The 51130-nt window shown below is 46.6% G+C and overlaps 1 protein-coding gene across 1 annotated transcript; it reads left to right on the top strand.

Annotated features, from left to right (window-relative positions):
* Positions 1-9651: 9651 nt before the first annotated feature.
* Positions 9652-34268, top strand: LOC311515071 (cytochrome P450 2D14-like; the record flags this gene model as incomplete). The annotated part of the gene is made up of 9 exons (XM_084617930.1): positions 9652-9952; positions 18868-19039; positions 20523-20675; positions 21447-21607; positions 21732-21905; positions 24380-24521; positions 28857-29044; positions 30323-30464; positions 34090-34268. The coding sequence occupies exons 1-9, from the start codon at positions 9740-9742 to the stop codon at positions 34266-34268; spliced, it is 1524 nt and encodes a 507-aa protein (XP_084474056.1). The 5' UTR covers positions 9652-9739.
* Between the last annotated feature and the right edge of the window lie 16862 nt (positions 34269-51130).

The raw sequence follows: 51130 nt of genomic DNA, 5'->3' as shown, positions 1-51130 counted from the left end.
ATGCTGAATGCTCCAAGGTCAGACCCAGGAAGGTGGAAGTTGTGTGAGCTGTGTGTCCTGAAGACAGTCTGCTCATGGAAAGGAGACTTCCCCAGAGTCCTGACGGGCTTAGTAGGGAGCCGTTCCAGAGCATGGCCCGGGGACTCCGTGACAGTACTTCAATGGGGATTATCACCGTAATAGCTTAGGGTGGGACTCACAAGGGGCACTTAACTGCCACTTGTGGTGCCTAAGTCCAACACTTAGATTCTGAATAGCCCTGCTCAGCTGCCTTCCAGCCCTGTAGGTGCCGATGTTCCCTTTGCACCTACGTTTCTACCGGTAAAATCCCCTACACACCAACACATCAGAGCAGCTAGGCATGTAACTCACATGTAAGCCCCAGCAGGATTCACAAACTGGGCATTCTCCTACCTATCTTGCCTGTGGGCCCTGGTAGCAGCGTTGTCTGTTCAGTCAGCAAGCCTAGTGGTCAGGGCCTGCTGCTCCAGTTTCTTAGTTCAATGTGTCCTGAATCCCTAGGTTGGCTTCCTTGTTAGTAATCCCCTAGCCCTGCCTGTCTCAGGGCTAGGTGCAGGGAGACCCAGTCCCTCACGTTCCACTGAGTCCTGGACCAGGGCCCTGAAGGTGTGGGATGCCCTACATTTGGCCCCCCTACTGCTCACCTTTCCCTGAATCCTTCCTAACACATACGATGGCTTAGTTTGGGGATTCGCTGCTGTTTCATTATAGTTCTTCGCTTCAGACCCTACAGTCTTAGACTGATGCAGCCAATCCTCCGGTGCCCCTGCCCATGGTTCTCCCTCCCCTGAGGTGATGTCTAAAAAGATCAGGGTGGAGGGGAAGGGAGCGGGGAAGAAAGACTCACAGCCAGACTTTCTTCATAAGGGCTTCTTCCGCAGTGCTCCTCCAGGAAATGGCTTCTCTCCTCCAGGGGTGGCAGGTTAGTATAATTTTTGGTGATGCCCAGAATGGGTCCAAGTCCCGCTGCCCCCTCCCACACCTGCCTAAGGCTCTGGGAGAGAGTTTGGGTGCGGGGGGTGGGGTGGGGTGCAGGCTCTGGGGGGGAGTTTGGGTGTGGAAGGAGTGTGGGCCCTCAGAGGGAGGTGTGCCCACTTCATAACACCTGTATACAACCAATTATATACTTTAAAGGGTGTAAAATAATCAAGTATTGTGCTAAACACGATCATACCCCAAACTGATCGCCAAATTTAAATTGAGTGTTTTCCCCCTCAGGTCAGGGCTCTGGGGTGGGGTTGGGGATGAGGGGTTCACACTGAGGAGGGGGCTCAGGGCTGGGACTCAGGGTTGGGGTGCTGGCGGCGCAGGCTCTGGGGTGGGGCAGGGCCGGGGACGAGGCGAGGGGGGGTGGGGAGCTGCCGCAGGGCTGGGGGAGGGGGCGGGCACAAGGTGGAAGTTTCGCCTAGGGCGCGAAACATCCTTGCACCGGCCCTGGGTGTGCAGTTGTTGTAGAGCTCAAGAGGGCCAGTGTGGTGCTGTCTACAGAGAGAATGGCTGACACTCTGTCTCCTGGCAACTGATGGCCTGGGCCCCTCCCCTGCAAGGTGCCAACTGAAAGTGTTGGAGAACAAAAAGATCAGGTGGCCTCCTTCTCCAGAAAAGACACAAAAGTCAGAGGAGGGGCTGAGGCAATGTCAGTTTGGAGCTGGCTGGGGAAACGGGGAGAGGCCCAGAACTTGGGTCTGGGCTCCCCACCCCCCAAGTTGGAACTGACTGAGGGGTCCTGTTTTCTGTACCTACAACAAGCTCTGTTTTATACTGTGTTCCTTCTGTTTTACCAGCTGGCTGAGAGTCATGTCTGACAGTGGAGTTGGGGTGCAGGGCCGCCTGGCTTCCCCAGGAGCCCCGCCCGGGTGGACTCGCTGCAGGAGGTGCATAGTGTGGCAGACAGCATCACACTGGCTCTCTAGGGCTCTACAACAATCACACACCCTTATCCCACCACCTAGATCCTTAAGAAATGCATAGGGGAAACTGAGGCACCCACACAGTATTCAGAGAAAACATTAAGAACATTCCCACTTTGTCACAACAGGGACAACAAAATATAATATATGGGAGCAGGCGAGCGCTGCTTCTGACTTTCCACTTTTAATTGACCCTTGAAATCTTGTGGTGCCGGCGCATTGTAGCTTCATGTTATCCCAGCAATAAATTCTTGATTTGTAGGACCACTAACAATCAACAACCCTAACCCTGACCCTATATTTGTTTTAATTTTAGAAAGTATTTGCTTTTGAGGGTTGGTGATTAAAGAGTGCTTGGTTGTTTCCGTATTCAAAAGAGTATTAATAACATTGATATTCTTAGTTAAATACTTTTTTCTTACGATAGTGATATTGTGCAATAAAGGGAAACTGTTAAACGCTTACAGTTTCCAGTCCATTTTTACATTATTTAATAAAATATATATTGGCTTACAGGGTGGGAGGGTCGGTGGGGGGACGGGGGGACTAGACCCATTCTGGGCACCACCAAAAATTATACAAACCTGCTGCCCCGGTTAAGGACAGCTACTTTATTCAGTTGTGTCTGTCCCATGGATGACTGGGGTTAATTTTTAAGTCTTCTGAAGCTGGAGAATGAGTTCAGGATTATACGGGCACAGTGAGAGGAATTCTTATAAATTTGCAGTACTGTGGAAACATAGTGCTTCCAGAGTACTGCAAATGACTCCAAGATCTCTTTCTTGATGGGTAACAGCTAATTTAGGCACCATCATTTGGTATGTATAATTTGGATTATATTTGCCATGTGCATTACTTTGCATTTAATATTGAATTTCATCTGCCATTTTGTTGCCAAGTCACCCAGTTTTGTGGGATCCCTTTGTAACTCTTTGCAGTCTGTTTTGGACTTAACTATCTTGAGTAATTTTGTATCATCTGCAAACTTTGCCACCTCACTGTTTACCCCTTTTTGCAGATCATTTATTAATATGTTGAGCAGCACTGGTCCCCGTACAGACCCCAGGGGGACAATACCATTTACTTCTCTCCATTCTGAAAATGGACCATTTATTCCAACCCTTTGTTTCCTATCATGTAACTTATGTGCCTGGGAATGCTTTCAGGCTCATCTCACCATCCTTAATTTAATTTGATGACAAGCCTTTTTTATCTGAAGTAACCTTCCTCTGTTGCAGCACAGAACTCATCACATCCCACACTCAAGCTCTGGCTCCTCGGTGCTCATCACCCACTATTTTTTTTCTATGGGTGCTTGAGCCCCGGAGCACCCATGGAGTCGACGCCTATGTTCTGAACAGTGCTGAGCACGGAGATGGTGCCCAGTGAATAATACAAATCCTGATAGTAATCGTTGACTTTATGGACTCTGTGGATGCAATTTCTGTTCTTTGTTCTGGAATTGGCCTGGATACAGAAAACCAGTGGTGAGCTGGAGCCTGTTTGCGCGAACCGGTTGTTAAATTTTGAAGCAGTTTTAGAAACAGTTGTTAACCTGCTTCCCTGCAGGGGACGCTGAGGCTTTGATGGGCTCTGGCCGGGAAGTGATGTAATTCCTCCTCCGGCCGCCGGGGGTGCTGCGCTGCGGGAGCCATGTGGGCTGCTGTCTGGCCCTGGGCACGAGCCCTGTTGCTGCTGCTGCTCCCCTGGCCCTGGGGCTCCCGATGCTGCCTGGTGGGTCCCCGGCTGCTCTGCTGGGCCTAAGCTGCGTCCTGCTGCTCTTCCCATGAGTACCCACCACCCTGCCTGCAGCCAGCCCCTGCCTCCAGCCACCCCCTGCCGCACCCCCTGACCTGCCTCCAGCCACCACTGCACCCCCTGCCCGCAGCCAGCCCCCGTCTCCAGCCACCCCCTGCCCTGGCTCCAGCCACCCCCTACCATGCCTCCAGCCACCCCCTGCTGCACCCTCTGCCCTGACTCCAGGCCCTGCCGCACCACCTGCCCTGCCCGCAGCCAGCCCATGTCTCCAGCCACCCCCACACCCCCTGCCTGCAGCCACCGCCTACCCTGCCTCCAGCCACCCCCGCCGCACTCCCTGCCCTGCCTCCAGCCACGCCCGCACCTCCTGCCTGCAGCCAGCCCCCGTCTCCAGTCACCCCCTGCCCTGTCTCCAGCCACCCGTGCACCCCGTGCCCACAGCCAGCCCCTGCCGCACCCCCTGCCCTGAGGTGGATAGGAAAAAACAAGAGGAAACAGGCTACCTTGCATAATGACTTAGCCACTCCCAGTCTCTATTTAAGCCTAAATTAATAGTATCCAATTTGCAAATGAATTCCAATTCAGCAGTTTCTCGCTGGAGTCTGGATTTGAAGTTTTTTTGTTTTAAGATAGCGACCTTCATGTCTGTGAAATCCTGGGCGCCCCATCATCTCAGGCATTGGTACCCTGACAGCAGGATTGTCTGGCTATGTAGACTCCCTCCTCAGGCCCTACGTTACCAGCACTCCCAGCTACCTTTGAGACACCACTGACTTCCTGAGGAAACTTCAATCCATCGGTGATCTTCCTGATAACACCATCCTGGCCACTATGGATGTAGAAGCCCTCTACACCAACATTCCACACAAAGATGGACTACAAGCCGTCAAGAACACTATCCCCGATAATGTCACGGCTAACCTGGTGGCTGAACTTTGTGACTTTGTCCTTACCCATAACTACTTCACATTTGGGGACAATGTATACCTTCAGATCAGCGGCACTGCTATGGGTACCCGCATGGCCCCACAGTATGCCAACATTTTTATGGCTGATTTAGAACAACGCTTCCTCAGCTCTCGTCCCCTAAAGCCCCTACTCTACTTGCGCTATATTGATGACATCTTCATCATCTGGACCCATGGAAAAGAAGCCCTTGAGGAATTCCACCATGATTTCAACAATTTCCATCCCACCACCAACCTCAGCCTGGTCCAGTCCACACAAGAGATCCACTTCCTGGACACTACAGTGCTAATAAACAATGGTCACATAAACACCACCCTATACCAGAAACCTACTGACCGCTATTCCTACCTGCATGCCTCCAGCTTTCACCCTGACCACACCACACGATCCATCGTCTACAGCCAAGCTCTGTGATACAACCGCATTTGCTCCAACCCCTCAGACAGAGACAAACACCTACAAGATCTCTGTCAAGCTTTCTTACAACTACAATACCCACCTGCAGAAGTAAAGAAACAGATTGATAGAGCCAGAAGAGTTCCCAGAAGTTACCTACTACAGGACAGGCCTAACAAAGAAAATAACAGAACGCCACTAGCCGTCACCTTCAGCCCCCAACTAAAACCCCTCCAACACATTATTAAGGATCTACAACCTATCCTAAAGGATGACCCAACACTCTCACAAATCTTGGGAGACAGGCCAGTCCTTGCCTACAGACAGCCCCGCAACCTGAAGCAAATACTCACCAACAATCACATACCACACAACAGAACCACTAACCCAGGAACTTATCCTTGCAACAAAGCCCGTTGCCAATTGTGCCCACATATCTATTCAGGGGACACCATCACAGGGCCTAATAACATCAGCCACACTATCAGAGGCTCGTTCACCTGCACATCCACCAATGTGATATATGCCATCATGTGCCAGCAATGCCCCTCTGCCATGTACATTGGTCAAACTGGACAGTCTCTACGTAAAAGAATAAATGGACACAAATCAGACGTCAAGAATTATACCATTCATAAACCAGTCAGAGAACACTTCAATCTCTCTGGTCACGCAATCACAGACATGAAGGTCGCTATCTTAAAACAAAAAAACTTCAAATCCAGACTCCAGTGAGAAACTGCTGAATTGGAATTCATTTGCAAATTGGATACTATTAATTTAGGCTTAAATAGAGACTGGGAGTGGCTAAGTCATTATGCAAGGTAGCCTGTTTCCTCTTGTTTTTTCCTACCCCCCCCCCCAGATGTTCTGGTTTAACTTGGATTTAAACTTGAAGAGTGGTCAGTTTGGATGAGCTATTACCAGCAGGAGAGTGAGTTTGTGTGTGTATGGGGGTGGGGGGGATGTGAGAAAACCTGGATTTGTGCAGGAAATAGCCCAACTTGATTGTCATGCACATTGTGTAAAGAGTTGTCACTTTGGATGGGCTATCACCAGCAGGAGAGTGAATTTGTGTGGGGGGGTGGAGGGAGAGAAAACCTGGATTTGTGCTGGAAATGGCCCACCTGATGATCACTTTAGATAAGCTATTACCAGCAGGACAGTGGGGTGGGAGGAGGTATTGTTTCATATTCTCTGTGTATATATAAAGTCTGCTGCAGTTTCCACGGTATGCATCCGATGAAGTGAGCTGTAGCTCACGAAAGCTTATGCTCAAATAAATTGGTTAGTCGCTAAGGTGCCACAAGTACTCCTTTTCTTTTTGCGACTACAGACTAACACGGCTGTTACTCTGAAACCCCTCTCATCTGACTCTCATTCTCTCTCTTTCTTTCTTCATCCTTCCTGACCTCTGTGCTGCTTTTCATGCTGTCAACCATGACATCCTTCCCAAGTGCCTGGGACCGTTTCCTGGAGTCTCAGAGAACTGGCTGCCTTGGTTTTGCTCCCATCTATCAGAGTTCTCTTTTTTTGCAGCATGCAGCAGAGTGAAAGAGGCTGGTCTGCTGGATAGGGAGCTACCCCTGAAAGACCTGGGCTCTGCTCCCCCCATGGATTTCTTGTGTGACCTCAGGCCAGTGCGTTAGGGACAGAGTTTCAAAACCTTTTAGGCATCCAAGGATGCAGCTGGGCATCTAGTGGGGCTTACAAAGCACCTAACCTTCCCACTAGGTGCCTAAATAGCTTTGAAAATCTAGCCTTTAGTCTGTGTGTGCCTCAGTACCCCATCTGTACAATGGGGATAAGAGCACTGCTCTACCTCACTGAGTGGCTGTGAGGAGAACTAGGTTAGATATTCTGAGGGGCCACATAAGTACCACATGTACAGTGGGAACCTCTCTGTACACTGCTATACCTTCCCTGGGTTTTGGCCCCTTCACCTGTGCCCCCAAATCTCCCCCTTTTCTGAATGAAACCTTGGCTCAGACGACTTGGTTGTATTTCTTGAGTCCCCTGTGTTCTCTCCAAAAAAACTCTCCCTCCCTCCCCCCACCCCCAACAGAGGGACTCCTGTTTTACAAGCTTGACTGCCAGCTCCTTAATTTAATCACCAGCCCTTTTTTATCTTGATCACTCTGCCTCTGTTTGTAAACAAAATATTCACTCCCTGCCTCAGGGGCACCTCTCCTCTGCACTAATGCTGTGCTGTAGTTAAGAGCTCCACCTGGGAGCACACCTCCTGTACGAAACTCAGGGAGAGAGGGAGTCCCCTGCGCCCTCCTGAATGGCACCCCTGCCCTTTCTTTCTGATACAGACCTCACACTTAATACTTAAATAGAGAGAGAGGTTGACTGTATAGTGCAGTGATTCAGGCACTTACCTCAGATATGGGAGTCCCAAGTTCAAGGCCCTGGTCTAATGAATATTTAAGTATTTATACAAAATGGAATATCTTCAATGGGAGAGATTAAGAAAAACCCACTCCATGGTACCCCCTCTCCCAGTGATTATGGTACTCGCCTAGGAGACCTAGGTTCAAGTCTCTGGCCCTCTGAGGCAGTGTAGAAATTTGAACCTGGGTCTTCTACATCCTAAGTGAGTGCTGTAACCACTGGGTTATTGGACATAAGAGCTTCTCCTCCTCCAGCTGTGTTTTATGTGGGGCCTGACCCAGTAAACATGCTCTAAGGCAGCCTCTGAGTACACCTCCGGGACAGGCCCCACAGGCAAGATAGCCGGGGGAATGCCTAGTTTGTGAATCCTGCTAGGGCTTAAGCATGAGTTGCTTCTCACTTGCAATGCTGGAATGCCTGACTTCATGGGGTCTTTGGGTGGCTGTGAAGATCCCCTACAAGACAGACATATATACAGCAACACACTCTAAAAATCTGATTGGACATTTATTTCTAATACATATCACCAATGGGCCAGAACTGGTGGGGGAAAAAGATGCTACTGAATTGAATGTGTAACATATGTAGTACACAAGTGCCCTAGATATGTGGCTGCAGCCTGCCTGCTTGACACCAGTGGATTGCATGCTCATGGATCTAGCTGGAAGGAAAATCTTGTCTTGTGAGTGTCTGTCCTAAATGGACACAAATCAGATGTCAAGAATTATAACATTCATAAACCAGTCGGAGAACACTTCAATCTCTCTGGTCACGCGATTACAGACATGAAAGTTGCGATATTACAACAAAAAACCTTCAAATCCAGACTCCAGCGAGAGACTGTTGAATTGGAATTCATTTGCAAATTGGATACAATTAACTTAGGCTTGAATAGAGACTGGGAATGGCTAAGTCATTATGCAAGGTAACCTATTTCCCCTTGTTTTTTCCTACCCCGCCCCCCCCCCCCTCAGACGTTCTTGTTAAACCCTGGATTTGTGCTGGAAATGGCCCACCTTGATTATCATACACATTGTAAGGAGAGTGGTCACTTTAGATAAGCTGTTACCAGCCGGAGAGTGGGTTTGTGTGTGTGTGGGGGGGGAGAAAACCTGGATTTGTGCTGGAAATGGCCCAACTTGATTATCATACACATTGTAAGGAGAGTGATCACTTTAGATAAGCTATTACCAGCAGGAGAGTGGGGTGGGGGGAGGTATTTTTTCATGCTTTGTGTGTATAAAAAGATCTTCTACACTTTCCACAGTATGCATCCGATGAAGTGAGCTGTAGCTCACAAAAGCTTATGCTCAAATAAATTGGTTAGTCTCTAAGGTGCCACAAGTACTCCTTTTCTTTTTGCGAATACAGACTAACATGGCTGTTACTCTGAAACCTGTCCTAATTACCACTTCCTTGCTGGATAAACCACTTCATTATGGGTTAATGTCTACACAAGGAATGTAGATCAAGTGGGGATAGCTTCCCAAGCAGCATGATTTCACACCTTATTCTATCACTTTGGGAAGCTATCTCCCATGCGACCTACATCTCTCCATAGGCATTACTTACCATCACTGCTACATTTATGGTTTACTCCCTTGCTTGAAAATGTGGAGAAAAATATGCTCACTACATGTATTCTCGGTGTCACATATATAATGCCTCCAAATTGCTGTGCGCAGAGAGCAGGAAGATGGCAGTGATAGAACCAAGCCAGGGGGCAGAAGAGACATGTGTAGAATTCTTGGTAAGCAGACATGAGATTTTAATCCAAACCACATTGAACAACGTCAGTTCAAAGGTAGGATACCAAAGAGTCAGATGCCACAATGAACGTTACACCAAACCTCACATGCCACCAGTTAGTGAATTATTATACATCATTATTATTATACATTATACAGGGGGATTCCTGTCAAACTCTGTGCACCTCTGCCAGTTGGCATCAGGAGGTGCCTCTCTCCCTCATGTTACATACTACAATGCTGGAAATAGAGCTATGCCCTTTTCCTTTTACAGAGGTTGGGCCACCTTTCACGACTACTCCTCTGCAGTTTGTATTGTCTGGGCAGAGGAGGGACTACAGAGCAATTCTGGCCAAGGAGCTCCAAGCTGTGACAGTAGCAAGAGAGGGGCGGGTGTCTGAGAAATAAACCGGGAGGGAGAGAAGAGGAATGGGTGGAGGAAACTGGGGAGGCAGAAACAGCAAAGAGTGAGAGAACAGGAGCAGGAAAAAGAGGCCCGGGGGAGAGGTGAAGGCACAGGGAGGAGAGCAAAGAGAGATCATGGAGCTGCTCCTGTGGCTCTGGTCCCAGCTTCGATCCTGCGGGAACAACCTCCCAGCCCTGGGCATAGCCCTCACAGTCTTAGCTCTGCTGTTTGATTTCCTGAAGCGCAGGAAGCGCTGGAGTCGCTACCCACCAGGGCCGAGCTCTCTGCCCTTCCTTGGGACCATGCTGCAGATCGACTTCCACAACCCGCACGTCTCCTTTACCCAGGTCAGTGCCAGAGGGGCTGGAGAGCCCAGCGTGCTGGGGAGCGGGGCTGGTGTGGGCTGGTGGTTCGTTAATGTAGCTGGTGCGGGCTGGATGAGTTATTTTACCGGCCTGGGGCTTTTCCAACACAGTAGCCATCAGTCCCCCTAGGGGAGGAGGGGCTCTAATGCTCTCTGATTACAGTTGAACCTCAAAGATAGGAACACCAGAGTTGTGGACTTACCGGTCAACCGGATACCCTCTGGAACTGGAAGTCCTCAATGAATCAGGCAGGCAGCAGTGCAGACACCCCCCCCCTCCAAAAAAGCAAATACCTTACTGCCTGGGGCTCAGGGCTTCAGCCAAGGGGGTTGGGGCTGTAGCTGCAGGGTGGGGGAATCAGGGCTGGGGGGACTCGGGGCTTCTGACCCTTGGGAGCACCGGGGCTCAGGGCTTTAGACATGGGAGGGATGGGGCTGCTAGCTCTGTTCCCAGCTTCAGCCCTGGGGGAGGGTGGGGGGGGCGCCAGGGCTCAGGGCTTTAGCTAGCAGCGGAGCACCGGTTTCAGCCCCAGCGCTCTCACTGTAGCTAAAGTCCCAAGCCCTGGTGCCCCCTGCTGAAGCTGGGAACGGAGCCATGGGGAGACCAAGCGCCCCCTGCGGGCTGGGGCAGAAGCCAGGAGCAGAGACATGGGGCTGAAGCCCCTCCCCCCAGGTCTAAAGCCCTGAGCCCTGGTGCTCCTGCTGGGCAGAAGCCCTGAGCGCTCTGCCCGCCCTGGACCTCGACTCGAGGGTCAGAAGCTCCAACTCTCCCTGCCCCCGCCCTGACTCCACCGCCCACCCTGCAGCTGCAACCCCAACCCCAACGCCCCCTGTGGTTGATGTCGCTAACCTCTTCTTCAGAGTTACAGATGGACAATCTCCATTCCCAAGGTGTCCCTAACTGCAAGGTTCTCCTGTATCTGCTTTGGCTTTGCTCTGGCTCTAGAATCCAGAGGGCAACATTCCACTCCCGAGTCCAGGCGAATTCTCTGCAAATGTGATAGCACTGGAGGAGAGTGATACTTACACACACAGACTCTCTCTCTCTCTCTTTAGCTTCTCCCTGTCATTTCAGTTGGAGAAGTAGTGTACTGGGCTGTTGCACAATAGCACTGTTAAACAGCTGCTGCATTCCGCCTCCGAGATGGCTGCACTTCAGTGGTCCCTTTATGTACCATCTGTATCCTCTGGGATGAAAAGGGCTAGTGAAAGATTTATTGTATATGAAAATGCATTTGTCTCTGCTCAGATCCATTCATTCAAAAGTTTCTCTGGTTTTGGGATGTGGCTGCATGGACGACAGTCTTCCTTGTAGAAATTATTAAGAATCTCAGCAAAAGTGAACAAAACCGTAATCTCCAGGATATGCTTTTATGTAATCTCCAGGAAACTTTAGCATGTGCTTGTTGGCTGTGTCTGCGCTAACAAGAGCACACACAACCTCTGCAGGGTTAGTTGTTGCAAGTGAATGCTTTGTCCTGTCTGGGAAACTACTGATACAGCTTGTGACAACTAAATCATATTATATGTTGTGACTGTAGTTGCCAAATGCCAGAGGCCCCTTTTCTAGGCTGGTACCTTTCAACATTCCAGTCAAGAGAAACTGGGTCTGGTTCTTGTTTTTACCATGCAGTAGAAAGAGCTTTTGAGTTTCCAGATCAAATCAGATTATGACAATGCTAGCAACAACTCTTTTGACCTGTAGCTGTTTTAACTCCACATTTTTGGTAACAACATATTATTCCCTTTTCTGTCCCTATTTCCATTTCACACAATTTCGTTTTGCTTTTTTGCATTTCTCACAGAATGGAAACGAAAACAGCTCCTTTTACTTACAGAATCATGGAAATCTAGAAATGGCCTATTCTTATCCACCCCTCTCCCTTCTAGTGGTATGCCCCTGAGGGCTTTATCCAGTTTTAATGACCAGCAATGAGGCTTTCATCACTTCTCCTAGGAAACTTCCCCAGTCTGATATGCCTCTCGCTGAGGATTTGTTTCTTGATGTCCAGAGTAAATTTTCCTTTATTTATTTTCCACTGAATGCATCCGATGAAGTGAGCTGTAGCTCACGAAAGCTTATGCTCAAATAAATTTGTTAGTCTCTAAGGTGCCACAAGTACTCCTTTTCTTTTTGCGAATACAGACTAACACGGCTGCCACTCTGAAACCTTTATTTAGGATTTCCCTACACACACACACCCCTCCCCCCAGTTTTGTGAACTAGTTACATGCAGTGTTGCCAATTTAGTGATTGTTTGGAAATGTGAATTGAAATTGAAACATTAATACACACTTTAAAAGCATATACAGTGTATAATAAAATACGTGTATCTGAAAAAGTATAATAGATTTGAAAAGTATGAACATAGACTAGCTTCCTTATACAGCTGTTGTTTTTATGACCATGTCGGTGCATTCATTTTGGTGATGTTGGCCAACCTAATAATTTCAAATTATGATTTGTAAGCAAAGTCTAAATAGGCTCTTCTTGACAGCCAGTGATGAGCTGGGGGCTGTGGGGAAAGGCTTCAGGACCAGATTGTTTTTACATTCACACGTAATCTACCGAGGTGTCCAGCAAACAGAGCTGTGTTGCCCAAGTGATAGATTTTGGCTGGGGTTGGGTTACAAATCACTTGAATGTGGGGGTGGAGGTGGGGGGGTTATGAAATGTAGTTATTCTTATTGTGGGAGTAAAGGGCAGTAGAACTGTACTTAGCCTTTGCTGATTGAGGGCATCAAGAGAGAGGGTGGGGACAGGTGTTTTGCTTGATGGTCTGCCTGAGTCACAAGTACTATTTGACCTGCCCCTCTCCACTGTTTAAAGACAGAGCTGATTAGGCTCCATAGATAGTCTTTTGTTCTGTAAAATGACCACTACAGCTGAAATCACTGATAATCAGGTCTAAGTGCTCAGACCTGCTGTGGGACAGTGTTTCTGTGGAAGAGACGGCCCAGTCTGCACTAGCAGCGAGGTGCCCCCACCAAGAGCTCAGCTGAAATCATTGAGAGTCGAGATCAAGAGATCAACTCGCAGAGGTCACAGTGGCAGGTGGCAGCAGAAGGTAACAGTGCAGGGCCATTGGCAACAGAGCGATGGAGTGAACAGTGGCACAATGAACAATAGTGGCCAGAGCGAACAGTGAGCAGCTGGAGGAATGAGCAAGGTGCCTTCTTGGTTCCCACCTGGGAGGTGAACTTATGTGAAAACACCTCTGAACTCTGAGTCTCCACTGACCAAGGACAACACTGGTGAGTGTTAATGAGGCTGTTACACAACACAGTTCATGCGAACAAACGTGGCTGTGGCATCATACTTTCTATGTAGGCAAGAGATACCACACACTACAAAACTGGAGGCCAATGTTAAGCGCATTGTCACTTTTAATCCTGAAGTTGAACACTGGTTCTGAACAAGACCAGCAAATGCTCACTGTCTTTCTGCAAGAAACTCAACTGACTGGCTAGAAGCATATGGTGCAACACTGAAAGACTCAACAGTTGAAAAAGTGAAGAACTCTCACTGCGTTCAGAAAAGTTCCATACATGGCTGATGAATGCACCAATGCAAATGGTCATCAAGTATTAAGTCATTGTGTACGTTATCTTGATGTCAAGGGTAGGCCAGTAGATGCATTTCTAGATGTTCAAGTTATAGAAGACACATCGGCTGCATCTGTGACAACCCACATCTTAGAAGAGTTAAATGCTTGTCAATTGGACCCCAAACAGATGGCTGCTTGTGCATTTGATGGAGCTGCAAACTTCTCTGGAAGACGTGGTGGAGTACAAGCTTTGCTCAGAGAAAAGTGTAACCCTAATCTCTCCTATACACACTGCAGAGGCCATCTACTCCAACTAGCACTAGTATGAGCAGCAGAATCTTCAAAAGACATTAAAAAAGCTATAAATTCAATGTCTTCATTATATTCTTTTTTCAGCAAGAGTCTAAAAAGACTGAATATCTTGGAAAATATAGAAGATACACTGGGACTGAAGTTCAAATTAGTCCAACCTGGGAAAACCCTCTGGCTTTCTCATGAGCGATCCTTGGCTGTTGTCTTAAAATTACTTCAGCTGTTATTACTGGCTTTGGAAAGTATCTACCAAGATGGGATGGATCTAAGTAGTGAGGCTAGTGGATTACTTTTGCTACTATGTTCAGAGAAGACTATTGCCATTCTCTCTCTTGTAAGTCTACTGTTGAAACCACTTGGGTCATTAAACAATGCCATCCAGGCATCTGCTACAACAGTAGTAGATCTTTGTCCAGCAATAGAAGCTACATTTGGATCAATCAGAGAGCCATCCATTGAAAAAGTACTGGAAGAAGCAAAGACTTCAGTCCAGAAGTTGACTAATGAAGGCATTTATATTGAATCCTTAAGTGAAGAGGACAAGAAGTGTTTATTAAGACAACTGAAAAAGTACACAGACTTGATTCTTAAAAATCTACAACAGCGACTTCTAGATTCTACTCAACCTCTACGTAGCTTTTACAGATCCCTGTCTTATAAAACACTGACAGTTGAGTGGAATGAGGCACTACCAGCAATGAGGCTGCCATGGGATCAGGACAGAATAGAGAATTTGAACACAGAGTGGAATATCATACGACAAATGAATGAAGATTTGACTTCAACTTCTTTTTTTTATCATCACTAGTGGCTCGACCCGATCTTTGTGTTCCGTTTCCTGGGATGAAAGAAGTAGGAATTCATCTCTTGCTACGCACAGTCACAACAGCTACAGTTGAGCATTCTTTTTCATCATTGAATGGAAGAACCGGACACACAAGAAGCCACCAAAGATGAAAGCATTGCATTCAAGAAGTTCATTAACAGAATTGTGCAAAATTATAACAAGAAACCGTGAAGGATGTAGACATAGTGCTTCATAGAAGGCTTGAGTAGCCAACTTTAATTTGTGTGATGATTTTAAAACATGAGTTAAATCTAATAAAATGATCATGAAACATTTTTCAGTTTTTACTATGGTGCCATACAGCCCACGTTCACTCTCACAGTCTCACCCCAGCCTCGGCCGCCTTACCCCTATCTATGTCCCCCCCTCCCAGAACCACAGCCCTGCTCCTGGCCCCAGCTCTAGGTGGCGGTGAGGGGCACGGACACGGTAAGGGGGGGCAGAGCTCAGCATCCCCACTCTAAAACTGTTCCAGCGCCACTGGCCAGGTCCTGGTCCTTTATCTCCAGGATGCTGCTCCCGGAAATGGCTGGCTGCTGCTGGCATGTCTCTCTGCACGCTGACCCTGCCCCCAGCACCGTCCTCACAGCTCCCATTGGCTGGTAACCAGCCAATGGGAGCTGCGGGGGCGGTGCTTGCGAGTACGGGTAGCATACGGAGACCTGCTGCCCCCTCCCCGCAAGGGGCGCACAGAGACGTGCCAGCAGCAGTTGGCCACAGCTGCTTCCGGGAGTGGCATGGGGCCATGGCATGCAGGCGGCCTGCCTGAGCCCTTCTGCGCTGCCTGCCGGGAGCCACCTGTTGTAAGCTCCTCTCAGCCAGAGCCTGCACCTCGTACCCACTCCCACACCCCAACCCCCTGCCCCAGGTCAGAACCCCCTCCTGCACCAAAACTCCCTCCCACGGCCCACACCCCTCACCCTCTCTTGCACCCCAACACTCTGTACCAGCCTGGAGCTCCCTCCTGCACCCAAACTCCCTCCCAGATCTCACACCCCTCCTGCACCCCAATTCCCTGCCCCACCCTGGAGCCCCCTCTTGCACCAAACTCCCTCCCAGACCCCGCACCACGGCCATTAATATAGTAGAAATGGGCGGCCCGTGACGACTTACCAAAATTCCTGGAGTGGCCCCCTTGTGAAAAGTATTGCCCAACCGTGGCTTAGAGGAAAGCTACTGTAGAAAAGCAGGAACACAATAGATTGGGTTTTTTTGTTTTTCATATACACATAAAACAACTACTTGTGGTTTTTCTGTACCTAAATTCTTGGCCCAGAAGTGCATTTTCTCCCTGTGGAGAATGTGTGGACAATCCTCAAGAAATCCCACAAATCATAGGTGAAAAAAGGTTAAATTTGGGGTATTTGGTAATTGCTTTAAACTGTTCTGCTTTGCACTCTGCAATGCCTGTCTGTCACCAGGGTACAGTGGCCCTGGTCCTCCCTTACATGAGGCACATTTTGTGCTCGTGGAGTCAGAGGCAATGTGTAGGAGGGGCATGGGGGGTTAAGTGCCCCCGCAGCTTGGCCTGCCGGAGGCAAGGAGGGAGAGGGGCTCTGTCCTCTCCTGTGTCTCTCCCCCGGCACGTTCGGCTGCTTTCCCAGGCAGCTGGGCGGGGAGCAGGATGGAGCCACTTCTGCCTCAGAGAGCCTCCCAGCCTGCTCCATGTCCCTACCCTTCCTCTTCCCTCTACCCTGCCCTCCCCGTAGCTCCTCCCCTCCTCCCCTCCTCCTCCTCTTCCCTTGAGGTTCTGGAAGCCAGAGCCTGGTGGTGGTAAGAGCCACCCAGGGAACCCGGTCAGGGGGCTGGGGTGCCCAAGAGCAGCCCCCAGCCTGTCCCCTCGCCCCCACCAGGCCATGCCACCCAGGGCAGGTGGAGGGTGCAGGACTGCCTACAGTGGCCCAGGCTCCCTCGGTGGTTGTCCGGCTCTGACTTCCACCTTGTCCAGGGGATGGGGCATCGGGGAGAAGAGGAGGAGCAGGGGTGGGGCCACTGAGAGGGGCTAGCAACGGGAAGAGGCTGGTGCTGCAGGCAGAGGCTACGCTTAGTGGCGGGGGAGCGGATGATTTCTGCCTGTGCCATTCCATGCCTGCCCGAGGCTTGCAGCTGGGGAAGAGGGGGATTGCAGCCCTCTGCCCCCCAAATTACACCCATGTTAAAAAGTGGGCAGGCCTGGCCCTCCCAATTTTAAAACTGGGGGGCCATGACTCCCTCCCCCCTCCCCCGCGCCACCGTTCCAGCACCCCTGCTCCTGGATCACTATAACAGGCTTACCATGAAGTCACAGACAGTCCCCTTAGACTCTCCAGTCTATCTTGCCACCCAGACAAACTGGACTTAGTGATAAATGGTCACCAAAAATCACCCCACATTCAGGTTGCTCCCAGTCCCAAGAGGCCAGTCAGTTACCCCAGATCAGTTGGTACCCTAGATCTTACACCAAAGCCAACACCTGTAGCCAATCCTGTAATAAATGATCTAAAGGTTTGTTAACTAGGAAAAAGAAATTACAAAGTTAATTGCAGGTTCAAGCAAGCAAACATATACTCACAGATGAGTTACCATCTAAATCCTAAGAGTGACCAAGTTGCAGTGATGTGTCTATTCAAAGTGTCTTTCGGGGCAGACCCAGCAGGCAGCCCTGGGGATCTCTAGCCCTGTCAGAGTTCAGACAGGCAAAGAGATGGAAAATTTTCCTGTGACTTTGTTTTATTTCCTTCATTCAGCTTCAAAGTCCACAGAACAAGCTTCCTTGCACATCGCATTTCCAAGGTGGGATAGGGTCCTTAACCAGTCCTTTGTATTGCAATGTTCCTTGACGCAGCTGAATTTGATAGTCCTTCTGGATGGGGTGGGGGAGGAGTCCTGTGCCTGGTTCACAAGCTCAGAGCGGACATTTCAAAGTTATAAAGCAAAACGTACAGATTTTCTTGTGGCGTGGAACACCGACATTGCAAGTGAGATTAACGCCTGCAGCAACTCACAAGCATTTCATAGCCTAAACCAGGGGTGGCCAGCCTGACCCTGAGAAGGAGCCAGAATTTACTAATGTACATTGCCGAAGAGCCACAGTAATACCTCAGCAGCCCCCCATCAGCTCCCCCCCACTCCCAGCGCCTCCCACCCACCGGCAGCCCCGCCGATCAGCACCTCCCCCTCCCTCCCCACACCTCCCAATCAGCTGTTTTCTGGTGTGCAGGAGGCTCTGAGTGAGGGGGGAGGCGCGAGGGCAGGACAGGCTCAGGGGAGGGGGCGGGAAGGGGTGGAGCGGGGGCAGGGCCTGTGGCAGTTGAGCAGTGAGCCCCCCCCGCACACTGGAACGATGGCGCCTGTAGCTCCAGCCCCAGAGTTGGTGCCTATAGGAGGAGCCGCACGTTAAGTGCTGAAGAGCCGCAGGTCGGCCACCCCCGGTCTAAACACGAAATACATTCTTGTAAGACTAATACCTACTTTGAGCAAACTAACATACAGGTGACCTGGTCTGGTCTCCAGCTATGAGTTTGTTAGTTCTTAGCTAGTGCCTGCAGCCTGGGCAAGTGCTGGCACCTCGTTTGCCAGCATCCCAGGAAACGCCCTCCCCCACCCCCAATCCCTTATGTCAGTCATTTTTATTTTGTGTGTATCTGTAGGCAGCACTGCTGTACCCTCTGTGGTGATATCAGATTTCATAACCGAAGCAAGGTTGGGCCTGGTGAGTACTTGAATGGGATATCGCCTAGGCAAAGCCATGTGCTGCAGGAAGCGTTGTAGGAGGCTGTCTGTGTCAGTGGTTAAACCAGTGCCACACCAGGAACAATGTACGCTTGGGTCTGTTATCCTTGAAGACACCAAAAGAGGTCCTGACCTCTGGTAGTCGTTAAAGACCCCATGACACTTTCACAAGATCCCTGGCCAAATTTCAACTTGGTTAGTTACGTTCTGCTGACAAACTCTTCCTGCACCTTCATCTGACAATGGTGGTGTTCTTCACTCCCTGTGTAAGTGGCTGTGTAGTGATGCTGTGAGTTGTTCCACTCCAGAGGCGGCTGCACATCAGTGATTAGCTAACAAGCCCAACAGAGTGCTCTGAGATCCTTCTAAGTTAGAGAGCGTACAGAAATGCAAGATGATATTTTTCAGGCTTGCCTTCCAGCAAATTTAAGTGTCATCTGGCTTCCAACAGTATATTTTTCCTTTTTCTTTTCTTGACAGCTGAGTAAAAAACATGGAGATGTCTTTAGTCTTCAGAACTGCTGGAGTAATCTGATAGTAGTGAATGGATTCAAAGCAGTAAAGGAAGCATTGATCCAGAAATCAGAGGACTTTGCTGACCGACCATACTTTCCTATACATGAGCACTTGGGTTATGGAGAGAACTCCGCAGGCAAGTATCTTGGAAACTAACACAGTTCTCTGGTAGTGTTGCCAGAGGACTGGCTTTATCATTTGAGTTCCTGGAGAGGTTGGAGGGGTCTTAAGGAGTGAGCTGCCTCCCTCTCTTGTCCCTCTGTTGACGTTGCTTTTGGTGGAGTCTGCCCCTGACACTCCCTCTCGCGAGGAGGAAGTCAGGCGAGATGGAACTGGGGACTCTCCTTCCCAACTTCAGCGCTGCAACAACTACTAAGACAGGGCTGTTCTGAAATGCTCAGTGGGATGTACATGCCAATCAATACCGATTGGCTGCCACTGTCAGAAGTGGCGGAGTCCTACCCCTCACCATATGTATGCACCTTCCTCGGCTTGTAAAAAAAAATAACCTCCTTCCAAGGAACCTCCAGGACCCAAGAGTGAAAGTGGGGGAGGGTAGAAAGAAATACAACCTAAAAAGGAGGCTTGTTGGGCTGGAATCCTCTCGGGTTATCCCAAAGCACTTTCATAACAAAGATTAGAGCTGGAAAAATATCTGTAGAGTCACATCTTCTCAACCTCGCCCTGGCCCATACTCTGGCCTTGCGGTGGCCAACCTGTGGCTTCGGAGCCACATGCGGCTCTTCAGAAGTTAATATGCGGCTCCTTGGATAGGCACTGACTCTGGAGCTACAGGTGCCAACTTTCCAATGTGCTGGGGGATGCTCACTGCTCAACCCCTGGCTCCGCCCCCACTCCACCCCTTCCCGCCCCCTCCCCTGAGCCTGCCATGCCGTCACTTTTCCCCCTTCCCCTCCAGAGCCTCCTGCACGTCACAAAACAGTTGATTGGGAGGTGCGGGGAGGGAGGGGGAGGTACTGATCAGCGGGGCTGCCGGTGGGCGGGAGGCGCGGGGTGGGGTGGGTGGGAGCTGATGTGGGGCTGCTAATGTGTTACTGTGGCTCTTTGGCAATGTACACTGGTAAATTCTGGCTCCTTCTCAAGCTCAGGTTGGCCACCCTTGCTCTGGCCAATGCAGGGATGCTCCCTATAGTATGCCCTCCAGTGCTTTGTCCAATCCAATTTTAAATGACTTGTGGTGGGGCATCCATTAATTCCTTTGAGAGACTATTGAGTAGTTTAGTAGCTCTAATCATTGGGAAATGTTTTTTGACATCCAACCTGAGGCTCACACCCTCAGAGTATAGCATGGCTTAGCTCCATTAATTGTATCCGATTATACGAGCTGCGGATCTGGCCCTGAATTTCATCCCATTACTCCTAGCTATACCTTGGCCCTCCATGAATAATCCCTCTCCTTCTGCACTAACCACCTACACCTATGAAGGCTGAAATAATAGCTCCCATTAGTTGCCATTTGGCCAAGCTATACTTGGTTCCTTTTATCCTTCCTCAGAAGCCAGTCCCTCCAGGTCAGCTCTATTTTGTTGCTGTCCAGCGAATTTTGCATGGTGTGCTCCCAGAGCTTATTACATCTCTTGTTTATTAATACTTTCCAGGGGTGGTGCTTGCAAGATATGGTCATGCGTGGAAGGAGCAAAGGAGATTTGCACTCTCCACCTTAAGGAACTTTGGGATGGGAAAGAAATCCCTGGAGCAGCGTGTGACCGAGGAAGCTGGATTTCTATGCTCTGCAATCAGTTCTGAAAAAGGTTTGCAGCATCAAGGGAGATGGGGCAGGGAATCAATATGACTTCCACAGATAAGGAAATGAAAGGATAATATGACTGATTATGAAGGAAGGAATAATAACACAGTATCTCACATTTCTACATAATCCCTGATAGCCAGAAGGATACTAAAGTGCTTTGGAGACCAGACACATAGTGATCATTCATCCAGCACTATCATGAAGCCACCTGTGGGGTCGAACCTGACAGCTGTTTTAACATGACAGTTTGTGATGGGAAGTAAAACAAAACCAAAACCCCGACACCTCCAATTGAATGTGCAAGGGGAATTTTAGGTTGGTAGAATGTAATTACCTCAACTGGAATCTGGTGAAGGCATCAACACGAAGACACTTCCAAAACATGCCATGACGTCTTTAAGGACGTCACTTTTATGCCTCAACTTAAAAATGTCTGTAGCAGCACAGTAACATCTGTCTGTACACAGGCGGCCCGGGTTCAGTCCCGAGGCAAAGAGATGAGTATTAATGACTGAGTCCGCAGCACAAACCTGCAATTCTTAAGTTTTCCATGGTGGTCTCTCTTCCAAGTATTGAGCAGGCCCAACCCTGTTAGTATGTGAGACATCTTTAACTTCCCCAGCTTACATGAGCATGGACTTTCAAGTGGTTTGTTCTGTAAGCAGTCTTGAAATGTTAGCGGTTCTTGCTCAGTATGCTCCATGCAGTGAGGGGCAGGCTGCAATGATGCTGTGCCTCCTAATGTCTTTGGTTGGTCTTGTATGTTTTTCAGGCCGTCCTTTTGATCCACATTTTCTTATAAACAAAGCAGTTAGCAACGTGATCTGCTCCCTTATCTATGGTCAGCGCTTTGACTATGACAATAAGAAATTTCAGAGGATGCTGCAATTGTTTGAACAGGCCTTGGACGAAGAAGCTGGATTCCTGCCCCAGGTAACTCAGCACATAAGATTTGGTCGGTAAGAAACTGCCATTTTATTGATCAGTTAGATGTATTTTAGTGATTCTTTTCTGAGAGCCATAGGGTGTGGTTTTCTCTCTCACTCTGTTATCTTAGCTCCTTATTGTAGTACCGTGGCTGCTGCGCATCCCTGGAGTGCAACAGAGCATCTTCCGAGCCCAAAAGGATGTCCTGGAGTTCACAGATGACCTTGTGAAGGAGCACAGGGCGACCTGGAATCCTACCCAAAAGAGAGACTTCACTGATGCTTTTCTGCAAGAGATAGAGAAGGTAGGAGGAGAAGGGCAGGTGTAGATCTCTTTGGCTCTGTGAATACATTAGTGATGGGAAAACTCCATGTTAGCTTCCCTTGTCCCTTGTTGTAAAGTTTACAAGTAAAATCCTATTGCGAATAGAACTGCTATGAACAGATCGCTGTTCTGTTTCTTCTGGTTTTCACTTATCTGGTGAGCCTAATGACTTCATGCTCAGAAATCAGCTGAATAGGCTGATATTTGGAACTTTGTACTTATACAGCCAGGCACTTACAGCCTAAGGCAGTGCCCCAAGAAGTCAAAGGTGAGACTCACATTGACTCTAGTGGGTGTGGTACCTGAGTCCTTAGCTCACTTGGCTGTGGAAAAGCCCTGAGATAAGCCAACCATGTACAGTTTAGAGACACTTTTTAATCATTTTGGCAAAGGTCACAGTAAAGACTTTCTTCATCCTTCATCCTTCCAAGTCACAGCTTCGTTCAAAGGCAGGCTGCTGGGAATTCCTGAATGGAAAAATGTTCCAGAACAAAAACCAAATCTGTTTTTATATTTTTCTAGAACAGCTGGTTGCAAAATTGAAACATGAAACAATGAAACATGGAAATATTTCACTTTTGACAAAATTTCATTTAGAAAAAATCATAATGAAATATTTTTATAGGGCTGAAAGATTCTGTTTTGAGGTTGTCAGAACAGCACATTTCAATTTTTCATTTAGAAATTACTTAATTGCTTTTTTTATTTTATAGTATTTTTTAAATTTTGATTAACCTGAAATCCTTTTTGAAAAACTTTCATTTTGTGGGAAATTTCTAAATGTCAACTTCTTGTTCTGAGTCGTAAACAAAGCTAATTACATTTTAATTGGCTCTTAAATAGCATATTAGTTATTGCCCATGTTAAGTCTAAGTCCAAATTTACAGAATTGCTCTGAGAAAATTGAGATAAGAAACGCTTAGAAAACAGACACATAAAATCCACAGCATTACAAAAGATAGCCAGACTACTTCCTGCTGTGATGCTGTCATATCTCCTATGCTAAGCACGGTGGCCCTGAAGAGTACTTGGTGGGGAGACCTGTCTTGTAGAAAATGAGACTGTTGGTTCAGTAGGTAGCACTGAGGTCCTGTTCTCATAGAAGCTACCAGGGCAGGAATAGGGCCTGTCAGATTGTTATTCCCAGGTACGTATATGAACTTTTGGAATCCTGATGTTAATTGGTTGGCTAGCATGTTGGCTGCACCCTGCTCGCTACAACATGGAATTTCTGACCTGATCAAGTGAGAGTGATCACACTGACCTCTTGAGGTTGCAAAGGCACAAATCTCTAAGACTGACTGGAGACCCTCCTTTAACTCTGGTGGCAAGAGACTGTGGGCAGAGTTTCCAGCATGTATGCTCAGTGTACTGAGCAGCATCAGCCAGTGGGAGTCTGCCGTGCCTGGGTACTCCTCCTCCATCTTCATAAACTCTTTCAGGTGCCTTTGGCAGTGGTGCTGGAACTGGGGGTGCTGCCGCACCCCCTGGCTTAAAGCAGTAATAACACAGACCAAATACATGGTTTCCAGCGTCAGCACCCCCACTATAAAAATTGTTCCTGCACCCCTGGACTTTGGTGGGTCAGAAAATGCCGCTGAAATGTCCACCAGTGCCTCAAGGAAACTGCCCAATTCCTGACCCAGGCGTGACAGCGCAAGCAAGAAAAGTTCTTGAAAAGGGGCCTCTTCCATGTTGCTCGGCAGGCAGTGTTGGCAGGCTGGTCACGCTTCCTGTAACGTGCAGGGTGGGCATGAAGCTTCCCCACAGTCAAAGGCTAGAGCGGGCACACTCTGTGGGGGTGCTAGGGAGTCTGGGATATGGTTGGTTTGGCTCAGGTCTGCCTGCTACTGTGTGGATGCCAGAACCCCAGGTTCACACCTGGGCTCGAAAATTCTTAACGTAGGGTTGATAATCAGCATAGACTTCTGCAAGGGTAGTCAATTTTTTGTCAGGGTCCACATTTCTTGGTCAAGGTATAGGCAAGGTCCAGACTACAGGGAAAATAATAAAAAAATAACAACAATAATGATAAGAAGTAAATAAAAAGATTTCAAGGTCTGTTCAAAAGCATCTAGCAGTCCAGATTTGGCCTGCCGTCCACCTATTGACTACCCTGGTGTAGATGCTCGAGCCCATGGTTCTCTAACCCAGGGTCAGCTGAGTCAAGTGCCACTAACTCTGGGCTTATATTGCAGTGTAGACATACCCTGTGTTTTTGGAGCAGAAGGTCCTGAGCATAAGTCCATGATGTGTGGAATAAATGATTACCTTGAAATGTATGTGACCAAGGAGTCATTACAGCGTTTGTTGTCATATGTACGTGTTTTGCTGCACTCTGCAAACAATTCAACCTTTCAGTCTGAGAATATGAATTACTACTATCTACAATTCTGCTCCTCTCTCCACAACAAAAATCTAAGGTCAAATCTTGCTCTCCTTTGTTCTCTTCAGGCTAAAGAGCATGCGGGGAGCAGTTTCAATGACAACAACCTTCGTATGGTAACAGTTGACTTGTTTACCGGTGGCACTGAGACCACTTCCACCACCCTGCGCTGGGCATTGCTGTTCATGCTTCTCCACCCTGACATACAGTGTAAGCAAGGGGACTGGTGGAGATGTGACCGGTTCTCCCAACCCTGCATCTTCCACAGAAAGAAAAGGAGTACTTGTGGCACCTTAGAGACTAACCCATTTATTTGAGCATAAGCTTTCGTGAGCTACAGCTCACTTCATCGGATGCATACTGTGGAAAGTATAGAAGATCTTTTTATACCCACAAAGCATGAAAAAATGGGCGTTTACCACTACAAAAGGTTTTCTCTCCCCCCACCCCACTCTCCTGCTGGTAATAGCTTATCTAAAGTGATCACTTTCCTTACAATGTGTATGATAATCAAGTTGGGCCATTTCCAGCACGCCATTTCCAGCACAAATCCAGGGTTTAACAAGAACGTCTGGGGGCGGAGGGTAGGAAAAAACAAGGGGAAATAGGTTACCTTGCATAATGACTTAGCCACTCCCAGTCTCTATTCAAGCCTAAGTTAATTGTATCCAATTTGCAAATGAATTCCAATTCAACAGTCTCTCGCTGGAGTCTGGTTTTGAAGTTTTTTTGTTGTAATATCGCAACTTTCATGTCTATAATCGTGTGACCAGAGAGATTGAAGTGTTCCCCGACTGGTTTATGAATGTTATAATTCTTGACGTCTGATTTGTGTCCATTTATTCTTTTACGTAGAGACTGTCCAGTTTGACCAATGTACATGGCAGAGGGACATTGCTGGCACATGATGGCATAGATCACATTGGTGGATGTGCAGGTGAACGAGCCTCTGATAGTGTGGCTGATGTTACTAGGCCCTGTGATGGTGTCCCCTGAATAGATATGTAGGCACAGTTGGCAACGGGCTTTGTTGCAAGGATAGGTTCCTGGGTTAGTGGTTCTGTTGTGTGCTATGTGGTTGCTGGTGAGTATTTGCTTCAGGTTGGGGGGCTGTCTTTAGGCAAGGACTGGCCTGTCTCCCAAGATTTGTGAGAGTGTGGGGTCATCCTTCAGGATAGATTGTAGATCCTTAATAATGCGTTGGAGGGGTTTTAGTTGGGGGCTGAAGGTGATGGCTAGTGGCGTTCTGTTATTTTCTTTGTTAGGCCTGTCCTGTAGTAGGTGACTTCTGGGAACTCTTCTGGCTCTATCAATCTGTTTCTTCACTTCCGCAGGTGGGTATTGTAGTTGTAAGAATGCTTGATAGAGATCTTGTAGGTGTTTGTCTCTGTCTGAGGGGTTGGAGCAAATGCGGTTGTATCGCAGAGCTTGGCTGTAGACAATGGATCATGTGCTGTGGTCAGGGTGAAAGCTGGAGGCATGTAGGTAGGAATAGCGGCCAGTAGGTTTCCGGTATAGGGTGGTGTTTATGTGACCATTGTTTATTAGCACTGTAGTGTCCAGGAAGTGGATCTCTTGTGTGGACTGGACCAGGTTGAGGTTGATGGTGGGATGGAAATTGTTAAAATCATGGTGGAATTCCTCAAGGGCTTCTTTTCCATGGGTCCAGATGATGAAGATGTCATCAATATAGCGCAAGTAGAGTAGGGGCATTAGGGGACGAGAGCTGAGGAAGAGTTGTTCTAAGTCAGCCATAAAAATGTTGGCATACTGTGGGGCCATGCGGGTACCCATAGCAGTGCCACTGATTTGAAGGTATACATTGTCCCCAAATGTAAAATAGTTATGGGTAAGGACAAAGTCACAAAGTTCAGCCACCAGGTTAGCCGTGACATTATTGGGGATAGTGTTCTTGATGGCTTGTAGTCCATCTTTGTGTGGAATGTTGGTGTAGAGGGCTTCTACATCCATAGTGGCCAGGATGGTGTTATCAGGAAGATCACCGATGGATTGTAGTTTCCTCAGGAAGTCAGTGGTGTCTCGAAGGTAGCTGGGAGTGCTGGTAGCGTAGGGCTTGAGGAGAGAGTCTACATAGCCAGACAATCCTGCTGTCAGGGTGCCAATGCCTGAGATGATGGGGCGCCCAGGATTTCCAGGTTTATGGATCTTGGGTAGTAGATAGAATATCCCAGGTCGGGGTTCCAGGGGTGTGTCTGTGCGGATTTGATCTTGTGCTTTTTCAGGGAGTTTCTTGAGCAAATGCTGTAGTTTCTTTTGGTAACTCTCAGTGGGATCAGAGGGAAATGGCTTGTAGAAAGTGGTGTTGGAGAATTGCCGAGCAGCCTCTTGTTCATATTCCGACCTATTCATGATGACGACAGCACCTCCTTTGTCAGCCTTTTTGATTATGATGTCAGAGTTGTTTCTGAGGCTGTTGGTGGCATTGTGTTCTGCACGGCTGAGGTTGTGGGGCAAGTGATGCTGCTTTTCCACAATTTCAGCCCGTGCACGTCGGCGGAAGCACTCTATGTAGAAGTCCAGTCTGCTGTCTCGACCTTCAGGAGGAGTCCACCTAGAATCCTTCTTTTTGTAGTGTTGGTAGGGAGGTCTCTGTGGATTAGTATGTTGTTCAGAGGTGTGTTGGAAATATTCCTTGAGTCGGAGACGTCGAAAATAGGATTCTAGGTCACCACAGAACTGTATCATGTTCGTGGGGGTGGAGGGGCAGAAGGAGAGGCCCCGAGATAGGACAGCTGCTTCTGCTGGGCTAAGAGTATAGTTGGATAGGTTAACAATATTGCTGGGTGGGTTGAGGGAACCATTGCTGTGGCCCCTTGTGGCATGTAGTAGTTGAGAAAGTTTAGTGTCCTTTTTCTTTTGTAGAGAAGTAAAGTGTGCGTTGTAAATGGCTTGTCTAGTTTTAGTAAAGTCCAGCCACGAGGAAGTTTGTGTGGAAGGTTGTTTTTTTATAAGAGTATCCATTTTTGAGGGCTCATTCTTTATCTTTCCCTGTTTGCTGTAGAGGATGTTGATCAGGTGATTCCGCAGTTTCTTTGAGAGCGTGTGGCACAAGTTCAGCATCTGCTGTCACCTTTGTGTTCTGGGGGTATGAAGCTGCCGTAGCAGCAGTCACAGCAGTGATTGGGGAATAATTCCAGTGGAGCACTCTCTGAGGGGGAGAGCAAAGACCTGTGGGAAGGGAGAAAGGAGAGAGAAAGCCCCTGTTCAAGATTTCAGTGTCAGAGGGAGCACTCACACTTTTCTTCATGACAAGTGCACTTTGAGACCCTTGTAGCTACTTGGTAACTCTTCCTTCTCTTAGGGTCTCTGCAGGGATAAATGCTAACCTGCTTGAATGTGCTAATGCCAGAGGCACAAGTCCATAGGCACTGACTCCATGGGTGCTCCACGCTTGGAGCACCCACGGGGAAAAAGATTGTGGGTGCTCAGCACCCACTGGCAGCCCCGCCAATCAGCTCTTCCCCAATTCCCCCTGCCCATCATGGATCAGCTGTTTAGTGGCATGCAGGAGGTGCTGGGGGGAGGCAGGGGGAAGAACAAGGGCAGGGCGCACTCAGGTGGAGGGGGTGGAGCAGGGGTAGGAAGAGGCAGGGCAGAGCGGGGGCAAGAAGAGGCACGGCAGGGGTGAGGCCTTGAGGGAAGGGGTGGAGTGGGGGTGGGGACTGGGGCAGAGTGGGGCTCAAGCACCCTCGAGGAAATTAGAAAGTTGGCACCTATGCACAAGTGGGTCAAATACAGTATGGGTAATGTGGGATGTCTCTAACAATGAGCTTATTAACCCATAGAACGGAGGATGACTATGTAAATTGGCCTGAGTAACCAAAGATGAGTGTGCTCTCCTTCAGCTCCTAATTCCGCATTCCTCTTTCCCACTGTCTGCAGAGCTCACTTTGGCCCTTGCCCCCAACCAAGGCCAATACCCTCCTATAGATATCTCTAGGTAAACTCTGCCTTCCTAGCACTCTTGCTTCCAGAGGCTTTCACCAATCTCCCTGTTCAACAAACACACAAGACCTGATTGCAAGGTCAGGAATCAGTAGCTGGGAAGCAGGGCAGTGCATGTCTGGGGTATCAAACAGGCTTTCTGATTGTGGGGGTGAGAGAAATCAGTAGTTCATCCAGACAAGGCCCATGCCCTCTCCCCACTGCAGGATGTCCTTCCTGACCCCTGAACAAGTGCCCCTGACACCAGCCACCTCCCACACACTTAGAGCACCCACTGCCTAGAGATGACTCACTTGTAAACTGCTCAATAATTGATAGGAAGCTGGTTAACAAACTCTCAGAATATTAACCCACATTAAGTATACTTATTATACTTCTATATTATAATAGCTCCCATAGGCTCCAATCAAGATTGGTTCCTTGTTGTTCTCAGCGCTGTACAAATAAAGATAAACAGACAATCCCTGCCCCAGAGAGTTTACAGCCTAAGAGTAAATCCGTAGGCTCCTCACTTTTACGGTGTTGATGTACATCATTAAATATGTTACATCCTCCTCAATGTAAAGGGTCTTTTTCCAGGTAAAGTCCATGAGGAAATTGATAAGGTGATTGGCAGGGACAGGTCACCCCAGATGGAGGACCAAGCGAACATGCCTTATACCAGTGCTGTGATCCATGAAACTCAACGTTATGGGGATATCGCTCCTGTTGGCATGCCTCACATGACATACCGGGACACCGAGCTCCAAGGCTTCTTCATTCCAAAGGTATCTATGGCCAGGCAGGGGATGCAGACCTCCTCTCCCCTTGCAGACTTATGTCCTGCAGCTGCAGACATTCCATATGTGAATCTCCCCAAGGTTCCATGCAGAGGGGGGTGGAGCACCAGGCCCTGAATCACACAACCATTGGCGAGTTATCAAATGTGCAGTTTTAAAAGGCCTTGGGCTTCAGAGACAGCCTTGTTTATGTGGTTAGCTCCATCTTGAACAGGTCTTTGGATATCTGAAAAAACAACGAATTGAGCTAAGACACTACTAAGGATTTCAATCCTTACAGGGGAGACTATAATTTTGTCTTGGGCACCTTCTAACATTCAGTACATCTGCTTGAAGGTGGAGAAAGGTAATGCTGACTGACTGTATAGAAACTACCAGCTAGGTCAGCAGTTCAAATCCAGAACAGTAGCAACTAACACTCTATTATCTGAAGGGTGTTCAGAGGCCACTGTGCATCTCAGTCCAGTTCCAAATGGACAAGAGACAATGACGGGCAATTACTGCCTTCCCTGGTGACAGTCTCATCGGAGAGACCAAAGCCACACAATACTCAATTCCACTTTCGCCCCTAGAGGAAGCTCCTCTAGCTCAGGCCTGAGGCATTTGAGAGGAGAAAGATCTCGCTTTTTCTGTGAAGACAATGAGAATTGCGGTTTGGAGTCTCTCAGTCAGCACACTCTTACCAGAGCTAAAATTAACTCGAGAAAATATTTGAAGCAACTGGGGAGTAGAAGCAATTTTCATCACATGAACCTCATTAGACCATGAAAACACCCCTTGCATACGCTTACGTTATGTGTACACGATGCACCTTTTAGTGACACCTGTGCCGCTAAAAGGTGTGGTGGGTAGCCGCTCTTAGTTGGCAGGAAGAGCTCTCCCACTGACAAAGCGCTGTTCACACCGGCACTTTTTGTCAGTAAAACTTTTGTCGTTCATGGTGTGTGTGTTTTTCTTCACACCTCTGAATGACAAAAGTTTAACCAACAAAAGTCTAGTGTAGACAAAGTCTTAGTCTAGCTAGCATGCAATGGAGAAGGGCGACAGGCTTCAGAGCACACGCTGTGCCCTGGCTGGGGCCTTGAAAACGTCCCACTCCATTGTGCTATAAGATTATACAATGAGGTACCTGAGCTGGGTTCTGTGCCTTCCTCTGAGGCATCCTACAATGGCCACTGCTTGAGATGGGATATTGAATGCAGAGGGACTGGTCTGTTCTGGTGTGACAATTCTTATGTACCCTGTTCCTTCTCTGGGGTGGATCAGGGGACGACAGTCATCACTAACTTGTCCTCGGTGCTGAAGGATGAAACGGTTTGGGAGAAGCCGCACCAGTTCTACCCGGAGCACTTCCTGGATGCAGATGGGCAGTTTGTGAAGCGAGAGGCCTTCCTGCCTTTCTCTGCAGGTAAATCCAAGGGGAGGAGCAGCTGGCAGAGGCCGTCCCTGTGGAAATGAGACACAGTGCATGAGATGTGACCCACTATAGTTATGGGAAAATGAGTCTCCTCTAAAGCAAGATGTCCCTCTTATCATGAGAGCAGCTTCCTCAAGGGGAAGATCAGTGCAGTCTGTGCTGAGCTGGGCCTGTTCTACAGTACCCTGGTGGAACCAGTATATGTAATCTCTGCAAAATAGCTCCCTCTCTCTATTTCTCCAGTGCAGAAACTCTGGCCTTGAAATGCTGTACTTCAGGTCAGGCCTTGAGAGACTGAGCATCTTGTCCCAGAGTCCTATGTAAACCACTCAGCCAAAGGGAAGCAGTCCTATATTCTACATTCTGCTGTAAACTGGGCAAGCCCTCACCTTAATTAATTCGTTGCTCACCTTCTACCGCTGTAGTTATTTAAATAGAAAATAAATTGTTACAAATCAATTAAGGTTGCTTATGTAACAAAGCCACCTACCTAATCCTACAAGAGTGCAGAACTGCCAGGTTAAGGAGGTCCTCCGTCCCTTAAGCCTATACATCCAGCCGTCACATTAGGCTCTGTTCTTCATGAGCATGCTGCATCTCCCCAGAAAAATTACTTCATACTTCAGTACATCTGCTTGAAGGTGGAGTCCCAGGAACTGGTTTAGAAGCAATGTGCACACACACAGGTGAGGTGTGTGTTATTGGGAAAGGGATGAGGTCGTAGTTAAGGCTTTCTGTTAAAGCATGATCAAAATTGTGTGCCACATACTTCTTTATCTGTTGCAAGGCACCCTGATCAAAGGAAGGTGTTAGTTACTGGAGGCTCTGGGACCACTGCAATGGGGAACATGGATCAGTCGGGGATAAAGGGGAGATGGATGTTTCCAGTTTCCCGTATGCTTCCAACTCACCAGAGAGATGGGAAGAGGGAAATACTGATTCTCTGATACACACCAAAGGAGGCCAGCTGTGGCTGGTGGAGGGGCTGTAGGGTCTGTCCTAACCCCTCTGGTCACCACATCAACAGCAGTGGGAAGCCTGAACCAGGGGGTCACTGCCTCTGCCAGGCTTGTACGAGTGCAGCCCAGGAGTCCCAGCAGTGTGAACCATGAGGACTTCGACAGGAGGGTCTATGCACTGAGCAGGATTATAGCTTTTCCACAGAACCTTTCCCAGTGACTGGTTGGTGCTCTCTAGGTTTGTTTCAATGCAGCCAACCGTTTCAGTGGCAGAGAGGGGTTGAGGTCCCATCAAAGAAAAAAATGTGACACAAACTTAGTTAGGCAGCTTCTAACGCATTTCCAGGATACTCTGCAGTACTGGGGGGTTCTCTGTGTGTCTGGGTACTAAGCTGAGCTAGGTATTGGCTCAGCGGGTACATCTACACTTCAGACTGGGGGTGTATGTTCCAGGTTGGGGACACATACCCACGCTAACTTGGTGATAGCATGTAGGAGCGTAGCCACTGCAGCGTGAGCAATGGGAGGGGCTGGCCGCCCTGAGGATGATCCCGTCCAAGATGGTAGGTACCTACTCAGGTGGCTAGCCCCTCCCACTGCTTGCACCCCCATGGCTACACTTCTCTTTTTAGCACACTAGCTAGCTCAGAGTTAGCAGAGGCACGTCACCTCGAGCTGGAGCTTACACCTTCCAGCTCAAAGCATGGACGTAACCTTGGTTAAAAGCCAAGTTAGTTTTTGTTTTATGATTTTATTTTAGTCCATAAACAGGTAATTGCGCAGCCACCCTCCATTTGTGCCAAACTGCAGTGCAATAAGAGTCTCCCCTGCACCCTTTGTCAGTGCCTGCCTTTCACTCTCTCTGGAGCAGTGGTTCCCTGGGGGGCAATCCTTTGTGTGCAGAGGACGTCATTTTGCTCTGCACAGCATGACCTCGCATGCACCATATGCACCAGGTGGAGGACACTGTTTCGTAGAGCTAGATGGTATCCTCCACATGGCGTTACCTTACACTTACAGTATGTCTGAGATTGTGCTGTGCAGAGGACACCATTTGGCTCCTCCATGTTGTCTGGGGTTCCATCAGGAAATACTTCACTAAAATGGGGTCACGCTGGCAAAAAATTTGGGACACGCTGGTCTATAGCCTCACATAATTCAAGGATGGACTTTTTGTTAGCAGCACAAAGCACAACACCTCTACCTTTCCTATTTGCTCAATAGCTACACTCGATAATAGTGTTGCCGCTTTCCATCTTGAACAGCTGGTCAAATTTCAGGGCCCTGGGGACATTCCAGTTGGAAGTAGAAATTGAAGGAGTCAGGTATTTTCTTTGATGCAGTCTTGTTTATAAGGAACATACAAAGTCCTGCTTCTCTGAATTCAGGAGGAACCAATAACAAAAGGAGCAGTTTCTTAGCTTATGGCCCCAAGCCTCTTTTGCCAACAGACCCAAAACCTTTTTTCCAGAGTCACACTGCACTCACAGGCTTGTCCTTCTTGCTTTTGTCTCTGCCTCTCTCTCTGTTTTTGTCTGTTCTCAGTTTTCATGTGTTCTCTCACACACTCACAACTCCCTTCCCCCTGCCTCCTCCAACCCGATCACAATAGCAAGTGGACCTCCCTACCCACCAGATGCTAGTTTCTGGAAAGATTCTATTAGGCCTTGTTTTAGGTGTGGGTTACAACTATCTTAAGTGAAGGGTGTGTTCACACAGCAGTTTGAATGATGTTTTGAGTCAACACATAACACAGTTTTACCCAGCTCATATCATGGTCTGACCCATAACTTCAGTTATCAACTCATAGACTTCAAAGATTCATTTTACTATCTTCAGAGAGAACAGTCCAAAGAGGAAGATGGGGGTGTTGTCATAAAGGTTCCTAATGACCAAGAGAAGGATTTTGCAGTGGCTATGGGAGTAGATATGGCACCAGTGAAGTCTTTCGGGCTGGCGGTGAGGTGATCCTGTTTGTACGAGTACTGCAAAGGCTTGCTGCAGTGGTTTAGACTGAGATGGGTCATTGGTGAAGATGTACCACTTTGGTTTTCTGGACTCAAGGCAAATACATGATCCCCAGATCGCACTTGAACCAGAATCTCCTGTCTGGTGGCATGGGCATGTTATTCTACCTCAGATTTCTCTATATAAAGGCATTTATTTGCCCATTTTGATTCTAGAAGTTAAGAATTCCACAAAGAGCATATGGGACAGATCTTCAACTGTAAATTACCACAGATCCTTTTACATCAATGGAGTTGTGCCAATTTAACCAGCTGAGGATTTAGCCCTGTGTATTAAAGTGTCTGACCCTTTTGAGTCAGGCTAACTAGGCAGTAATTCCCCTCTCCAAATCAACTGACAGAGTCTTTTGTTTTATGATTTCCACTGAAGCTTCTGGTGCTGGCCACAATCAGAGACAGGGAATCAGATTAAACAGAACATTGGTTGGTCTAGAGAAGTATTTCCTAGTTGTTCCTGTTCACACAGGGTCCGGGAATAGGGAGACTCACTATCTGCTGCATATGGAGGCAGATTCTCTGTTCACTCCAACCTGTGGGTGCGCAGTAAGGTCTTACTCCTTCAGTGACTAGTCATTTACATGTGGTGTTCTATCCTCCTCCTCCCCTCTTTTCTCACTCCCACGCTTGCAGGTCGCCGTGTTTGCCTGGGGGAACAACTGGCCAGGATGGAGCTTTTCCTCTTCTTCACCAGCCTCCTGCAGCACTTCACCATCCGTCTTCCTGAGGGCCAGGCCAGGCCTCGAGAGGATGGACACTTTGCCACGACACTCGCCCCCCACCCCTACCAGATCCAGGCTGCCCCAAGATAACAGGAGCACCTTTTCAGATTGGGGAGGAGGGCAACTTTAACCATGATTCCAGGGGACACTTAGGCACCTGAAAACTCTAGGGTTTTCTGCAGATTATAATTTAGAAATTAGCTGATAGGAGCACTGTATCTAATTCCTGTATTAAAATAAAGAGAATTAAATAAATATTAGGCCTACTCAGCTGTAACACTAACATGTTCTCACATCTTGTATCAAGTCCCTGGAGGGACACTGGTTAGATATAACATTTTAATGTATATTCTTACTAACTCTTGAAGGCAACAATTGAAATAATTGTAGAAAAATCTAGATTACTTTCTATCACTTTTTGCAGTTCGCCAAGCTTGGAGTAGATCATTTAACTTTGGAAACATCCTACTAGGGCAAGGCCCCATGAGTTTATACTGCACCTGCCTGGGCCTGTATGGGTGTTACCTCACTCCAAATAATAGACTAGAAACTGATCTTAAACAGGAGTGAAATTGACACTTTCAAGTCACTTTCACAATATTGCCAACCCTAAATGTTCAAAAATTATGAATCAGGCTGACCAAAAATCATGAGATTACGTAAAAGTAATAGATTTGGTGCTCTTTTTATTGCCTTCTGCTTTTTGAGCCTTTACTGTTGACCTGAATTTGATGGGTTAGTTGGCAGGATCGCACTTTAATCCCACTTCCTTAAGAGTTTGCAGGAGCTCATCCAGCTTTGCCAAATGTTCTTCCTTGTTGCGAGTTGCTAAGCAAAGGTCATCTACATACTGGAATAAAACAGTCGGTTTAGAAAATCGTGTTAGGCCCCGCCGCATTTGAGCATGGAACAATGCCCAGCTATTTTTATATTCCTGTGGTAATTGGGTCCAGGAATATTGGACCCCCTGGAAGCTAAATGCAAACCTGTATTGTGACTCCCGGGCCACTGGTAAAGTCTAAAAGCTGTAACTGATATCTAGCACAGAGAACAACTGAGCCTCCCGGTCAAAGGACTGTGTGAGGTCTGGCATCTTTGCCACAGTAGGGGCACAAGTAGGGGTGACCTGATTTAACCATCTGTAATCGATGGTGAAGAGCCAAGAGCCATCTGGTTTCTTAACGGGCCAAATCAGGGAGTTGGCTGTAGAAGTGCATCTATGCAGGACTCCCTGTACCAGCAACTACTTGATAGCCTTGGCTATGTAAGGGGTGGCCTGGTCTGGATAGGAATATTGTTTTTGGGTGGGCACATCTCCCCCGTCCACAACAATAGTGACTGCCATACACCCGCAGTCATGTTCGTGTTTAGCAAAGGCATCTGCATGTTTGCGAAGTATGGCCTGTAACTCTGGATAGAGTGTGTGTTTGGCTATTAATGTGTCCAGGTGGTATTCATCTGGGTCTGGTCCCTCTGCTGGGATAACCATACCACACTCCAGCATGACCACTAGCGGGCAACCCAACTCTTGTCCTGCAGTAAGACACAATGACTGATTAGCCAAATCAATAACACATTCCTGCCTACCTAGGAAATCAGACCCCAACAGATTACCTTTTGGGTATGGCAATGTGAGCAACGTGAAGACATGGGTCTTGTGCTGGTGACCAATTTGTACTTCGATAGATTTAGATAGCATGGCCATAACTTGGTAGTTTACAAATGTTGATAGTATCTTTGTTTTCCCAGATGCCAAACCAGAGGATCTAGGATCCTTCACATGGATGATACTGATTGCTGCTCTGGTATCTACAATAAAATTTAGGTGGCAGCCCCCTACCACTATAGATTCCGTGGGTCTTCCACTTGTGTCTCTTCCCAGAGAGGTTGTGACACTCCTCAGGCCAGCTGACATCAGGCGGAGTAACCTATGGGAAAGATAGGTGGTTAGCCTTCAGGCTCTTCCACCTCCAACTCCTCAGGGATAGCCGACCCTGAATGAGAATAATTGGGAGGCAGGGCTGAGTCCACAGAGGCCACTGGTTGGTTTAAAGGATTTGGATGTTGATCTCCCAACACCAACTCGTTTAGGCATGTCCAGAGTTTTCGGATATCCGGCGGTGGGTCTCCAGGGTTTGCTGCACTTGAACATCGACACCACTGAGAGGTCCTCCTACTGATGAGGTGGTGGTGATCTAGAACCCTGAGGATGAGAAGAGTTCTGTGCAGCACCTGCAAGAAAAGGAACATGATCTTGAGGCCCCTCTCCCCCCTCAGGGCCCGAATGCATACCCCTATAGATTGTTCTGTGAATTGAAATTATTGGCCCAGCGCTGAGATCGAGGGGACATAGGACTAGTCCGGTTCGGCCCTTGAGGTGTCCGGCTAGGACCCTCAATCCTCACTATGGGAGTACTCTGTGGCTTTTGCAGAGTTGCAACTGGGGCTCCACGTCGACCTGCCTTAGGGGTTTCCCTGGGTATGGGCCCTGGCTAGAAAAACCAGGGCCTTATCCAGGGAGGTCCCAACATGGATATGCATGTTAACTCTTTCCTATAGGTAGGGAAGAGAATTATTAACCAACAAGCTAATCTACTGTGGTTCATCTGTGTCCTCTTTCATGTGACTGTGCCAGGCTGCACTTAACCGTAGATGAAATTGGTGGGGAGACTCATTTGGCTTTTGTCTCAAGTTAGACAGGATAGCCACTCCAGGATGCGGATTACAGTTAAGACCATTGTCTCTGAAAAAGACTTTTCACCCTTCCTATACTCCGGGGGCAAAGTGCTCCATAAGGCTCAATTTACTGTGAACTGTAAGATTTTAACCCAATCATAGAATCATAGAATATCAGGGTTGGAAGGGACCTCAGGAGATCACCTAGTCCAACCCCCTGCTCAAAGCAGGACCAATCCCCAAATAAATCATCCCAGCCAGGGCTTTGTCAAGCCTGACCTTAAAAACCTCTAAGGAAGGGGATTCCACCACCTCCTTAGGGAACCCATTCCAGTGCTTCACCACCCTCCTAGTGAAAAAGGTTTTCATAATATCCAACTTAAACCTCCCCCACTGCAACTTGAGACCATTACTCCTTGTTCTGTCATCTGCTACCACTGAGAACAGTCAAGATCCATCCTCTTTGGAACCCCCTTTCAGGTAGTTAAAAGCAGTTATCAAATCCCCCCTCATTCTTCTCTTCTGCAGACTAAATAACCCCATTTCCCTCAGCCTCTCCTCATAAGTCATGTGCTCCAGCCCCCTAGTAATTTTTGTTGCCCTCCGCTGGACGCTTTCCTATTTTTCCACATCCTTCTTGTAGTGTGGGGCCCAAAACCGGACACAGTACTCCAGATGAGGCCTCACCAATGCCGATCATCACTTGGCAAACCAAATAATTGTGCTGTTTCCTGAACATGCCGTGCCTGTACTGCAACCGAAGAATCCTCCATCATTCCTATTCGTTTAGCTACCAAATCCAGAGTTTTAATATCTGTAACCACTGCTATGGGATGGTCAGGAGTTACATCTGGAGAGTTTGGGCGGCTCCCACTGGAGTATCTGAAGTGTCTTTCCCCCAAACCTGGAGGCCTTCTCCCTACCCTAGCCAGTACTTCCTTCATCAGAACTAGCAGATATTTCCCTTGAGTGGAACCTGAGAAATATATGGTTAGTGTAGTGTTCTGGATAACTCCTATGGAGGGTACTCTCCTACCGTACTGTCACATTCCTTATGCCAGTGAAAGGTACGGATGGAAGTTCCACTGGCATACACAGTGATATTAACACATACCACGGTGATGATTGTATCACACGCATTAGATACTTGAACCACTTCTGGTACAGCACACTCCATTTCCCTGACAATTTGAACCTCCAAAGGCTTTTCTCCTGCTCTGCTAAGAGCTCAGTCTTTTCCTGAGAATCTCCTTCTCTCTCTCCCTCTGCAACATCCACTTGCTTTTCTAGGATGACAGTGTCTGGTTCACTTAACTCCTTATCTAGCACTATGGCCAGAGGACTTCCCTTTTCTGCTGGCATACTGGCTCCCATTACTTCACTATCAACTTCCTCTTTTAACTCACCAGGCTGTTCCTCTGCATTAGCGGCTTCAGAAGCCATCTCCACACTAGCTAGCTCTCTCGCTCTCCTTCTTGTTACTGGTCCCACGGGCTGATCGATTTCTGTTGGTTCCACTAACCCAATAGGGATAGGAACCACTGCTGGCTCATCTCCTGTCTCTCCTTGCTCCTTGGCCATAATCCGTGGGGGGTCCTCCTTACCTACAATCTCTGTCTGGACCCGGCAGCTTACGGTTTTAGGCACTCCTATGGTCTCTCCCATACAGCTCGACGCCATACACCTTTCCGTATTCTTTCTGAGTGAATCACAACTGCCTTCTAACTTTCTGATCTGATCCAACAACCGACCATGGTCTAGTTTATAAACTTCCAGTGATTTTAAACTGGCAGCTGCTCATTTCTGCCACCCATACACTTCCTCACGCAACTCATGGGAATGATGCTGACTTCATTCTAACTTCCTTTCCATCTCTTTTCCTTTACAGAAATGAGAGAACCACTCTTCAGAGGCAGTGTATCACTGCTCCTTTAACTCCTGAATTTCCTTATCCTTCTTCTCTACAACTTTCTGTGCCTTCCTGAGCCGCTTCACTTTCACATTTAACTTCCATCCTGAAAGATCACATGCTGTCAAACACTCCATTGCAATTCCTTTCATTTCTCTATCTTTTCTTTTCTTTCTCTCAGTTTCAATTTCAAACACCTGACTCACGAGACTCCATGGGTTACTATGATCGGAGAGAACTTCCCTATCTTTCAATTGTTCCAATCCTCCTCCATGTTCCCTAATGTATCTTCTGACATAAATTTCTAAGGCTATATTGGAGACAGCCTCTACAGGCTCTGCCGCCTTTCTTTCACTCATTTTTGCTTTTACACTGAATAGACTTACTTAACCTTTAAAATAACAAGGAGGAAAACGTAACACTATAACTTAACTCTAAATCTTAAATCTAAATTAAGAGAGCTAAAGGCACCTTATGAAACTAATAATAGTAATAATAAAAAATATACCCCAGACCGGTCCAACAATACTTCAAACAAGACCCAAAATGACAGGATGGAGGTAGGATCCCTCTCTTCCCTCAATGGCCAACGTATATTAGCAGATCAAGAGGCAAAACCCCTGGCAAGACTTACTGAAGAGAGAGGCACATATTGTTCAGAGACAGCTCAAGGGAGCAATCCAGGGGAGCTGAGGGGACTACAAAGGGGGTAACTGGAACCATACAAGTTCTGAGCTAACACGACCCTTAAAATATTAATCAGCTGCACCGCTACCATGAGTGTGGGTCATTGAGCCCAAAGCAATTGCCTAATCAATACTTAAAAAAAAATACCCCTTATCACGTGTACAATACCATTACTCCCAATATTTGGCCATATAAAACAGACAAACAGACATGAAACAGTTAAACCATTTAACCCACAAGCTTCAGGGGGAAAAAAAAGAAGTATAAATTCTCTGGGATCAGTGCCCAGAATTCATCTGTTACAAAGGGAATTGTTACCAGACTGTGCCCAGTGACTAGGTCACACAGAGTTTTCCTTTTTAACCCCTTAAATGTGTGTTTGCCACTCACACTTCGAAACTCCTGGCTGGCTCGCCAACCTGTTGACCTGAATTTGATGGGTTAGTTGTTATGGCTCACCACTGATCACATCTGGTCAGAAGCTTTATAGGTTCTTGTCCAATTCAGACTACAGGGTCCAAGAACTCAGAGTTCTATATCGGGAGAGGACTCTCGGGGTGCTTGGCAAAAACACTTACATTGAGGACAATACAAAATTGATAAAACTTTGAGATTAAAAAAAGAATAATAAATGCTATGAAATTTATGACTACAAAACAGTAAAAGAATTCCAAAACTCCTGGTGGTAACATTCCAATTATAAATAAGTACCTTAACTTAACATAGTTCCTTGAGGAACCGGTAATAGGAGGTGAAGGACCAGCGTTACTCCTGGCATACCTGATAACACAATGGTGCTGGCTTCCCCAATAGTTAGGAATGTTGAGTAGTTATACTATACTGCACAAAGCTGAGCTGATAGTGTGATAGAAGATAGAATGATAGGTAGATAGAAAGATAGTTTATGGAATATAGGAGAACAAAAAAAAGAAAGAGCTAAAGACTAAAAGAGCACTAAGAGCGCTAATAGAGCTTAAAGAGCTAAAGCCTAAAAAGAGCTCCAGGCTCTTCCGTACAAGGTATTTTATAGGATCCTGATGCTATGTAATTCAGGCCCAACCTACTATACCCAAATCTTATTTCCATACCCTAAGAAATTTATGGGTACCCTTATTTTATAGGTTAGTGGATTATGACACTTACTCTCTTTATATTAATAAGGATTATCTTCCTCCAAAAACTGCGAACCTAGGCTCTCTTGGCGACGTCCAGGTTGTGATATACTCTGCGGTTGCCAACCAGTTGCAGATGCCCGATAAACCCATTCAGTGTTGTGTGTAGTTCCTCCCTTTGGTTCCCCAAAGTTCAGAGACCATTCCTATCTGTGCCAAAGTTTACCAGCTTTTATGCTGACTTACTCTTACTGATTATACTTTTAGCTATTGAGCGGATCTTACTGGATACAGGCCGGTAGGCTTCTTGCATTTCAGCAAAACTATGTATAATTATTAGGAAACACATCATATGCCTCAACTCATCCTAAATTCATAGGAATTAATACTGATAAAACATAAGAATAAAATGGATTAATTCAGAACAAGAAACATTATTTGATACGGCTGTCTGGATTAGTAGGATATAATAGCTAGCAGAATAATCCTATGGGCTACATTACAGTGCACTGGGATCACATTTTGAAGCTTTCTTCACAGCCACAAGGGCTAGACATTTTATTTTTCTTCAAGAATGAAAGCTGAAATCATCACATATCCACTTGACTCCAGGGGCTGGGTCTTTCTTTAAGGCAAGCAATAATTATCATGAGACTCATGGCAAAATCACAACACTACTTTCACTTCTGTTTAAAGGCTAATTACTTTCCAGAAGGCTCTTAAATGTCCAATCGGATTTTTAGAGTGTGTTGCTGTATATATGTTTGTCTTGTAGGGGGTCTTCACAGCCACCCAAAGACCCTAGGTTCAAGTCTGTGGTCTTCTGAGGCGGTGTAGAAATTTGAACCTGGGTCTTCTACATCCTAAGTGAGTGCTGTAACCACCGGGTTATTGGACATAAGAGCTTCTCCTCCTCCAGCTGTGTTATAGGCTCTTATTACCCCCCACCCCCTGTCCCTATTTTTCACACTTGCTATCGGGTCACCCTAATGATTCCCAACATTCTGTTCGCTTTTTTGACTGCTGCACATTGAGTGGATGTTTTCAGAGAACTGTTCACAATGACTCTAAGATCTCTTTCTTGAGTGGTAACAGCTAATTTAGACCCCATCATTTGATATGTACAGTTGGGATTAAGTTTTCCAATGTACATTACTTTGCATTTATCAACATTGAATTTCATCTGCCAGGGTCAATTTGCCCAGTCACCCAGTTTTGAGAGATCCTTTCGCAGCTCTTCACTGTCTGCCTGGGACTTAACTATCTTAAGCAGTTTTGTATCATCTGCCAATTTTGCCACCTCACTGTTTACCCCCTTTTCCATATCATTTATGAATATGTTGAATAGGACTGATCCCAGTACAGACCCCAGGGGGACACCACTATTGACCTCTCTCCATTCTGAAAACTGACCATTTATTCCTACCCTTTGTTTCCTATCTTTTAACCAGTTAATAATCCATGAGAGAACTTTCCCTGTTATCCCATGACTGCTTACTTTGCTTAAGAGTCTTTGGTGAGGGAACTTGTCAAAGGCTTTCTGAAAATCTAAGCACACTGTATCCACTGGATCTCCCTTGTTTACATGCTTGTTGACCCCCGCAACAAATTCTAATAGATTATTGAGGCATGATTTCCCTTTAACAAAAGCTGTGTTGATTCTTCCCCAACAAATTATGTTCATCTATGTGTCTGACAATTTTGTTCTTTACTATAGTTTCAACCAGTTTGCCTGGTACTGAAGTCAGGCTTACCAGCTTGTAATTGACAGTGTACCATCTGGAACCCTTTTTAAAAATTGGCATCACATTAGCTACCTTCCAGTCATTTGGTACAGAGGCTGATTTTAATGGTGGGTTACAGACAACAGTTAGTAGTCCCAAAATTTCACATTTGAGTTCCTTCAGAACTCTTGGGTGAATTCCATCTGGTCCTGGTGACTTATTACTGTTTAGTTTATCAATTTGTTCCAAAACTTCCTCTGACACCTCAATCTGGGACAGTTCCTCAGATTTGTCATCTAAAAATAGTGGCTTAGGTTTGGGAATCTCCCTCACATCCTCAACTGTGAAGACTGATGCAAAGAATTCATTTAGTTTCTCCGCAATGGCCTCATCGTCCTTAATAGATAAATCTGTTATTCCCATAGCAGCTAATGGAGTGGTCTTCCTATAGAGCCACATACCTGCCTACTTCCTCATGCAGCCTTATATGCCCACTGAACTCTCTCTCTCTCTCTCTCTCTCTCCTGTTCACACCAGTGAAATGTTCAAAGCAGACGTAACCTCTTCCCCCGCAGCATATGTGAGCAAAATGACCATGTCCCTCAACATGTATATAGCCAGTGAAATCTACACAGCAATGGAACATTTTATAAGAACTTATTTTACAGCCAGATTTGCAGAAAAATTCTAAAAACTTTAGACACGTTACAATAACCACAATCCACAGTGAACAGGACATCTGCTCACATGTGACAGGTTTCAGAGTAGTAGCCATGTTAGTCTGTATTCGCAAAAAGAAAAGGAGTACTTGTGGCATCTTAGAGACTAACAAATTTATTTGAGCATAAGCTTTCGTGAGCTACAGCTCACTTCATCGGATGCATTCAGTGGAAAATACAGTGGGGAGATTTATATACATAGAGAACATGAAACGATGGGTGTTACCATACACACTGTAACCAGAGTGATCACTTAAGGTGAGCTATTACCAGCAGGAGAGCGGGGGGGAGGCGGCGGGGAGGGAACCTTTTGTAGTGATAATTAAGGTGTGCCATTTCCAGCAGTTGACAAGAACGTCTGAGGAACGGTGGGGGTGGGGGTGGGGAGAAACTTGGGGAAATAGTTTTACTTTGTGAAATGACACATCCACTCCCAGTCTCTATTCAAGCCTAAGTTAATTGTATCCAGTTTGCAAATGAATTCCAATTCAGCAGTCTCTCGTTGGAGTCTGTTTTTGAAGATTTTTTGTTGAAGTATTGCCACTTTTAGGTCTGTAATCGAGTGACCAGAGAGATTGAAGTGTTCTCCAACTGGTTTTTGAATGTTATAATTCTTGACGTCTGATTTGTGTCCATTTATTCTTTTACGTAGAGACTGTCCACTTTGACCAATGTACACAGCAGAGGGGCATTGCTGGCACATGATGGCATATATCACATTGGTAGATGTCCAGCAGAGAATCTCCACTCTTCCACACACTTTTTGGAAAGGCTTAACTCTTTGCACTAACATTTTCTCATATAAATTCAGACTTTTAAGATCAGAAGGTGAACCTGCACATCTATCAATGTGATATATGCCATCATGTGCCAGCAATGCCCCTCTGCCATGTACATTGGCCAAACTGGACAGTCTCTGCGTAAAAAACTCCAATAAATTCCAAATGAAAATATCAATGTAAACCATTGCTGCTGTCCTTGGGCTTGAACGTCCATCCCTCAGTTTCTCCTGTACTCCATTCCTCATCTGAATGTTTCCCTGGGCTTCTTCCCTGGAGGTCTGGGTCCTGCCCTTTATCAGGGCTTGCTGTACTCCAGTGGCTTCTCCATGTCTCTACTTTCCACTGCCAAGAAAGGTACTGCACAGTTTTTTTGTTTTTTTTTCCTCTCTCTCTCTCTCCCCCCCCCCCAACCCTCCTCCTACTCTGGGCTTCCTCTCTTTATAGTAACCACCAAGATCCTCCCCCAGCTAGGACTCATCTTGAATTGGGTCTGGCCCACCCTCTGGGTGAACCAGGTGCCCTAATTGAGCTCTCAGCTCTTTGTGAAAATCCCCTTACTCTCTCAGCTAGGTCCAATCATTATTCAAGGCCACCTGATCCCCAGCTGATTAGGATCAGCAGGGCGTGTAGCTGATAGTCACAAGCAAGGCCAAGCCTGACTCCGCTTAAAGGGCCACCCAGGACGTGACACAGTGGTGTTTCTAAATACTAAATGGGGAAACATGCTATCCAAACAATTATCCATGAAGTTAAAGAAAAAGTAGTTTATCTTGCTTTACCTTTATGGGAGACTCTTGTAACCATTGGAGAAAATACTGATATCACTAAGCACTTGTTAATTCTAGTCAATGGGGTTGCCACTAAAAAACACTATATTTGGCAAGACTTGATACATTTTGCACAAGTAAGGAATGCAATTTGCAAATTAAAATAAGTGATATATTGTACATTACATTGCACAAGCTCCCAGTCTGAATTACCATATGGTTATAATATGCAGCAGCACTTAAGGGAACCCATATACAACCAGTACACAATACACCCATTACACGGTCAAGATGCAGTTGGGGACAATACTGCTCTATGCTGAGTGAAACCTGTCAATGACTCACTCCTTAGTGTGTAAAAGAAAATACTGGAAGCAACATGTCTGACCATTTCCCACATGGTACAGGGAGGTTTCATGACAGTCAGGAGATATCAATTTCCAAACGTGAATACTGAAACAGTCACATGAATTCTGTAGATCTGCAATTCTGCAGAAACATGCAATATTTATTTCACTTGCTACTGGAGAGGGAATTGAGTGCGCTATCAGCTAGCACTGCCCACACAGCTAACTGCTCAACAGTTACCAGACAGTGTGGCACAAAAGGATGAAAGTCTTCACATTACTTTCAAGAATATCTTGCCCATCATGCGTGGGACCAAGGAAATACTGATATCTCACACATTCTGAGGTTCAGTGCATGCTGTGCTGATTTGGTGAATCCTGAGTTCAATTTCTGGAAATGCTCTGTTGGGCAAATCAAGATGCTTAAGTCATTGAAAACATGTCAGTTGGAGTACTTTGTGTTATGGATCCAGTGAACGTGTTCCGACACTTTCGTTCCAGATTTGCCGCTATGCTTTGCTTTTTTTTTTTCCAAAAGACAATCCTTCCCTGGCAGAGTTTCCTTTGGCGGGTAGAATATGAGAGTCATGAATGTGCAATGCATCACATTCATATGCTGCTATGGGGAGAGGACGCACCACTGTTTGGAAGCAACACCGCAGAAATATGTCACATGCTTGCTACCCAAAGAACTGGATTCCCCTACACTATGTCACTTGATAAATGCATTTCAAAGGCATCACTGTTATACATATTGCTGAAGGACTGTCAAAAGGAAGGATATATTTCAGGCATGCTGCTGATTTGATTTCCCTAGAAGACAGAGGCAGATTTACAGTGAAACACAGGGTGCTCTGGCACTGGGGCCCCTGCAACAACAGATTTAAGAGATAGTAAGTAAGGATAATAATGGAAACAAAAAGGATCACATATAAAACAAAAAGTATAACACACTTTCTACAGTCTAAACTTAACTTTAACAGTCTAAACCTTTATCTCACCTAATGCAATGTCCCAGCATCTCCACCCAGCATGGCTGGGATCCCTCTTTCATGAATGCAGAAAGCACTGTCCTCTTTGTTTCCTTGTTGAAGGATCAAACAATGTCCTTTTGCTTTCTCCTTATATCCCCCAAAGTTCATTGTTTTGTCCCCAAAATCAGGATGACTCCCTGAGGGTTTATTCCCTGGTGTGCTGACTTCATGTTGACTTCACATCCTTATGCTGACTTTGTTCGCAAATAGGTCTTTCATTGTGTTGGCTTACAATGCTTAATTTACATGTAAACTGAGGCAGACAGGTGAATATACATTCTTTGTCTGGCAAAATTTATTGGTCCACCTGGCTTTGATTCAGACCTTAAAGCATATTTTTCAGTACATATATGTAACTCCTTACATAGTGTCAGTACATACATTTCACAATGACATTAATCACCAGTGTGATCCTGGCTGTCATTTAAGATTTCACGTGACATTTTTATAGATAAATATTATGATGGCCGTGTGCTAGGTCTAGTGAGTTTGTCAGGCCTGCTAGGAGATGTTGTTATAGAACAGCAAACCCTTTGCCAGCTGACACTGAAGGGTTCTTAGGGTCACACAAGCAACATGCACTTTTAAGCACAGACTTCATTATGAGAGCAATGTTCACGTACAGATTACAGTCTTCTTCTCTATGACAGTGGTCCCACAGGTTCTAGGAAAAGTTTTATAATCCATACCATCTCTACATTCATACAGGAGACAAGTGGATCTCCCTTAGTATGTGTGATGTCTGCACCTACAGGTGTAGCTGTCATATTGCATCACCTTCTCATGCTTCCAGTAAACATGGAAAGTCATTAGAATACAGATAGCCAACTGAAGAAGCATTAGTAGAGGCTGGAAAAACACTGAAACAAATTAAACTTCTGATTGTGGATGAAATCAGCATGATGTCCAACTCAATGTTGGCATTAATATTAATATTCAAGAGGTTCTCAAAACTGAGTCGCACCTGCTCTTTTGAGGAAAAGATGTCATTCTCTTTGGAGACCTCATGTAGAGGACACTTGTCAGACAGAACATGTGTTTGACACACTAACAACATGTTATTACTATTGACAGTATTAGGCTGTGAGGGGTTGGGTCAGAGACCCCCTTGGAACTGTCACCTGATGTGCTGAGACTACCTCTAAGCCCATTTTCTCTGTCAGTTTGGGCCTCCAGAACCCTGCCTTGTCAAGTCAGACATGCCAGTTTGCTCCAACACAGACTCAGGGTCTGAACCACGTGCCCAAAGCTGCAGACTTAACTGACAACTGCTTAAGAAGTGCTCCTGTCTCTAGCACCCAGACATCCAGCTCCCAATGGGATCCAAACCCCAAATGAATGTGTTTTACTCTATATAGAGCTTATACAGGGTAAACTCACAAATTGTCCGCCCTCTATAACACTGATAGAGAGATATGCACAGCTGTTTGCTCCCCCAGGTACTAATTACTTACTCTGGGTTCAATAATAAACAAAAGTGATTTTATTAAGTATAAAAAGTAGGATTTAACTGGTTCCAAGTAATAACAAACAGAACAAAGTAAGTTACCAAGCAAAATTAAACAAAACACGCAAGTCTAAGCCTAATACATTAAGAAACTGCACAAAGGTAAATCTCACCCTTAGAAATGTTCCAGTAAGCTTCTTTCACAGACTGGGCTCCTTCCTAGTCTGGGTCCAGCAATCACTCATACCCCCATAGTTGCTGTCCTCTGTTCCAGTTTCTTTCAGGTATCTCTTGGGGGTGGAGAGGCCATCTCTTAAGCTAGCTGAAGACCAAATGGAGGGGTTTCCAAGGCCTTTTATATTCTGTCTTGTGGGCAGAAACCCCTTTGTTCTCCTGTGCAAAATCATAGCAACAAGATGGAGTGTGTAGCCATCAGGCAAGTCACATGTCCATGAATGATTCATCTTTTTGCAGGCCGACGCCATTGTTTACATGTTAGTTTGAATGTTCCCAGGAAAGCTCAAATGTGGATTGGCTTCTCCCAAAGTCCATTGTCAGTTAAGTGTTTCTTGATTGGGCATTTACTGAGACTAGTCCTTTCTCAAGAAGGTGACCAAATGCTTCACTGAAGCTACTTAGTACCAAACACATTGAAATACAAGTACATAGCCAATATTCATAACTTCAAATACAAAAATGATACACACATACAGACAGCAAAATCATAACCAGCAAACTACAACCTTTCCATATGTTGTCAGTAGCTACCGGTGAGGTGCTCTGTTCTGGTTCGATGATGATAACAGTTGGCTGCGTGCGTGTTCCCTCTGTGTGCTGCCCCAGCTCTGCGCAGATAGCTGACACAGCAGACCCCAAGAGAACCCCCAAAGATCACAGACTCTAGTAAGGTACGAAGGCACCCAGCCAGGTTTATTGTCCAACGAAGCACAGTAATAGTTTCCTATAGACTCTACAGGACATACTATGAATATGTGCCCCCTGGCAATGGACACAGCTCAGTCAGTGGCGGGACACTCCACTGCCCCCTAAGCTGGACAAAGATATGCCCTCCAGAACCAATTTTTTTACAGTTGCAGGACAGATTACTCATCCCTACTGACGTATTGAGGTACAGCCCCTTGACTCATTAGGGTGCTGTCTCCCCTTTGATCATGTTGGTTCAAACAAACAGATCTGTCCAACATGCTGTCCTTTTGACCCTGTCTTTGGGATGCACCTGGCTGTTCCTTGTTATCTCTGTGAAGTGTCCTTGTATTGGGATGTCCAGGTGCCATCTTGGCATACATTCCTCTTATTACTACTTATATCATTTGCGAATGCTTTCTAGGAGCCCTTTTCCTGCCAAGTTCTGCAATTAGGGCCTGCCACTGGCTCACAGCGCAGCTTTGCTTAGCAATGCCTAGAAGTACTTTGGGTCAGGCTTTAGGCCTCAGACCAGGCCTCTGATACAAGGGTTTATGTTTCAGGGCCTCCTACTACACCATAGACACCCCACTTGCCCTCCTCTGCACAAGACTTCGTTCAGCCATAGGACCCTGACTGCAACAATGATCTATACGGTCACAGTTCATGTCAACAACGTCACATAGGCACGTGAACTTTCGGCAATTTTTCAAATAAGCAGAACTGCAGACTAATATGTGGCAATGGAAGCATAAGCAATATGGCCACCTTTTTAATTGAGAGTATGTTGGAAACTTGGAAGCAAATGACATTTGTAAGATTGCGGAGTGCATTGTCAAAATTGAGAAGAGTGTGTACATGGAAGCTGCTGAAATCTTTAAGACCTTGGCAAACAATGAACAGCTCCTGTTTATTTCATACTTACACTGAAAGCATGTAATAACTTTAATAAAATGATACTTGAAACAGATAATGAAAGCACTATGCTAATTCCTGCCCTAGACATACTAGATGTACTTAACATGACTCCAAGATTAGTAAAAGGGGTAAGTAAGAAACTCAGCAGCAAGATAAACGTCTCCAGAACTGCAGGCTTAAACACCTCCCTAGCCATCACTTGGCAATGTAGAGTTATGCCTTGCTGTAACTGTGACATTAAAAATGGTCTGGTAAATGGAGGAATGGGCTTTGTGCAATACATCCAATATGACAGGCACAACCAATTTGTGGAGGAAATCATTGTTAAGTATGATAAGCTGGGACAGTCTCAACTAATGTTAAGAGTTTCAGTGACATTTCTGTTAATGATGTGTCTATTATCTGTAAACAGTTTCCATTGATCATTTTCTATGCAGAGTCCATTCACAAATTCCAAGGCTTGAACTTGGATTCTGTTATAGTTGATGTTGGATCAATTGTACGCAAAGAAGGAACAACATATGTTGCCCTTTCTCAGGTTTGGACCCTGACAGGCTTACACATGTAGCCATTTGATTCTGCAAAGGCCAATGCTGATGTGCAATGCATTCAAGAATATATTGTCTCAGGGAGGAATTTCTTCCTCATCTATCACCAGTTCCAATAGCTAGAAGGAGTGTTCATAAACTAGTACAATAAAAAGAACAGGAGGACGTGTGGTACCTTAGAGACTAACAAATTTATTTGAGCATGAGCTTTTGTGAGTTACAGCTCACTGCATCCGATCAAGTGGGCTGTAGCCCATGAAAGCTTAGGCTCAAATAAATTTGTTAGTCTCTAAGGTGCCACACGTCCTCCTGTTCTTTTTGTGGATACAGACTAACACGGCTGCTACCCTGAAACCTGTCATAGTACAATAAAGAAGACTTCCTGCAAATGACACCTGGTATGTCCAGCAAACACCCCTCCCCCCATGTGATGCTGAAAAAACAGATGTGCTCCATTCCATAATGCAACTGCAGTTAATTGTTATGCAAATGTCATTGTACAAACACTCCTAAAAGTGACACCAATCTCATTCCTTTAATTGTGTAGCATCAGTCACCTGGTCTCATTAAACCTGCATGGCAGACAATAGTACAGCATACACAACAACCCCCAGACCATCCAAAGCACCACAGAGTTCAGAGCTGCTGTGGGCACCTACCCACTGGAGCCAATTTTCAGTTTATCAGTGCAGCAAGACGATTCCTAATTTCTTGTACAGCTGCTGAACTTCCTCTCACAAGCACACATACCCTCCAGCACCTATTTACCACTACGTATATTACCATATAAAAATACCACAACTCTCCTTACATATTTCAAACAGCTACAAACCTGGAGTGAATTCTACAGTTGTCTTCTGCCAGACAATTCCTTCCCCACCCCATCCCCAACTATTCTGCTTTACTGCCCTTGGCTAGGCGTGCCAACAGCATGGTGGGTGTTAAGGAAAAGTTAGCACATGTGACTCCATTTTGGTTTGGGGCCCACCATTGTTTAAATGCCAGCACATCATACACCAGGAGGAGTGATCCTTAGATACTGAATCCCTGTGAAAATCCTCCTCCTTGTCTCCAGCCTGCCTTGACTCCCAGTATCTGTTTTTTGTCAGTCTCTAACTCCCTGTCTCTTGGCCTTGATGTGAGGCCTCCCATTCTGATAATAAAAGTTACTGATGCATGGCTTTAGGACCATGCTGTGTAATTAACATACTGGTATAGCACGAGGAATGCACCAAGCAGGGATAGGTGGTAGATAAGACAAGGGTTTGTTTATTGGCTAAGGTTTCCGATGCACGAGTGCAACATGCTTTGCTAAAAAGTATATAACCTTTGTATAATCTGTATTCGTGGTCCCCCCT

The sequence above is a fragment of the Lepidochelys olivacea genome, assembly GCF_965140295.1.
Source record: "Lepidochelys olivacea isolate rLepOli2 genome assembly, chromosome: 1".
NCBI lineage: Eukaryota > Metazoa > Chordata > Testudines > Cheloniidae > Lepidochelys > Lepidochelys olivacea.
Note: the sequence above shows the minus strand (reverse complement) of the source record. Positions and strands in the feature narration are given on the sequence as shown.